This window comes from Pyrus communis, chromosome 12, assembly GCF_041283825.1.
Source record: "Pyrus communis isolate YQ-2024b chromosome 12, ASM4128382v1, whole genome shotgun sequence".
Taxonomy (NCBI): domain Eukaryota; kingdom Viridiplantae; phylum Streptophyta; class Magnoliopsida; order Rosales; family Rosaceae; genus Pyrus; species Pyrus communis.
Genome location: NC_142576.1, coordinates 14,746,971 through 14,819,059, shown reverse-complemented (window position 1 = coordinate 14,819,059; position 72,089 = coordinate 14,746,971). Strand labels below are relative to the sequence as shown.

General features: G+C 38.4%; 1 pseudogene; it reads right to left on the bottom strand.

Annotated features, from left to right (window-relative positions):
• Positions 1-20,890: 20,890 nt before the first annotated feature.
• On the bottom strand, positions 20,891-63,991 carry LOC148692374 (uncharacterized; annotated as a pseudogene).
• Positions 63,992-72,089: the final 8,098 nt, after the last annotated feature.

The window sequence follows — 72,089 nt, the reverse complement described above, 5'->3', positions numbered from 1 at the left end:
AGAAAAACCTCCTAGCCATCTCACCATCCATTTAATTCCACCAATTTCGTCAGAATCTGCCTATTTTACATATTTGTTTTGTTTGTTTGATTTTCGTCAAAAACCAAATCCCCAAGTGTCTTAGAGTGTCTAATTAGTTAGAATATGTTTTAGATTGTGTTTTTGAGTGTTTTGATTCAAGTTGTTACCCAAATTCGTCCAAATTAGTGAAAGTGCTCAAAACTGCCCAGAAAGTGTTTTTAAGGCAGTTTTGAGTGTTTTGGGGCTGTTTTGAGTCTTTGGGTTTGTTTTAGTGTTTTTATTGTTTAGCTTTGCATTCTTTGAGTCTAGTTTAGTGTTTTAACCTTTGTTTTACGTTTTTGAGTCAGTTTCCAAGTGATTTAGCAATCCCTCCTAATCCCCGGTTTAGAACGATCCCTACTTATTTATATGCTACAATTGTCAAAAGAGGGTTAATTTGTGTGTTAAGTTAATTTTCGCATCAAATTTTGGCGCCGTTGCCGGGGATTAGCAAACTTTGCTAATCCCTTGGATTGTTATTTTCGTTTTTCTTATTAGATCAGATTCTTATGTTATTTTGTTTCTTGTTTTAGGTACTTGTTTATGACTCGGAGTTCTAATCCGGTTCACGAACATATTTTAGACTTTGACGAGGATTTTGAGCGTGAGTTGAGACGTAAGAGGAAGAACCCGGAACCTAGTGAATCAAGTGCAAGTTCCGAGTCCGTTTCTGAATTTGAAGAGGAAGTGGAAGACATGGCAGCGGACAACCGAACAATCAAGGAGCTTTCCGCTTCGGGATTGGCCAATGCCGCACCCTTGTGCATCCAATACCCAAGGGCGGCTCAAGACAAGACTGCTGAGTTCGAATTGAAGTCAAGCCTGTTACATCACATTCCGAAGTACCATGGGCTGTCCATGGAAGATCCGAACAAGCACTTGAAGGAGTTTGAAGTCGTTTGCTCAAGCATGACTCCGGTGAACGTGGATGAGAGCATCTTGAAGATGAAGGCCTTTCCCTTTTCTCTCCAAGAGAAAGCGAAAGATTGGTTGTACGAGTTGGCTCCCGGAACGGTCACATCATAGGAGAGCATGAAACGAGCTTACTTGGAGAAGTTTTTCCCAACTTCTCGAGTCATCCTCCTACGAAAAAGGATAAGTGGAATCCAACAAGATGAAGGTGAATCCTTTCCTACTTATTATGAACGTTTTAAATCTCTTGTTGCTTCATGTCCACAGCATCAAATGAAGGAGGAACTACTTCTACAATACTTTTACGAGGGACTTCTACCTATTGAACGTCAAATGCTAGATGCCTCAGCGGGAGGAGCATTGGTGGACAAGACCCCCACGGCTGCAAAGTCCTTGATTGCTAATCGAGCATTGAACGCTCAACAATACGAAGGCGTTGGACAGAGGAGTACCCCACGGCAACACCAAGTCAATGAGGTAAGTGCCATAACCGAACTTCAAAATCAAATGGCTAACCTTACTACGTTGCTTTCTCAGGTGGTGGAAGGTCCAAAAGTCAAAACCGTAGCTTCTTGTGGCGTATGCTCCATGCAAGAACACCCTACAGACAAGTGCCCACAATTAATCGAGAATGGAGGGTGGGAGACACTCAATGCCGTGGGATATGGCAACCAATACCAATCACGTGGTGATCCGTTCTCTAATACTTACAATCCCGGTTGGCGTGATCATCCGAATTTCAAATGGCGAGACCCCCAACAAGGTCAACAACAAAGCGGATTTAGGCAACAACCCCCGGGTTTCTATCAAAAGCCGTTGGCACCACCACAAGCCCAAGCACAACCTGCCCAAAGCAATGTAGGTAATTCAAGTGAAAATGATAAGATTTTTCAATTACTTACTACTTTGACGCAGGAAGTCCAAACTCAAAACAAAGAGAGGCAAATCCAAGACAAGAGGGTGGACAACTTGGAGAAGCAAGTGGGACAGATTGCCGAATTCATGGGGCAATTTCGTGAGCAAGGAAGGTTGCCTAGCTCAACAGTGGTCAACCCGAAAGGAGGATTCGAATCTGCGAAAGCAATCATGTTGCGAAGTGGAAAACAAGTTGGAACGGCTTCACAACCCTCTAATTCAGCCCCAATGGAGGACGAAAAGTTGCAATTTGAAGAGGGGGAGCAAGAACAAGCCACGGCAAGGGTAGAAAGTACCATGCCGCAGCCACCTAACCTACACCATTCGGCTTCCAAGGGTAAGAATGTTCCAAGTTCGATTATTTCTAATGTTATTCCTCCAAATGCACCATTTCCTCGTAGATTCATGCAAACAAAGAAGGAGGAAGCTGAAAAGGACATCTTGGAGACATTTAGGAAAGTACAAGTCAATATACCACTTTTGGATGCAATTAAGCAAGTTCCAAGGTATGCTAAGTTTTTAAAAGAACTTTGCACTACTAGGAAGAAAATTTCGAACAAAGAGGTTGTAAAGGTAAGTGAAAATGTCTCAGCCATCTTGCAACGTAAATTACCCCCTAAATGCAAAGATCCGGGTAGTTTTACAATTCCCTGTGTTATTGGCAATAATCGTTTTGAACATGCCATGCTAGACTTAGGTGCATCTATTAATGTTATGCCTTACTCAATTTATGCATCTATGAACCTAGGTGAGTTAAAAAATGATGGTGTGGTTATTCAATTGGCCGATAGATCTAATGCCTATCCAAAGGGTGTTTTGGAAGATGTTTTAGTGCAGGTTAATGATTTAATCTTTCCGGCTGATTTTTATGTACTTGAAATGGAAGACTCGGTTCATTCTCCACCCTTGCCACTCCTACTTGGAAGACCATTCATGAAAACAGCTCAAACGAAGATTGATGTGGCCAAGGGAGTATTAACAATGGAGTTTGGTGGTGATATAATTAAATTCAATGTTTATGATTCTATTAAGAAGCCTAATGATGTTCGTTCTTGTTTTGCCATTGATGTGCATAAGGATATAGGGCAGGAACAATCCACACCTATCAAGAAGGATGCATCAAAAACCACCATTGAAGAGGGAATTGGAGTGGTTGCCCTAAAACCATCCAATCTGGCCGAGAGTAGCCATAGTGACTTTGTTGATATGGCTGCCACTTTTGAGCCTCCATCACCATATGTTTGTAAGTCTCCAACCCCAATTCCAATTCCCATGTCAACTAATACGGTGTTACCTTCTTTGGTGCAGGTACCCAATCGATTTCAAGGTGGTGGGAGCATTTACATGGACTTTAGGAACCAAAACACCACAATCCGGGAGGATCACTATCCCCTCCCATTCATTGAGCCATGCTATGAACACTTTGGGAAGCATGCCGTGGAGGACAGATCCCTCCATGCCGTGGCTACTACTAGTGAAGCTTAACACGGCGTATTCGTCCGGCTGGAAGACGTTAAAGCAAGCGCTTCTTGGGAGGCAACCCATGTATTCGACAAGGAGAAGATGGAACTTCCATTCCAAACCCAGATTTGCGTTTCTAAACCCTTCTCCTTGCTGTTTATTTTATCATGCTTAGTTGCTTATTATTTGTTTGCTTTTATGTGAGTCTTTGTGTGAAACATTGAGGACAATGTTTGATTTAAGTGTGGGGGGGTAAACAAGTGTTTTTATGCAAAATTCGTGGGATTCTATCACCTATCACTTCTAATGTTGTTTCTCACTGTTTTTAAGTGTTTTTAGTGCATTTTAAGCTGTTTTGGTGTGTGTTGAAGTAAAAATCCGAAAATTTGAAAAAAATTTGAAAACAGTGTTTTGAAAAAGCCAAAAAGAGTTGTTTTTGTGTGTTTGTTTGTGTCTTAGGGTACCTTCCAACACAATGATGAGGATTTGGTTTTAATGCATGACTGTTAAAGAGAGTTACAAACAATGATGGAAGTTTGATTTGCTCTTTGGTTTATGTTTGGTTGTAGTTATAGTTTACGAATTCACATGTAATCACAAAGGATAAAATCAGTTTTTGTAACATGCTTGAAGGAAGGAACTCAAACAAACGCTACATCCCTGAGAGACTTGAGCCTAAACGTTTATTTGGAGAGTTATTAATCTGTGCATTCTTGTTTTCTAAAAGTCGTTGCATGATCTCATTATTCTTTGCTTGGTTGCTACTTAGAATGCGTTTCATCACTATAGTTCCAAATACTAGAACTCATACCCGTTTCATTCAAAGCATGAAATTGATTTGCATAACAAATAACAAGATGAAGTTGTGTAGCAGTCACCACCATAGCCAAACAGCCGAATCCACCCTTGTCACTTGTATTGTAGGTTTAAACCCCTTTGAGCCTTATTTAGCCTATTTTCTTGTTAACCACATCATCCTTACCTAGCCTAGAATAGGACTTCCCATACCTTTGTTCTTAAAGTATAGTGGAGCATAATGTAGAAGGAATTCCTTTTGAGTGACATTTGTGCAGAAAACGAGTGTGGGGGAAGGGATTTTGTGAGTGTGTGTGTGCCAATGTCTTAAAAGGGGCACGAGAAAAGAAAGAAAAAAAGAAAAAAAAAATTTGTGAAAAAGAAGAAAAAGAAGAAGAAAAGGAAGAAAAGGAATGAAAATAAGTGAGAATGAACTCACAAGTGAGATTGTTGAAGAAAGGGTCTAAAAAGTTGAATATGGCCCTAATTTTTGTGTGACTTCCCCCTTGGGTGATCAAAGTTGACTTCCGCGTTCTAAAGGGAATTCTAAGTGCCTAATTCAATACCTTGCTCACTATTGCTTTAAGAATGTTTGTTATCCTTTACCTTTCGTTGTTAGCCAATACCCTAGCCTCGTTACAACCCTTTGACTTCTATCTTGATTGTTATGTGTTTCAATATGTGGAGTTTAAAATTGGTTTGAGCATATGGTACCCCTGGTTCTCGCGTCTAAGTAGTAGCGTTCCATTCATGAGATCATATACATGTCATTGTTAATAATTCTAGAAAGTGCTTTCCTTGTTATAACATATGTGAGTGTTCGTCTACATGTTTACATCAATCTTCTCACATATACCTAGTATAGGGAGTGTAGTTAGAAAATCTGTGTGAAAATTGAGAGTACATCTAGTAAGGAATTGAGGGAATTCTCTAAGGCATGTTACTACATTCAAAATGTTGTTTTAATTGATTAAATGCGAGCTAGTGAATGGTGACTATGATTAAGTATGCTCGAGGGTAAGGATTGCTTAAATCTATGTGAGTAGTGATCTTTAACATGTTATGTTTCATTGGAAATCCCTGAGGCAACGTTGGAAGGTTTAGAGTTATGTTTTGTTTCTTTTGTTTATTTGTTTTGCTCGAGGACTAGCAAAAGATAAGTGTGGGGGAATTTGATAGGAGCATATTTAGGTGACTTAACTAGCTTATTCTTGTGCATTTGTGCTATTATTTCTTAGTTAATGTCGTATTACAACTCAATTTCGTGTGTTTGTAGGTCCTATGGGTTAAAGTATCAAGAAAGTGCATTTTGGTGCATTTTGGAGCTATTTTGGACACTAGGTGGTTGGTGCGAGAATTATACGCGCATAAATTAAACCCTCTTTTTGACAATTGTAGTAATGATGTAAGTAGGGATCGTTCTGGACCGGGGATTAGGAGGGATTGTTAATCACTTGGATTTGACTCAAAAACATAAAAACGTAATATAAAACACTAAACTAGACTCAAAGAATGTAAAACTAAACTTTAAAACACTAAGACAAACCAAAGACTCAAAATGCTTTTAAAAACACAAACTAAAATGATTTCTAACTAAATTGACATTAAAGTAAAGGGGGATTTAAGTTTATACGAAATTAAATTAAATGAACAAATTAAAACAGAATGTAAATATGAAATTGATGAAATAGAATGGATGAATGCTAGCTAAGGGGGTCATCTCCACATATGTTACACTTGCATAATAAAAAGATTTCCAATTGCATTTCAATATAAATTATGAAACTCATCACCCCGGGTTAATTAGGTCCGCTTAAATTAACCTTCAAATCTTCCTAACGTTATTGAATTGGATGATTGCATACGACAACCCAAAACATTCCCCACAAGTCCCCTACATGATTGCATAATAGAGATACAAGCAAGAATCATTACGCTCTATGAAGATTATAAGTGTTGACGAGGCATTCGTTACTATGATTGCATGAAACTCGTGCCAAGAATTCATTTAACGCGATTGTTTATAAGCAACCTCCACTACTTGTGAATATAAGTTCATAACGATTAGGTGGAACTCACTTATATTCTAGCGTCATATTCATGCATGAAAATTAAGCATGCACTCTCAATAAACATACATAAATAAGTTATCAATCAAACGGTTAAACAAATTGAATTCACAACTTATGAAACGCAATTAGAAGTAATCAAATCAAAATGCAAGCATAAACATTTATTTCGAATTACCCCCTAGCTAAAGGGGCTTTAGTTCCTCATAACTTTGAAATCAAAGAAACACCTAAACATTCCAACAACTCAAACTTGAATTGTATGAACGTTTAGGCACTCTTTTCTTCCATTACTCATACGTACAAAACAAAGAGAATTGAATTTAAACCTTGAAATCAAAGAAACACCTAAACATTCCAACAACTCAAACTTGAATTGTATGAATGTTTAGGCCCTCTTATCTTCCTCGTTGTTGTAGCACAAGGTCTAAGGTGAGGTTTGGGGGATTATGGAAATGGTAGAGGAGTGGTGTTTGGATTATAAGGGAAAGTGTTTGTGTTAGTTGTGGTGTGAGAAATGGAGAGATGGAATGGGGAGTGAATGAATTTCTCAATGAATGCATGGGTTTTTATAGGGGGAATGGGAGAATATGTTGTTGATTGTTTAAGAGTGCATGTGGCTCTTATGATTGTTGTGCAATGATGAAAGGCAAAGTGCATGTGCAATGTTGGAGGATGAATGTGTGATGGTGTGATTGAATGATTTAAAGGGGCATGTGGGTGAATTAAAGGATGGAATGCATGTGAATTAGGTTGCAAAGAGAAGGAGAAAAGCTGGAAAATGGAATGGGATACATGGCAAGGTGTGTTTGGTGTTGGAAATGCATGTGTTTGCTTGTGAATTAAAACTAGAGTGAATGATGATGAATGCATGTGGATTAAAGAGGTGTGAATGCATGTGCAATGAGTAATGAAATGGGAAAGCATGGTTGAATGATTAAATGGCTGAATTGGATTAAAGAATAAAGGGTGCATGAGTGAATGATTGAATGTGCATGTGGGTGAATGTGAAGGGAATGCATGTGTTGAATGAGATTGTGGAAATGCACGGTATTGAATTGTTTGTTTGTGTGAAGTGTGTGTGAATGCATGTGAAGATGCTAATAAATAATGCATGTAGGGTTAGGAAATAAAATCATAACTTAAAGGGGAATGATTAAAGGGTGTTGAAAGGTTTTGCATGGCTTTGAAGTGATTGTGGATTGGGCTAGGGTTTAAGTACATGAAATGGACCCAAATTGCTCCCCCTTGCATGGCAAGGAATGGTGTTTGTGTTAAGCCCAAGGCAAGGTGAATGTAATTGGGTTAGGGCCATTGTTTTATGTCCTCAAGTGCTTACAAGGCCTTCAATTTCATCCAACACTTGGGCTCCAAGCATAAGCTATCCATCCTTAGCCCAATAGTGCTCCAAAACACTCCACAATGCATCCTTTCGTCAAACACGTCTTATTATCCTGAAAACACACAAAAGAAGCATAAAGGACTAAACTAACTAAAGAAACATAACGTAAATGTACGAGAACAAGCCATTTAAGTCGCATGAATATGCTCCTATCAAATACCCCCACACTTAGCTTTTGCTAGTCCTCGAGCAAAACAGAAAAACAAAATAAAACGAAACGAAACAAACCAAACACAATCTTAAACCTTCCAACGTTGCCTCAGGGATTTCCAATGCACATGACATGTTAAAAATCATTATTCCCACAGATTTTGGTTATCTTTACACTTAAGTACATACTTAATCATAGTCACCACATACTAATTCACAATTAAGCATTTAAAACTATATTTTGAATGTAGTAACATGCCTTTAGAGAATTTGCTCAATTCCTTATAAGATATGTACTCAATTTTCACTCAGATTTTCTGACTACACACCCTAATCTAGTTACATGTGAGAAGATTGATGTAAATATGAAAACGAACACTCACATATATGTATCATAAAGAGAGCAATTTCTGGAGTTTATAAGCATGTTTAGATATGATCTCATGAATGGAATGCTCCCACTTAGATGCGAGAACCAGTGACACCATATGCTCATACCAAGTTCAAACTCCACAAATTGAAACACATAACACTCAAGATTGAAGTCACGGGTTGTAATGGGGCTTGGGGTAATTGGCTAAAAATGAAAGGTAAGGATAACAAACGTTCTTTAAGCAATAGTGAGCAAAGTATTGAATTAGGCACTTAGAATTCCCTTTAGAATGCAGAAGTCAACTTTGATCACCCAAGGGGGAATTACACAAAACTTAGGGCCATATTCAACTTTTTTGGACCCTTTCTTCAACCATCAACGCTCGTGAGTTCATTCTTACTTATTTTCACTCCTCTTTTTTTTTCTTTTTCTTTTCTTCTTCTTTTTCTTTTGAATCTCAAAACATACATATAAACGTAAGAATAAACTTTTACTCCCCCACACTTATTTCCTTGCATAATGTAACTCAAAAGGAATTCATTTAAGTCATGCTCACTATACTTTAAGAACAAGGGTATAGGAAAGTCCTACTCTAGGCTAGGTAAGGGGTGATGTGGTTAGCAAAGAAAATAGGCTAAACGAGGCTCAACGGGGTTAAAACTAATATATACGAAATATGGGAAGTAAGGCTATTTGGCTATGGTGGCAACTACACAACTTCATCTTGATATATGTTATGCAATTCAATGTCATGCTTTGAATGAAACGGATATAAGTTCTAGCATTTAGTTCTATCATGATACAATTGCATTCTAAGTAGCAACCAAGCAAGGAATAATGAGATCATGCAACAACTTTAGAAAACAAAGAATCACAGAATATAACTCTCCAAAGAAGGTAATGGCTCGAGTCTCACAGGGATGTAGCGTTATTATGAGTTCCTTCCTTCAAGCATGTTACAAAAATGAATTTTTCTTTTATGATTGCATGTGAAGTCATACATTATAACCATAACTAAGCATATACCAAGAGTAAATCAAACTTTCATCCATGTTTATAACTCTTTTTAACAGTCATGCAATTACAAACCAAATCCTCATCATAACGTTGGAAGGTTCCCTAAGACACAAACACACAAAAACGATTCAAAACACTCTTTTTAGGCTTTTCAAATTTTTATGTGATTTTCGGAGTTATAAAACAAAACACACTAAAACACTCTAAAACAATTTAAAAACACCTTAAAACCGCAAGGAACAACATTTGAAGTTTATGGGTGATAAAATCCCACGAATTTGCATTAACAACATTAGTTACCCCCCACACTTAAATCAAACATTGTCCTCAATGTTTTAAGCATAGATTCACACAAAACATAAGTAAACACAAAAAGCAACTAAACATACTAAACATGGCAGAATGTAATTAACAAAGAGAAGAGTTTAGAGACGCAAATCTGGTTATAGAGTATAAATTCCATCTTCTCCTTGGTAATTGCATTGAGGCTTTGATCTTTGTGATTCCACAGGCTTACTCTTGAACTGGTTTCTGCCTATCGTTGATTTTCCTTTGTGCTACTTCTTGAACTGGGCAGCAGGATGGTTCTTTTAGTCTCCCCCGAAGGTCTGAGCTTATCCCTTTTATCTGTTTCTTTGTTCAATCTTTGCAGGAGTGGTCCCTTCTCTGGAAGTGTATCAACCGTTGAAGATGACTACTCGAGAGCAACGCTAGGTAAGCAATCAGGAATAGGTTCCAGGCAGTTGGCTCCAGATCGGAAGACTGACTCCAAGTGCCGGCTGATTGCTTCTTTTACTTTGCCATGCGAGTAAGAACAAGGACAAAGAAAAAGACAGGGAAAAAGCATGATATGAGATACTTTTGCTTTTGACCTTGATGATATGAGATACCTTTGCTTTTGAAGAAGCGGTGAATGAATCAGCGTATTTCAATCCGCCGTTTCCTCCTGGGTCATCTGTACTCCAGGCATCTGGTATCATCTTTGGGGAAGAAGAAAGAATGGAGTATTTCGAAAGGCTTTGCTGGGAGTACTCCCTCAGAGGTGAGGAAGAGTTGGGCATTTTCTTCAGGTTTTACCTTGCCAAAAACAAAATGAAGGTCGACATATATAGAGATAATAGCAAGTGGTGGTACTTTTTACCCTTGTCGACAAACGTTTTGATCCCGCAAATCCGTCTTTTTGAAATAGTGGCGCCTCTTCGATCTTTGAATACGCCTCTTCGATTTCTGAGCAGGCGCCCCTTCGATTTCTGAACGACGCCCCTTCGCTTTCTGAATGACACGTGGTAGTGCAGATGTGGCTCCTTTTGACAAAGCTGCACGCGTTTTCTGAAAAGCAGAGAAAGCGTCGCCGAACTTTGCGCTTGTCGGCTAAAGAGGTGTAGTTGCGATGATGGCCTCCACGTGCGTCTTCTGAAAAGCCGAGAAAACGTCGCCTAAATTACGCCGGAAAATCCGGCTCTTTGAATCGGTGGACGCGTTGCCTTGGCTTTTTATAGAGCTATCAATCACCCCAACACACACACTCTGAAGATTTCCCATTCTTGAAAATCGACTCCGGCCCTTCGAAATTTAACTCCATCCACCCCTTCTCTTTGAACACTTTTGAAAAAAATGGCAAACTCATCGAACCTTAGCTTAGATTTGAGTCTCAGCAGCGATCCGGTTGCGCCCCGTCAAGGTAATGTATGGCGCCCTTCTTTTTTATCTTCTAACGGTCCTCTTTCAGGTGAAGACTCTGTGATGCAGGACGCCACAACAGCTACAATAGTAGCTAAAAACCTCCTCACTCCAAAAGATAATAGGCTGCTGTCAGGACGGTCCGATGAGTTGGCCGTTCAAGAGTCCCTCGCACTTAGTGTTCAGTGTGCGAGCTCTGTGTCCAACATGGGCCTACGCCTGCTTGCCCGCTCCCGTCAGGTGGAATCGTTGATGGCAGAGGTGGAAAGACTTAAGCAAGAGATCCAGCAGCTTAAGTACGAGAATAGAAGTTTGCATGTGCTTGCAAATAACTATTCGTCGGGGATGAAGAGGAAGCTTGATGAGCTGCAAGAATCTGAGGGTCGAATTCACAGTGACCGTCAAAGGCTTGCGTCTTATCTCCAGAGGCACCTTTTTCCTGGGTCATCCAGCGCTTGACCAAGTATTGAGGCTTGGAATGCTCTAGCTCCGATGCCTCCCGCTCCGATGCCTTCCGCTTCGATGCCTCCCGCTTCTATGCCTCCCGCTTCTGCGCCTTCCGCTTCTGCGCCTCGTAGTGGGACTTCACGCAAACAACCTTTGTGAAGCTCCACCTTTCTCCATGTTTAGTATCTTTCTTTTTTTCTTTTTTTCTTTTTTTCTTTTTTTTTTTTATTTTTTTTATTTTTTTTTATTAAAATAAATAAAATCAAACGGCATGGAATTGGTCCTTGAATGGAAGGTGATAATTGAAGTGAACCGGCATTGGTTTGAATTCTAGTGTAGGTGCCTGATTCAAAAAAAATAGCAAGTTAGTATAAAATCTAATGGAATTTGGAAAAAAATACTTACTTGTTTTGTCCGACAAGAACTCAATGACAAATACCACTCCTTTGAAAGTTTCAGGGATATTGGACTTGGCCAGATTGCAAGTGATGGTTATTACTTGTCCAATGTCATCAAATTTAACTTCTTTGGATTTTGTGGTTTCAAGAACGTCCTCTTTGATGGATTCATGACATTCCCTACTTGTCACCTTTGGAAGGGCTTCCAAGATGTCTTTTTCACATTCTTCTTCCTTGGAAGTCATGAATCTGCAAGGAATAGGGTTAAAAATAATGAAATTTGGAACAACCATACCTGTATTAGATGGCATAGGAGCAATAGGAGCCTCCGGCAAAGGTGTTTCCACCCTTTCCGTGGGTTGGGTGTATTCCTCTTCCTTGTGATTTGATTTTGATGGTTGAGGGTCCGTTCCAACCTCCTTGTCACTTCTCAACATGATTTCCTTGGCAGTTTCAAATTCTCCCTTCGGATTTGCAATGGTTGAACTAGGGAGTTCGCCTTGGTCTCGAAACTGTCCTACGAACTCCGCGATCTGCCCAATTTGCTTATCCAAGTGGTCCAACCTTTGTGGTGGCTGCATAGGCGTAGAATAGAACTCCTCATATGGCTGCCAATATCCTTCTTGTTGAGCCTCATTGTCTTGAATTTGTGAGCCCTGCACCAAACAAATTAATTCATTAAGCTTTTGATTATAATCTATTGACGAACTTGAGTTTGGTTGGGCATATTGAATATGAGGTTGTGGTGGCTGCCAATATCCTCCTTGTTGAGCATTTTGAGGTTCCCACCGCATAGAGTTTGAATGATCACTCCAATCCGAATTGTAAGTATTGGAAAACACGTTATTCCTTGATTGAAGATTAAATATATCAACTCTTTGCATTTGGGACCTTTCCATGAGTTGTGACAAAAGAGAAGCATTATCAAGTGCCATCTTGTTCTTAACAAACAAAACACAAATAAAATAATAATAAAAAAAAACTAAATCTAAAAGACAATACAGAAACAAACAATCCAAGGGATTAGCAAATTTTCTAATCCCCGGCAACGGCGCCAAAATTTGGTGCGAGAATTATACGCGCATAAATTAAACCCTCTTTTTGACAATTGTAGTAATGATGTAAGTAGGGATCGTTCTGGACCGGGGATTAGGAGGGATTGTTAATCACTTGGATTTGACTCAAAAACATAAAAACGTAATATAAAACACTAAACTAGACTCAAAGAATGTAAAACTAAACTTTAAAACACTAAGACAAACCAAAGACTCAAAATGCTTTTAAAAACACAAACTAAAATGATTTCTAACTAAATTGACATTAAAGTAAAGGGGGATTTAAGTTTATACGAAATTAAATTAAATGAACAAATTAAAACAGAATGTAAATATGAAATTGATGAAATAGAATGGATGAATGCTAGCTAAGGGGGTCATCTCCACATATGTTACACTTGCATAATAAAAAGATTTCCAATTGCATTTCAATATAAATTATGAAACTCATCACCCCGGGTTAATTAGGTCCGCTTAAATTAACCTTCAAATCTTCCTAACGTTATTGAATTGGATGATTGCATACGACAACCCAAAACATTCCCCACAAGTCCCCTACATGATTGCATAATAGAGATACAAGCAAGAATCATTACGCTCTATGAAGATTATAAGTGTTGACGAGGCATTCGTTACTATGATTGCATGAAACTCGTGCCAAGAATTCATTTAACGCGATTGTTTATAAGCAACCTCCACTACTTGTGAATATAAGTTCATAACGATTAGGTGGAACTCACTTATATTCTAGCGTCATATTCATGCATGAAAATTAAGCATGCACTCTCAATAAACATACATAAATAAGTTATCAATCAAACGGTTAAACAAATTGAATTCACAACTTATGAAACGCAATTAGAAGTAATCAAATCAAAATGCAAGCATAAACATTTATTTCGAATTACCCCCTAGCTAAAGGGGCTTTAGTTCCTCATAACTTTGAAATCAAAGAAACACCTAAACATTCCAACAACTCAAACTTGAATTGTATGAACGTTTAGGCACTCTTTTCTTCCATTACTCATACGTACAAAACAAAGAGAATTGAATTTAAACCTTGAAATCAAAGAAACACCTAAACATTCCAACAACTCAAACTTGAATTGTATGAATGTTTAGGCCCTCTTATCTTCCTCGTTGTTGTAGCACAAGGTCTAAGGTGAGGTTTGGGGGATTATGGAAATGGTAGAGGAGTGGTGTTTGGATTATAAGGGAAAGTGTTTGTGTTAGTTGTGGTGTGAGAAATGGAGAGATGGAATGGGGAGTGAATGAATTTCTCAATGAATGCATGGGTTTTTATAGGGGGAATGGGAGAATATGTTGTTGATTGTTTAAGAGTGCATGTGGCTCTTATGATTGTTGTGCAATGATGAAAGGCAAAGTGCATGTGCAATGTTGGAGGATGAATGTGTGATGGTGTGATTGAATGATTTAAAGGGGCATGTGGGTGAATTAAAGGATGGAATGCATGTGAATTAGGTTGCAAAGAGAAGGAGAAAAGCTGGAAAATGGAATGGGATACATGGCAAGGTGTGTTTGGTGTTGGAAATGCATGTGTTTGCATGTGAATTAAAACTAGAGTGAATGATGATGAATGCATGTGGATTAAAGAGGTGTGAATGCATGTGCAATGAGTAATGAAATGGGAAAGCATGGTTGAATGATTAAATGGCTGAATTGGATTAAAGAATAAAGGGTGCATGAGTGAATGATTGAATGTGCATGTGGGTGAATGTGAAGGGAATGCATGTGTTGAATGAGATTGTGGAAATGCACGGTATTGAATTGTTTGTTTGTGTGAAGTGTGTGTGAATGCATGTGAAGATGCTAATAAATAATGCATGTAGGGTTAGGAAATAAAATCATAACTTAAAGGGGAATGATTAAAGGGTGTTGAAAGGTTTTGCATGGCTTTGAAGTGATTGTGGATTGGGCTAGGGTTTAAGTACATGAAATGGACCCAAATTGCTCCCCCTTGCATGGCAAGGAATGGTGTTTGTGTTAAGCCCAAGGCAAGGTGAATGTAATTGGGTTAGGGCCATTGTTTTATGTCCTCAAGTGCTTACAAGGCCTTCAATTTCATCCAACACTTGGGCTCCAAGCATAAGCTATCCATCCTTAGCCCAATAGTGCTCCAAAACACTCCACAATGCATCCTTTCGTCAAACACGTCTTATTATCCTGAAAACACACAAAAGAAGCATAAAGGACTAAACTAACTAAAGAAACATAACGTAAATGTACGAGAACAAGCCATTTAAGTCGCATGAATATGCTCCTATCAGTGGTGAGCTTGCATGTGGGCCAACATGGATGGACGAATTTGGACTTCAAGAAGGTGGAAATGTGATAAGAAGAGGAAGGAACTAAGCTAAGGACAAAGTGGATAAGGAAAGTGCAAGAAAAGAGGAAACATTATCCAAAACATTATCCAACCTTATCCAACCTTATCCAACATTATCCAATTATCCAAACATTATCCAAACCTTATCTCATCTTATCCTATCCAAACCTTATCATGTCTTACTCCTAATTACATGGGGACTTAAATGGATCATTCTAGAACCTATTTCTAGAAGCATCCTAGTCTAGAAGGCCCAAATCTGCCACAAAACCTATTCTTTCTAGAAGCCCTAGAAAAGTGGCGCCCCAATCCATTCTAGAAGGCTTTGGCTTGCCTTGCAAGCCAAGCAACCCTCTCCCCTAAGTCAGCCACACCTCCCTAGGCCCAATCCCTTTGGGATTCTGATTTCCAAGGCCTAATCCTTGTGGATTTGGGTATACAATTCGTTTTATAAAACTATGTGGGCCAAAAACCTCTTCCTAGGTGGATTTGACAACCCATGGCCGAATTCTAGGGCCCTAATCCACCAAATCTGCTAAGTAAACCCTAATCTAATAAACCCTAGGACTATATAAACATATTTTCAGCCACAAATTCGTACCACCCCTTATGCTAGACAGAAAACCCTTGTGCCGCACCTCCATTCTCCATTCTAAGCCTCCATAGACCTCCCTACACATCCATACATCTCTGCCGCACCCTTCCCCACCATAATCAACCATCCTCCATCCCTCCAAACAAGAAAACACCATCCAAAACCACCAATTCCATCACCCAAACTTTGTGCCGCAGCAAGGAGGAGGAAGAGGAGCCAATCTGTGCATCGAATCCATCTTGGAATTGCTGAGCATTTAGGTGTATTCTTTCTTATGATTTCAATGTTTAAATTCAATACTTTTTGTTGCGCAAGCATGAGGAACTAATCCCCCCTTTGGCTAGGGGGGAATTTCGAAACCATGGTTATATTTGCATGATGATTTGATTACTTTTAGTTGTGATTTCATGAATGATGAATTCAATTTGCTTATCTGTTTTAATTAAAACTTGCTTATGTATATGAATTGAGAGTGCACGCTTGATTTGCATGCATAAACATGATGCTAGGGTATGAGGGAACTTCACCTAATCGTTGGGAACTCACATCCATGAGTAGTTAAGATTGTTGGTCGCAATTATGTTAAGTAAATTCTTGGTATAAGTATCATGCGCTTTCATAGTTACGAATGCCTCGTCAACGCCTATGATTTCCATAGAACCTAATGATCTTTGATTGTCTTTCTATCATGCGCTTTCATATAGAAAACTTTTAAGGAATAATTTGATTGCAATGCGCTAATTCCATTCAATTCAATGACCTAAGGGAAATCTGAGAGTTAATTTAAGCGTACCTAATTAACTTGGGGTGTTGAGGTTCATAAATTCATCGAATAAGCAACTGGAGATTATTTTGTATGCAAGTATGCCATGTGTGGAGAAAAACCTCCTAGCCATCTCACCATCCACTTAATTTCACCAATTTCGTCAGAATCTGCCTATTTTACATATTTGTTTTGTTTGTTTGATTTTCGTCAAAAACCAAATCCCCAAGTGTCTTAGAGTGTCTAATTAGTTAGAATATGTTTTAGATTGTGTTTTTGAGTGTTTTGATTCAAGTTGTTACCCAAATTCGTCCAAATTAGTGAAAGTGCTCAAAACTGCCCAGAAAGTGTTTTTAAGGCAGTTTTGAGTGTTTTGGGGCTGTTTTGAGTCTTTGGGTTTGTTTTAGTGTTTTTATTGTTTAGCTTTGCATTCTTTGAGTCTAGTTTAGTGTTTTAACCTTTGTTTTACGTTTTTGAGTCAGTTTCCAAGTGATTTAGCAATCCCTCCTAATCCCCGGTTTAGAACGATCCCTACTTATTTATATGCTACAATTGTCAAAAGAGGGTTAATTCGTGTGTTAAGTTAATTTTCGCATCAAATAACTAAAGAAACACAACGTAAATGCACGAGAACAAGCAAAGTAAGTCGCCTAAATATGCTCCTATCAATGGCCGAAGGAATGAGGATGCAAGGACCAATTGTATGCGGAGTGTGTTCTATCCAAGGACATGCCTCTGAGAAGTTCCCACAACTCATCGAAAATGGTGGATGGGAAAGCGCAAATGCAATTGGATTTCAAGGCCAAAACCAACCAAGGAACGATCAGTATTCTAACACCTATAATCCAGGTTGGAGAGACCACCTAAACTTCAAATGGAGGGAGCCCCAACAACCACCACAACAAGGAGGCTTTAGACAACAACCCCCGGGTTTCTTCACTAAGCCATACGCACCCACACATGCTCCACAACAATCTGCCCCAAATGCTTCAGGTACATCCCTAGACAATGATACACTTCTTAAGTTACTAACTAATTTGTCTCAGGGGCAAGAGAATCAAGCCAAAGCAATGCAAAATCAAGAAAAAAGGGTGGATCAATTGGAGAAACAAATTGGGCAGATTGCGGAGTTTGTAGGGCAGTTCCGAGACCAAGGCAAGCTCCCAAGCTCTACCACGCCAAACCCAAAGGGAGGGTTCGAAACGGCCAATGCAATCATCTTGAGAAGTGGAAAAGAAGTTGGGGCAGGTCCTAAACCATCCAAGACAGGTCCTAATGACGAAGGGAAGCTGCAACATGAAGAGGAGGATGCTGATGCGTGATTTATAAGCACACAAATTAACCCTCTTTTTATCAATTGTAGTAAGTATGTAAGTAGGGATCGTTCTAGGCCGGGGATTATGAGGGATTGCAAAATCACTTGAAAACTGACTCAAATACGTAAAAACAAGTTTAAAACACTATACTAGACTCAAAGAATGCAAAACTAAACTTTAAAACACCAAAACAAACCAAAAGACTCAAAACAGCACCCAAAACACTCAAAACTGTCTTAAAAACACAATCTGGGCAGTTTTGAACACTAGACACAACTTTGGACGAAAATTGGTTTTAACTTGACCTAAGACACTTAAAAACACAAACTAAAGTGATTTCTAACTACTATGACTCAACAAAGTAAAGGGGGATTGGTTTTGGACGAATTTAACGAATTTGATGGAATTGAATGGATGGGAAGCTAGCTAAGGGGTTCATCTCCACACATGTTATACTTGCATATAAAACGATTTCCAATTGCTTTTCAATAACCCATGAATTCTCAATGCCCCAGATTAACCGTGAATTGCACTAATTAACCCTCAGATTTTCCTAACGTTATTGAATTGGATGATTGCATACGACAACCCAAAGCATTCCCCACAAGTTCCCTACATGAATTGCATAATAGAGATACAAGCAAGAATCATTAAGTTCTTTGAGAACCATAAGCATTGACGAAGCACTCGTTACTATGAATTGCATGAAACTTATGCCAAGAATTTACTTAACGCAATTGAGATCATCAACTTTTACTACTTGTGAATATAATTCCATAACGATTAGGTGAAATTTCCTTATATCCTAGCATCCAATTTATGCATGATAATTAAGCGTGCACTCTCAACCAACACACACAAATCAACGTAATTCACATAGATAAGTAAATTGAATTCACAACTTATGAAACGCAATTAGAAGTAATCAAATCATATCGCAAGCATAAACATGTATTTCGAATCCCCCCCTAGCCAAGGGGGGGTTTAGTTCCTCATACACACAAAACAAAGAGAATTGAAATTAAACATTGAAATCAAAGGAAAAGAAACACCTAGAAATTCCAGCGACGCGAACTCGAATTGCATGAACTTCCGAGCTTCCTTCTCCTCCTCCTTGGTGCGGCAAAGGTCTAGGGACAGGTTTAGGGCCTTAGGTGTATGGATGCATGGTCATGGAGGGATGTAGTAGTGTTTAGGGGAAGGGGATGGTGCGGCAAAGCTTAAAACTAAGGAGAAAGGTGTTTGGTGGCTGCGGCAAGGGTGTGGAGAGGGTTGGACGAATTTCTGGAATGAATGAATGTGTATGAGAGGTGGTATTCTGATCTAGGGGTTAATATGAGTATATATAGGCGCTTAGAACCCTAGGGTAATCAGATATGGACTTGAATAACCCAAATCCACAAGGAAATAGGCTTAGAAATCAGAAATAAAAAGGGATAATGCTTGCTAGGTGCGGCAGGTAAGGAGATGAGGTGATAAGGCTTCTAGAATGCCTTGCAAGGCAAGGGAAAGCAGCTTTCTAGAAGGGATAGGTGCGGCACTAAAGGATAGGGCAGATTAGGGCTTCTAGAAACCCTCTAATGCAAGGAAAACTCACGGCAAGGATGGATAAGGTTTCTAGAACAAGGATAAGGTATCCTAAATGGATATAGTGCCCTAAATGGATAAAGTGCCCTAAATGGATAAGGACTCCTCATTGCACTTGGAAACTTTGCCTATTAGGATTAGGAAACCTTGTCTTCGTCATTCCTTCTTCATCTTGGACTCATTTTCCTTCTTGGACTTGGAAAACTTCTTTGTTGCTTCACTTGAGACCATTTGGATTTTGACTTTCCTTCATCAAGTAGGAAACCTTATTTGAGTAGGAATCTTCATTCTTCTAGGAATCCATCTTCAACTAGGAATCCCTCGTTGACTAGGATTTCATCTTTTAATTAGGCGCTTTCCTACTTCAACTAGGAAACCTTGTTCAAGTAGGAAACATCATCTTCAAATCTTCAATTTCGTCCATCATCTTGGCTCCAAGCATATGATGTCCATTCCAAGCTCTAATTTGCTCCAAAAGGCTCCAAAATGCATCCTTTTGCATATTTTGCCCTTAAAACCTGAAAACACATAGAACTAGCTTAAAAGACTACTTTACTAAGGAAAAACACTATAAATGCACAAAAACAAGCTAAACTAAGGTGCGTAAATATGCTCCTATCAAATTCCCCCACACTTAGCTTTTGCTAGTCCTCGAGCAAAACAAAATGAAGCAAAGTAAATAAACAAAGTAAAACGAGTAAAACACAACCTACACCTTCCAACAATCGCCTCAGGGATTTCCAATGCACATGACATGTTAAAAATCATCATTCCCACAGATTTTAGCCATCTTTACGCTTAAACATTTACTTAATCATGGTCACTACTCAGTAGTTCATAAATAACCAATTAAAACATGATTTTGAATGTAGTAACATGCCTTAGAGAATTTCCTCAATTCCTTACTAGATATGCACTCAATTTTCACACAGATTTTCTGACTACACACCCTATACTAGTTATATGTGAGAAGATAGATGTAAATATGAAAACGAATGCTCACATATATGTATGACAAAGAAAGCACTTTTCGGAGTTAAAAAGCATGTTTATCAATATGATCTCATGAATGGAATGCTACTACTTAGATGCGAGAACCAGTGACACCATATGCTCGTACCAATTTTAAACTCCACAAATTGAAACACATAACACTCAAGATTAAAGTCAAGGGTTGTAACGGGGCTAGGGGTATTGGCTAACAAAGAAAGGTAAAGGATAAAACAAACGTTCTTTAAACAATAGTAAGCAAAGCAATGAACTTGATACGTAGAATTCACTTTAGAGTGCAGAAAATAACTTTAAACACAAAGGGGAATACACATGCATACTTAGGGTCAAATGCAACGTTTTGGACCCTTTCTTCAATAACCAACAACTTAGAGCTCCTTTTATGCTCTTCCAACTCCTTTTCATACTTTTCACAACTTTTTCTTTTTTTTTCTTTCTATTTTGCACGAATTTTTCTCTTTTTTTTTTCTTTTCTCCTAACCCGTGCCTCAATATGAGTTTTGGCACATACCCATATCAAGAATCCTTCCCCCACACTTAGCTTTCTGCAATACCATGATCCAAAGGAATTCATCATGAGTCATTCTTAACTACGTTCTAAGAACAAGGGTATGGATAATCCTAATCTAGGCTAGGTGAGGATAATGTGGGTTAACAAACAACATAGGCTAAACGAGGCTCAACGGGGTTAAACCTACAAAAACACATGCATGGAATGATGGCTTTTTGGCTATGGTGGTAACTACTAACTTCATCTTGAATATGTGTTATGCAATTCAATAACATGTTTTGAATGAAATTGGCATGAGTTCTAGTATTTGGAACTAAATGATGAAACGCCTTCTAAGTAGTAACCAAGCAAAGAATAATGAGATCATGCAACGACTTTAGAAACCAAGAATGCACAGATTTTAACTCTCCAAATAAACGTTTAGGCTCAAGTCTCACAAGGTTGTAGCATTTGTTTGAGTTCCTTCCTTCAAGCATGTTACAAAAACTAATTTTTTTTTTTTTTTTTTGATTACATGTGAAGTCATAAGTTATAACCACAACCAAGCATAAACAAAGAGTAAATCAAACTTTCATCCATGTTAATCATTCTCTTTAACAGTCATGCAATTACAAACTGAATCCTCATCATTGTGTTGGAAGGTACCCTAAGACACAAACAAACACACAAAAACAACTTAAAAACAACTTTTTTTTTGGGTTTTCAAAACAATTTTTTTCAATTTTTTCTAGGATTTTCGGATTTTTAGAACAACAAATACTAAAACACACCAAAACAGCCTAAAAACACCTAAAAACAGCAAGAAACAACATTTGAAATTATGGGTGATAAAACCCTACGAATTTGCATCAAAACACTTTGGTTACCCCCCCCCCCCCCACACTTAAATCAAACATTGTCCTCAATGTTTCAAGCATAGACTCACACAAATAACAAACAAACAAACAAAACAACATCTAACAACCTGACATGGCAGAAACAAAATCAACAACAAAGAGAAGAGTTTAGGAATGCAAATCTGGAATTGGAGTGCTTTCTCGGTCTTCCTTTGTTGAATGCATGGGTTGCCTCCCAAGTAGCACTTGCTTTAACGTCGTATAGCCGGACGAAGACCTCATTCACTCCTTACTAGGGCCCACGGCTTCCAAGGGTATGTCATCCACGGCATGTTCCACAAAGGTGTCATAATAGGGCTTCAAACGATGCCCGTTCACCTTGAATTCGTGTCCCGTTTTCAAGCTTTGGATTTGGACTGCACTATGAACAAAAACATTAGTAATAACAAATGGTCCAATCCACTTAGAACGTAACTTACCGGGAAACAAACATAAACGGGAATTGAACAATAGCACTTTCTGCCCAATTGAGAATGATTTCCCACGGATCATGTTGTCATGGAAAGCTTTGGTCTTTTGCTTGTAAATGCTTGCATTATCGTACGCCTCGTGCCTTATCTCATCAAGCTCATTTAATTGCAATCTCCTTTGACTTCCCGCTCCATCGAGGTTTGATGCGTGATTTATACGCACACAAATTAAACCCTCTTTTTGTCAAATTGTAGTATAAGTATAAGTAGGGATCGTTCTTAACCGGGGATTAGGAGGGATTGCAAATCACTTGGAAACTGACTCAAAAACGTAAAATAAAGTTAAAAACGTTCACAAAGACTCAAAGGACTCAAAACAAGTTCAAAAGACTCAAAACTGCCTAAAAACACTAACTAGGCATTTTCTGACCTTAAACCCAATGTTGGACGAATTTAAGATTATGGTTTGATTCAAACGTAAAAACACAATATAAAACACTATACTAGACTCAAAGAATGCAAAACTAAACTTTAAAACACTAAAACAAACCAAAAGACTCAAACATCACCCAAAACACTCAAAACAGCCTTAAAATCACTTTCTGGGCAATTTTGAGCACTTTGGTGAATTTGGACGAATTTTGGGAAATAAATTGAATCAAAACACTTTAAAACATAAACTAAACAAAGTCTAAACACTAAAGAACAAGAAAGTAAAGGGGGGTTTTAAATTGACGAGAATTGAAATAACGAAACAAGTTAATAAACTAGACAGAATGTAAAGATGAATTTGATGGAATTGAATGGATGGGAACCTAGCTAAGGGGTTCATCTCCATACATGTTATACTTGCATAATAAAATGATTTCCAATTGCATTTCAATAAACTATGATACTCAACACCCCAAGTTAACCGTGATGCACTAATTAACCTTCAAATCTTCCTAACGTTATTGAATTGGATGATGCATGCGACAATTCAAAACATTCCCCACAAGTCCTCAACATGAATGCATAGAAGAGGTACAAGCAAGAATCATTACGCTCTATGAAAATTATAAGTGTTGACGAGGCATTCGTTACTATGATTGCATGAAACTTATGCCAAGAATTTGTTTAACGCGATTGTTTATAAGCAACCTCCACTACTTGTGAATATAAGTTCGTAACTATTAGGTGAAACTCACTTATATTCTAGCGTCATATTCATGCATGAAAATTAAGCGTGCACTCTCAATAAACATACATAAATAAGTTATCAATCAAACAGTTAAACAAATTGAATCCACAACTTATGAAACGCAATTAGAAGTAATCAAATCAAAATGCAAGCATAAACATATATTTCGAATCCCCCCTAGCCAAGGGGGGTTTAGTTGAATTTAAACATTGGAATCAAAGAAACACCTAAACATTCCAACAACTCAAACTTGAATTGTATGAACGTTTAGGCCCTCTTCTCTTCCATTCCTCATTCGTACAAAACAAAGAGTATTGAAATTAAACATTGAAATCAAAGAAACACCTAAACATTCCAACAACTCAAACTTGAATTGTATGAACGTTTAGGCCCTCTTATCTTCCTCTTCGTTGTAGCACAAGGTCTAAGGATAGTTTGATGGTGTGAATGGTTTGGGGAGTGGTTGGAGTGGCTGCAATGGAGGAGAAAAGTGTTTTGGTGGCTGCTGCAAGGGTGTGGAGAGGTTTTGACGAATTTCTGGAATATGGAAGAGTGAATGAGAATGAATGAATGTTGTGTGAAGTGTGTATGGTATTTATAGGGAGAAAGAGAGGGAACATGACAGCTAGGAACTTGGTGGAAATCTGAAATGGTGATGGGAGATGCATGTGGCTGATTTATGCATGTGATTAAAGGGTGGGAATGCATGTGCTTTGACAGAAATGAAAGGGAATGCATGTGCAATGAGTGTGGAGTGAATGATTGAATGCATGTGGCTGATTTATGAAGAGTGAATGCATGTGGCTGATAGGTATGAATGATTATGGTTGCATGTGGGTGGAAATGCATGTGGGAATGCATGTGCAAAGCTGGAAATGCATGTGGAATTAAAACTAGAGTGAATGATGATGAATGCATGTGGATTAAAGAGAGAGAATGTGGTGTAATGATGAAGTGGAATAAGTGCATGTGGATGTGGCTGATTTGATTTATGGAAGATGCATGTGGATTAAAGATGAGTGAATGATTATGGGTGCATGTGGATGAATGTGCATGTGCAAGGTTGTTGTTGTGATAAGTGATAAGTGTATGATATGATAAGTGAATGATATGATAAGTGAATGATATGATAAGTGGATGATATGATAAGTGGTGAATGATATGTAATGATATGTGGGAGTGTGGCTGAAATGAAGAAGTGGAATGTTGGAATGTTATGCACGGCTAAGGATATAGGAAAGGTTTAAATGTCCTAAAACTAAAGGGAACAAGGTTCCAACACTTTGGTCTTCAATTAGGTCTTCAATTTCGTCCAACACTTTGGCTCCAAGCATAGGCTATCCATCCTTAGCCCAAAAGTGCTCCAAAAGTCTCCAAAATGCATCTTTTTGCTCCTTTAGCCCTTTGGACCTACAAACACACGAAAATAGCTTTAAAGTACTAAAATAACTAAAGAAACATAACGTAAATGCACGAGAACAAGCCATTTAAGTCTCATGAATATGCTCCTATCAAGGTTCATGTTAAACTTCTTGATGGCCCAAAGTGCTTTGTTCTCCAATTCAACGGGAAGATGGCACGCCTTGCCATAGACAAGTCGAAAGGGGGACATCCCAATGGGGGTTTTGTACGCCGTACGATACGCCCAAAGTGCATCATCTAACCGTAAGCTCCAATCCTTCCTTGTTGGCCCAACGGTCTTCTCAAGTATTTGCTTGATCTCTCGGTTGGAAACCTCGGCTTGGCCATTCGTTTGAGGATGGTAAGGTGTAGAAACTTTATGGGTGACATGGTATTTCCTCAATAACACTTCAATGGTCCGATTACAAAAGTGTGACCCTCCATCACTAATGATCACTCGTGGCATTCCAAACCTTGCAAAAATGTTAGTTCTAATAAAATCTGCAACCACTTTAGAATCATTAGTCCGGGTGGCCTTGGCTTCCACCCATTTTGACACATAATCAACCGCAAGCAAAATATACATGAAACCATATGATGAAGGGAAGGGACCCATAAAATCAATACCCCAAACATCAAAAATTTCAACATTTAGGATAGAAACCTGCGGCATTTGGTCATTTGCACTAATACCACCCATTCTTTGGCATTTATCACATGTTAAGCAAAACGTTCTAGCATCCTTAAAAATACTAGGCCAATAAAATCCACATTGTAACACTTTGAGGGCCGTGCGTTGTGTGCCAAAGTGCCCTCCACATGCATATGTGTGACAAAAACTCAAAATTGAATGACATTCAGAATCGTGCACACAACGACGTATAATCTGATCGGGGCAAAATTTCCATAAGTACGGATCATCCCACACATAAAACCGTGCATCATGCCTAAGTTTATCACGTTGGTGCCTAGTGAACTCACTTGGAATACGTTTTGACACCAAAAAATTAACAATATCGGCATACCAAGGTGCACTAACCTTAATGGACAGCAATTGTTCATCGGGGAATGTCTCGGCAATGGGTAGGGCCTCTTCATTGTGCACCATTTGGCTTAGGTGGTCAGCCAACATGTTTTCACTTCCCTTCTTGTCCCGAATCTCTATGTCGAACTCTTGAAGTAGCAACATCCATCGAATTAGCCGTGGCTTGGCCTCCTTTTTAGTGAGCAAGTACTTTAGAGCTGCATGATCAGTGAAAACAATTACTTTAGTACCAATTAGATATGATCGAAATTTATCTAAAGCAAAGACAACGGCAAGAAGTTCTTTTTCCGTAGTGGAGTAGTTCAATTGTGCATCGTTCAATGTCCGTGAGGCGTAGTAGATGACATGCGGCCTCTTGTAATGTTGTTATGCAAAATTCGTGGGATTCTATCACCTATCACTTCTAATGTTGTTTCTCACTTGTATTGTAGGTTTAAACCCCTTTGAGCCTTATTTAGCCTATTTTCTTGTTAACCACATCATCCTTACCTAGCCTAGAATAGGACTTCCCATACCTTTGTTCTTAAAGTATAGTGGACCATAATGTAGAAGGAATTCCTTTTGAGTGACATTTGTGCAGAAAACGAGTGTGGGGGAAGGGATTTTGTGAGTGTGTGTGTGCCAAAGTCTTAAAAGGGGCACGAGAAAAGAAAGAAAAAAAAAACGAAAAGAAAAAAAAATTGTGAAAAAGAAGAAAAAAGAAGAAGAAAAGAAAGAAAAAGAGTGAAAATAAGTGAGAATGAACTCACAAGTGTTGATTGTTGAAGAAAGGGTCCAAAAAGTTTGAATATGGCCCTAAGTTTTGTGTGACTTCCCCTTGGGTATTCAAAGTTGACTTCTGCATTCTAAAGGGAATTCTAAGTGCCTAATTCATTACTTTGCTCACTATTGCTTTAAGAATGTTTGTTTCCTCTACCTTTCCTTGTTAACCAATACCTTAGCCCCGTTACAACCCTTAGACTTCTATCTTGATTGTTATGTATTTCAATATGTGGAGTTTAGAATTGGTTTGAGCATATGGTATCCCTGGTTCTCGTGTCTAGGTAGTAGCATTCCATTCATGAGATCATATACATACATGTTAATAATTCCAGAAAATGCTTTTCTTGTTCTAACATATGTGAGTGTCGTCTACATGTTTACATCAATCTTCTCACATATACCTAGTTTAGGGAGTGTAGTCAGAAAATCTGCGTGAAAACAGAGAGTATATCCAGTGAGGAATTGAGGAAATTCTCTAAGGCATGTTACTACATTCAAAATGTTGTTTTAATTGATTAAATGCGAGCTAGTGAATTGTGACTATGATTAAGTATGCTCGAGGGTAAGGATTGCTTAAATCTATGTGAGTGGTGATCTTTGACATGTCATGTTTCATTGGAAATCCCTGAGACGAACGTTGGAAGGTTTAGATTATATGTTTTGTTTCTTTTGTTTATTTGTTTTGCTCGAGGACTAGCAAAAGATAAGTGTGGGGGAATTTGATAGGAGCATATTTAGGCGACTTAACTAGCTTATTCTTGTGCAATTGTGCTATTATTTCTTAGTTAATGTCGTATTACAACTCAATTTCGTGTGTTTGTAGGTCCTATGGGTTAAAGTATCAAGAAAGTGCATTTTGGTGCATTTTGGAGCTATTTTGGACACTAGTTGGTGAGCTTGCATGTGGGCTAACATGGATGGACGAATTTGGACTTCAAGAAGTTGGAAATGTGATAAGAAGAGGAAGGAACTAAGCTAAGGACAAAGTGGATAAGGAAAGTGCAAGAAAAGAGGAAACATTATCCAAAACATTATCCAACCTTATCCAACCTTATCCAACATTATCCAATTATCCAAAACATTATCCAAACCTTACCTCATCTTATCCTATCCAAACCTTATCATGTCTTACTCCTAATTACATGGGGACTTAAATGGATCATTCTAGAACCTATTTCTAGAAGCATCCTAGTCTAGAAGGCCCAAATCTGCCACAAAACCTATTCTTTCTAGAAACCCTAGAAAAGTGGCGCCCAAACCTTTTTAGAAGGCTTTACCTTGCCTTGCAAGCCAAGCTACCCTCTCCCCTAAATCAGCCGCACCTTCCTAGGCCCAATCCCTTTGGGATTCTGAATTCCAAGGCCTAATCCTTGTGGATTTGGGTATACAAATCAGTTTATAAAAATATGTGGGCCAAAACCTTCTCCTAAGTGGATTTGAATCACCATGGCCGAATTCTAGGGCCCTAATCCACCAAATCTGCTAAGTAAACCCTAATCTAATAAACCCTAGGACTATATAAACATATTTTCAGCCACAAATTCGTACCACCCCCTTATGCTATTCAGAAACCCTTGTGCCGCACCTCCATTCTCCATTCTAAGCCTCCATAGACCTCCCTACACATCCATACATCTCTGCCGCACCCTTCCCACCATAATCAACCATCCTCCATCCCTCCAAACTAGAAAACACCATCCAAAACCACCAATTCCATCACCCTAACTTTGTGCCGCAGCAAGGAGGAGGAAGAGGAGCCAATCTGTGCATCGAATCCATCTTGGAATTGCTGAGCATTTAGGTGTATTCTTTCTTATGATTTCAATGTTTAAATTCAATACTTTTTGTTGTGCAAGCATGAGGAACTAATCCCCCCTTGGCTAGGGGGGAATTTCGAAACCATGGTTATATTTGCATGATGATTTGATTACTTTCAGTTGTGATTTCATGAATGATGAATTCAATTTACTTATCTATTTTAATTAAAACTTGCTTATGTATATGAATTGAGAGTGCACGCTTGATTTGCATGCATAAACATGATGCTAGGGTATGAGGGAACTTCACCTAATCGTTGGGAACTCACATCCATGAGTAGTTAAGATTGTTGGTCGCAATTATGTTAAGTAAATTCTTGGTATAAGTATCATGCGCTTTCATAGTTACAAATGCCTCGTCAACACCTATGATTTCCATAGAACCTAATGATCTTTGATTGTCTTTCTATCATGCGCTTTCATATAGAAAACTTTTAAGGAATAATTTGATTGCAATGCGCTAATTCCATTCAATTCAATGACCTAAGGGAAATCTGAGAGTTAATTTAAGCGTACCTAATTAACTTGGGGTGTTGAGGTTCATAAATTCATCGAATAAGCAACTGGAGATTATTTTGTATGCAAGTATGCCATGTGTGGAGAAAAACCTCCTAGCCATCTCACCATCCACTTAATTTCACCAATTTCGTCAGAATCTGCCTATTTTACATATTTGTTTTGTTTGTTTGATTTTCGTCAAAAACCAAATCCCCAAGTGTCTTAGAGTGTCTAATTAGTTAGAATATGTTTTAGATTGTGTTTTTGAGTGTTTTGATTCAAGTTGTTACCCAAATTCGTCCAAATTAGTGAAAGTGCTCAAAACTGCCCAGAAAGTGTTTTTAAGGCAGTTTTGAGTGTTTTGGGGCTGTTTTGAGTCTTTGGGTTTGTTTTAATGTTTTTATTGTTTAGTTTTGCATTCTTTGAGTCTAGTTTAGTGTTTTAACCTTTGTTTTACGTTTTTGAGTCAGTTTCCAAGTGATTTAGAAATCCCTCCTAATCCCCGGTTTAGAACGATCCCTACTTATTTATATGCTACAATTGTCAAAAGAGGGTTAATTTGTGTGTTAAGTTAATTTTCGCATCAAATTTTGGCGCCGTTGCCGGGGATTAGCAACTTTGCTAATCCCTTGGATTGTTATTTTCGTTTTTCTTATTAGATCAGATTCTTATGTTATTTTGTTTCTTGTTTTAGGTACTTGTTTATGACTCGGAGTTCTAATCCGGTTCACGAACATATTTTAGACTTTGACGACGATTTTGAGCGTGAGTTGAGACGTAAGAGGAAGAACCCGGAACCTAGTGAATCAAGTGCAAGTTCCGAGTCCGTTTCTGAATTTGAAGAAGAAGTGGAGGACATGGCAGCGGACAACCGAACAATCAAGGAGCTTTCCGCTTCGGGATTGGCCAATGCCGCACCCTTGTGCATCCAATACCCAAGGGCGGCTCAAGACAAGACTGCCGAGTTCGAATTGAAGTCAAGCCTGTTACATCACATTCCGAAGTACCATGGGCTATCCATGGAAGATCCGAACAAGCACTTGAAGGAGTTTGAAGTCGTTTGCTCAAGCATGACTCCGGTGAACGTGGATGAGAGCATCTTGAAGATGAAGGCCTTTCCCTTTTCGCTCCAAGAGAAAGCGAAAGATTGGTTGTACGAGTTGGCTCCCGGAACGGTCACATCATGGGAGAGCATGAAACGAGCTTACTTGGAGAAGTTTTTCCCAACTTCTCGAGTCATCCTCCTACGAAAAAGGATAAGTGGAATCCAACAAGATGAAGGTGAATCCTTTCCTACTTATTATGAACGTTTTAAATCTCTTTTTGCTTCATGTCCACAGCATCAAATGAAGGAGGTACTACTTCTACAATACTTTTACGAGGGACTTCTACCTATTGAACGTCAAATGCTAGATGCCTCAGCGGGAGGAGCATTGGTGGACAAGACCCCCACGGCTGCAAAGTCCTCGATTGCTAATCGAGCATTGAACGCTCAACAATACGAAGGCGTTGGACAGAGGAGTACCCCACGGCAACACCAAGTCAATGAGGTAAGTGCCATAACCGAACTTCAAAATCAAATGGCTAACCTTACTATGTTGCTTTCTCAGGTGGTGGAAGGTCCAAAAGTCAAAACCGTAGCTTCTTGTGGCGTATGCTTGATAGGAGCATATTCATGCGACTTAAATGGCTTGTTCTCGTGCATTTACGTTATGTTTCTTTAGTTATTTTAGTCCTTTATGCTTCTTTTGTGTGTTTTCAGGTTCTAAGGGCAAAGTATGCAAAAGGATGCCTTTTGGAGCCTTTTGGAGCAAATTAGAGATTGGAATGGATATCATATGCTTGGAGCCAAGAGGATGGACGAAATTGAAGGATTCCTCCTCCATTGCAGCCACATGCACTTGTTCCTCTAACATTTCAGCCACTTGCACTCCCATTCTCTCCCAAAACCGTGCACATGCCTTTTCCTTGCATTTCCAGCCATTCCACATGCTATTTCAGCCACATGCACTCATAATCATTCAACCAACATGTGCACATGCAACCTAGCTGTCATGTTCCCCCCATTTCACCTATAAATACTCATTCATTCACACTCATTCATACACAATTCATTTCACAACAGAAATTGGTCCCTTGGGGCCGTGCCCTTCACAAAGTCCATCCATTCCATTCATAAATCCTTCCACATTTCAGAATGTAGACATCAAAACTCTTTTGTGCCGTGCCCTCCCTTAGAATCCAAACACCATCCTTCCATATTCCACCACTCCTCTTCCATTCCTCCACCACTCCCCAAACCATTCACACCATCAAACTATCCCTAGACCTTGTGCTACAACGAAGAGGAAGAAAAGAGTGCCTAAACGTTCATACAATTCAAGTTTGAGTTGTTGGAATGCTTAGGTGTTTCTTTGATTTCAATGTTTAATTTCAATGCTCTTTGTTTTGTACGAATGAGGAATGGAAGATAAGAGGGCCTAAACGTTCATACAATTCAAGTTTGAGTTGTTGGAATGTTTAGGTGTTTCTTTGATTCTCTTTGTTTTGTACCATGAGGAACTAAACCCCCCTTGGTTAGGGGGTGATTCGAATATATGTTTATGCTTGCATTTTGATTTGAATACTTCTAATTGCGTTTCATAAGTTGTGGATTCAATTTGTTTAACCGTTTGATTGATAACTTATTTATGTATGTTTATTGAGAATGCGCGCTTAATTTTCATGCATGAATATGACGCTAGAATATAAGTAAGTTTCACCTAATCGTTATGAACTTATATTCACAAGTAGTGGAGGTTGCTTATAAACAATCGCGTTAAACAAATTCTTGGCATAAGTTTCATGCAATCTATAGTAACGAATGCCTCGTCAACACTTATAATTTTCATAGAGCGTAATGATTCTTGCTTGTATCTCTTCTATGCATTCATGTTGAGGACTTGTGGGGAATGTTTTGAATTGTTGTATGCGCTAACCCATCCAATTCAATAACGTTAGGAAGATTTGAAGGTTAATTAGTGCATCACGGTTAACCCGGGGTGTTGAGTTTCATGGTTTATTGAAATGCAATTGGAAATCATTTTATTATGCAAGTATAACATGTATGGAGATGAACCCCTTAGCCATTCTATCATCCATTCATTCCATTCCATCAAATTCGTTTTACAATCTGTTTAGTTTATTAACTTGTTTTGTTATTTCAATTCTCGTCAATTTAAAACCCCCCTTTACTTTCTTGTTCTTTAGTGTTTAGAATTTGTTTAGTTTATGTTTTAAAGTGTTTTGATTCAATTTTATTTCCCAATTTCGTCCAAATTCACCAAAGTGCTCAAAACTGCCCAGAAAGTGATTTTAAGGCAGTTTTGAGTGTTTTGGGTGATGTTTGAGTCTTTTGGTTTGTTTTAATGTTTTAAGTGTTCAGTTTTACATTCTTTGAGTTAGTTTAGTGTTTTATATTGTGTTTTTACGTTCTTGAGTCAAGTTATTACTTAATTTCGTCCAAATTTGTGTTTGTGCTCAAATCTGCCCAGAAAGTGGTTTTTAGGCAGATTTGAGTGTGTTTGTGTTGTTTTGAGTCTTTTGGTTTGTCTTAGTGTTTTAAAGTTTAGTTTTGCATTCTTTGAGTCTAGTATAGTGTTTCATATTGTTATTTTACGTTTTTGAGTCAAATCCAAGTGGTTAACAATCCCTCCTAATCACCGGTCTAGAACGATCCCTACTTATACATATACTACAATTTGACGAAAAGAGGGTTTAATTTGTGTGCGTATAAATCTCGCATCAAATTTTGGCGCCGTTGCCGGGGATTAGAAAATTTGCTAATCCCTTGGATTGTTTTATTTTCGTTTGTTTTTATTTTTCCAGATTCTTAATTTTGTTTTGTTTCTTGTTTTAGGTACTAGTTCATGACTCGGAGTTCTCATCCGATTCGTGAACATATCCTGGAGTGATTGGATTCTTCGTCCGGCTGCAAGACGTAAAAGAAAGCGCTACTTGGGAGGCAACCCAATTCACTGAAAGAAAAAAAAAAATTTCATATATTAAAAAAAAAAATATACTAAACATGGAGAAAGATGGTGCTTCACAAAGGTTGTTTACGTGAAGCCCCACTACGAGGCGTCGAAGCGGAAGGCATTGAAGCGGAAGGCATTGAAGCGGAAGGCATCGGAGCGGAAGGCATCGGAGTGGAAGGCATCGGAGCGGGAGGCATCGGAGCTAGAGCATTCCAGGCCTCAATACTTGGCCAAGCGCTGGATGAGCCAGGAAAAAGGTGCCTCTGGAGGAAAGACGAAAACCTTTGACGGTCACTGTGAATCCGACCTTCAGACTCTTGCAGCTCATCAAGCTTCCTCTTCATGCCCGTCGAATAGTTGTTGGCAAGCACGTGCAAACTTCTATTCTCGTACTTAAGCTGCTGGATCTCTTGCTTAAGACTCTCCACCTCTGCCATCAATGATTCCACCTGACGGGAGCGGGCAAGCAGGCGTTGGCCCATGTTGGACACAAAACTCGCACACTGAACACTAAGTGCGAGCGACTCTTGAACGGCCAACTCATCGGACCGTCCTGACAGCAGCCTATTATCTTTTGGAGTGAGGAGGTTCCTAGCTACTATTGTAGCTGTTGTGGCGTCCTGCATCACGGAGTCTTCACCTGAAAGAGGACCATTAGAAGATAAGAAAGAAGGGCGCCATACGTTACCTTGACGCGGCACGCCCGTATCACTGCTAAGGCTCAATTCCAAGCTAAGGTTCGATGAGTTTGCCATTTTTCAAAAGTGTTCAAAGAGAAGGGTTGATGGAGTAAATTTTCAAAGGGTCGGAGTCGATTTTCAAATATGGGAATTCTTCAGAGTGTGTTTGTTGTGGTGATCGATAGCTCTATAAGAAGCCAAGGCGACGCGTCCACCAATTCAAAAAAATCGGAATTTCCGGCGTAATTTAGGCGACGCGTTCTCGGCTTTTCAGAAAACGCGTTCAACTTTGTCAAAAGATTTCTGACAAAGCTGAAAACACGTGGAGGCCATCATCGCAACTACACGTCTTTAGCCGACAAGCGCAAAGTTCGGCGACGCTTTCTCTGCTTTTCAGAAAACGCGTGCAGCTTTGTCAAAAGGAGCCGCATCTGCACTACCACGTGTCGTTCAGAAAGAGAAGGGGCGTCGTTCAGAAATCGAAGGGGCGCCTGCTCAGAAATCGAAGAGGCGTCGTTCTGATATCGAAGAGACATTTGTCGACAAGGGTAAAAGAACAGTACCACCACTTGATATTATCTCTATATATGTCGACCTTCGTCTTTTATGGCAAGGCAAACCTGAAGAAAATGCCCAACTCTCCCTCACCTCTGAGGGCGCACTCCCAGCAAAGCCTTTCGAAATACTCAATTCTTTCTTCTTCCCCAAAGATGATACCAGATGCCTGGAGTACAGATGACCCAGGAGGAAACGGCGGATTGAAGTGTGCTGATTCATTCACCGCTTCTTCAAAAGCAACGGTATCTCATATCATCAAGGTCAAAAGCAAAAGTATCTCATATCATGCTCTTTCCCTGTCTTTTTCTTTGTCCTTGTTCTTACTCGCATGGCAAAGTAAAAGAAGCAATCAGCCGGCACTTGGAGTCAGTCTTCCGATCTGGAGCCAACTGCCTGGACCCTATTCCTGATTGCTTACCTAGCGTTGCTCTCGAGTAGTCATTTTCAACGGTTGATACACTTCCGGAGAAGGGACCACTTCTGCAAAGGGGAGCGAGTAAGGCAAGTGAAAATGATACATTGAAGCATGTGGAGACAAACATAGGCTGAGTTATCCTCCAACCCTTTTCAATACGAATTGGAAAGATTGAACAAAGAAACAGACCAAAGGGGTAAGCTTAGACCTTCGGGGAAGACCAAAAAAATCCTCCAGCCCAGTAGCACAAAGGAAAATCAACAAGTGGAGGAGACCAAAAGAATCATGCAGCCCAGTTCAAGAGTATGCCTGTGGAGTCACTATGATCAAAGCCTCAATGCAATTACCAAGGAGAAGAGGGAATTTACACTCCATAACCAGATTTGCGTCCCTAAACTCTTCTCTTTGTTAATTACATTCTGCCATGTTTAGTATGTTTAAATTGTTTTTTTTTTGTGTGTTTACTTATGTTTTGTGTGAATCTATGCTTAAAACATTGAGGACAATGTTTGATTTAAGTGTGGGGGGGGTAACTAAGTATATTTAATGCAAATTCGTGGGATTTTATCACCCATTACTTCAAATGTTGTTCCTTGCTGTTTTAAGGTGTTTTAAAGTTGTTTTAGAGTGTTTTTAGTGTGTTTTGTTTTATAACTCCGAAAATCACATAAAAATTTGAAAAACATGTTTTAAAAAGCCTAAAAAGAGTGTTTTGAGTCATTTTTGTGTGTTTGTATCTTAGGGTACCTTCCAACACAATGATAAGGATTTGGTTTGTAATTGCATGACGGTTAAAAAGAGTTATAAACATAGAGAAAAGTTTGATTTACTCTTGGTATATGCTTGGATATGGTTATAATGTATGACTTCACATGCAATCATAAAAGAAAGATTCGTTTTTGTAACATGCTTGAAGGAAGGAACTCAAACAAACGCTACATCCCTGTGAGACTCGAGCCATTACTTTCTTTGGAGAGTTATTTTCTGTGATTCTTTGTTTTCTAAAGTTGTTGCATGATCTCATTATTTCTTGCTTGGTTGCTACTTAGAATGCAATTGTATCATGATAGAACTAAATGCTAGAACTTATATCCGTTTCATTCAAAGCATGACATTGAGTTGCATAACATATATCAAGATGAAGTTGTGTAGTTGCCACCATAGCCAAATAGCCTTACTTCCCATATTTCGTATATATTAGTTTTAACCTCGTTGAGCCTCGTTTAGCCTATTTTCTTTGCTAACCACATCACCCCTTACCTAGCCTAGAGTAGGACTTTCCTATACCCTTGTTCTTGAAGTATAGTGAGCATGACTTAAATGAATTCCTTTTGATTAATATGTTGCAGAAAATAAGTGTGGGGGAAGGGATTTTTGTGTGTATGTATGTGCCTAAGTCTTAAAGGAGGCACGGGAAAAAGAAAAAAAAAATGTGAGAAAAAGAAGAAGAAAAGAAAGAAAAAGAGTGAAAATAAGTGAGAATGGACTCACAAGTGTGATTGTTGAAGAAAGGGCCCAAAAAGTTTGAATATGGCCCTAAGTTTTGTATGACTTCCCCTTGGGTGTTCAAAGTTGACTTCTGCGTTCTAAAGGGAATTCTAAGTGCCTAATTCAATACTTTGCTCACTATTGCTTAAAGAACATTTGTTTTCCCTATCCTTTCTTTGTTAGCCAAACACCTTTAGCCCCGTTTCAACCCTTATGCTTCTATCTTGATCGTTATGTGTTCAATAATGTGGAGTTTGGAATTGATATGAGCTTATGGAATCACTGGTTCTCGTTCTAAGTAGTAGCATTCCATTCATGAGATCATATATATACATGTTAATAATTCCAGAAAATGCTTTCCTTGTTATAACATATGTGAGTGTTCGTCTACATGTTTACATCAATCTCTCACATATAACTAGTGTAGGGTGTGTAGTCAGAAAATCTATGTGAAAATAGAGTGCATTCTAGTAAGGAATTGAGGAAATTCTCTAAGGCATGTTACTACATTCAAAACATAGTTTTAAATGCTTAATTGTGAAATAATATGTGGTGACTATGAGTAAGAATGTACTTAAGTGTGAAGATGAAAAAAATCTATGGGACTAATGATTTTTAACTTGTCATGTGCATTGGAAATCCGTGAGACGATTGTTGGAAGGTGTAGGTTGTGTTTTGTTCGTTTTGTCTAGTTTCGTGTTCTTTTGTTGTTTTGTTTTGCTCGAGGACTAGCAAAAGATAAGTGTGGGGGTATTTGATAGGAGCATATTCATGCGACTTAAATGGCTTGTTCTCGTGCATTTACGTTATGTTTCTTTAGTTATTTTAGTCCTTTATGCTTCTTTTGTGTGTTTTCAGGTTCTAAGGGCAAAGTATGCAAAAGGATGCCTTTTGGAGCCTTTTGGAGCAAATTAGAGATTGGAATGGATATCATATGCTTGGAGCCAAGAGGATGGACGAAATTGAAGGATTCCTCCTCCATTGCAGCCACATGCACATTCAATCATTCACACCAAAACCTTGCACATGCTTTCCCATTTCATTATTCATTCACCTTGCAGCCACTCCACATGCATTTCTAGCTTTTCCTTTGCATTCCCCCTTTAATCAACACATGCATCCACTCACCAAGAAATCATTCATTCCACATGCACCCAAAACACCACCAGAAATCATCATTGCCGTGGGTACCTATCCCATTTCAGATTGTCATTCCACTTCATTGCACATGCATCTTCATAATTCAACACATGCATTCATTATTTATTTACTTTGCATCCTTTAATTTAATCACATGCACATTCAAACAAACACAATCATTCCAGCCATACCTTGCATTTTCAGATTGTTCCTCCATCATTGCACCACAATGCAGCCACATGCACTTGTTCCTCTAACATTTCAGCCACTTGCACTCCCATTCTCTCCCAAAACCGTGCACATGCCTTCTCCTTGCATTTCCAGCCATTCCACATGCTATTTCAGCCACATGCACTCATAATCATTCAACCAACATGTGCACATGCAACCTAGCTGTCATGTTCCCCCCATTTCACCTATAAATACTCATTCATTCACACTCATTCATACACAATTCATTTCACAACAGAAATTGGTCCCTTGGGGCCATGCCCTTCACAAAGTCCATCCATTCCATTCATAAATCCTTCCACATTTCAGAATGTAGACTTCAAAACTCTTTTGTGCCGTGCCCTCCCTTAGAATCCAAACACCATCCTTCCATATTCCACCACTCCTCTTCCATTCCTCCACCACTCCCCAAACCATTCACACCATCAAACTATCCCTAGACCTTGTGCTACAACGAAGAGGAAGAAAAGAGTGCCTAAACGTTCATACAATTCAAGTTTGAGTTGTTGGAATGCTTAGGTGTTTCTTTGATTTCAATGTTTAATTTCAATGCTCTTTGTTTTGTACGAATGAGGAATGGAAGATAAGAGGGCCTAAACGTTCATACAATTCAAGTTTGAGTTGTTGGAATGTTTAGGTGTTTCTTTGATTCTCTTTGTTTTGTACCATGAGGAACTAAACCCCCCCTTGGTTAGGGGGTGATTCGAATATATGTTTATGCTTGCATTTTGATTTGAATACTTCTAATTGCGTTTCATAAGTTGTGGATTCAATTTGTTTAACCGTTTGATTGATAACTTATTTATGTATGTTTATTGAGAATGCGCGCTTAATTTTCATGCATGAATATGACGCTAGAATATAAGTAAGTTTCACCTAATCGTTATGAACTTATATTCACAAGTAGTGGAGGTTGCTTATAAACAATCGCGTTAAACAAATTCTTGGCATAAGTTTCATGCAATCCATAGTAACGAATGCCTCGTCAACACTTATAATTTTCATAGAGCGTAATGATTCTTGCTTGTATCTCTTCTATGCATTCATGTTGAGGACTTGTGGGGAATGTTTTGAATTGTTGTATGCGCTAACCCATCCAATTCAATAACGTTAGGAAGATTTGAAGGTTAATTAGTGCATCACGGTTAACCCGGGGTGTTGAGTTTCATGGTTTATTGAAATGCAATTGGAAATCATTTTATTATGCAAGTATAACATGTATGGAGATGAACCCCTTAGCCATTCTATCATCCATTCATTCCATTCCATCAAATTCGTTTTACAATCTGTTTAGTTTATTAACTTGTTTTGTTATTTCAATTCTCGTCAATTTAAAACCCCCCTTTACTTTCTTGTTCTTTAGTGTTTAGAATTTGTTTAGTTTATGTTTTAAAGTGTTTTGATTCAATTTTATTTCCCAATTTCGTCCAAATTCACCAAAGTGCTCAAAACTGCCCAGAAAGTGATTTTAAGGCAGTTTTGAGTGTTTTGGGTGATGTTTGAGTCTTTTGGTTTGTTTTAATGTTTTAAGTGTTCAGTTTTACATTCTTTGAGTTAGTTTAGTGTTTTATATTGTGTTTTTACGTTCTTGAGTCAAGTTATTACTTAATTTCGTCCAAATTTGTGTTTGTGCTCAAATCTGCCCAGAAAGTGGTTTTTAGGCAGATTTGAGTGTGTTTGTGTTGTTTTGAGTCTTTTGGTTTGTCTTAGTGTTTTAAAGTTTAGTTTTGCATTCTTTGAGTCTAGTATAGTGTTTCATATTGTTATTTTACGTTTTTGAGTCAAATCCAAGTGGTTAACAATCCCTCCTAATCCCCGGTCTAGAACGATCCCTACTTATACATATACTACAATTTGACGAAAAGAGGGTTTAATTTGTGTGCGTATAAATCTCGCATCAATGCTCCATGCAAGAACACCCTACAGACAAGTGCCCACAATTAATCGAGAATGGAGGGTGGGAGACACTCAATGCCGTGGGATATGGCAACCCATACCAATCACGTGGTGATCCGTTCTCTAATACTTACAATCCCGGTTGGCGTGATCATCCGAATTTCAAATGGCGAGACCCCCAACAAGGTCAACAACAAAGCGGATTTAGGCAACAACCCCCGGGTTTCTATCAAAAGCCGTTGGCACCACCACAAGCCCAAGCACAACCTGCCCAAAGCAATGTAGGTAATTCAAGTGAAAATGATAAGATTTTTCAATTACTTACTACTTTGTCGCAGGAAGTCCAAACTCAAAACAAAGAGAGGCAAATCCAAGACAAGAGGGTGGACAACTTGGAGAAGCAAGTGGGACAGATTGCCGAATTCATGGGGCAATTTCGTGAGCAAGGAAGGTTGCCTAGCTCAACAGTGGTCAATCCAAAAGGAGGTTTTGAAACCGCTAAGGCTATCACCTTGAGAAGTGGCAAACAAGTTGAAACGACCTCACAACCCTCTAAATCAGCCCCAACGGAGGATGAACAGTTGCAATTTGAGGAGGGGGAGCAAGAACAAGCCACGGCAAGGGTAGAAAGTACCATGCCGCAGCCACCTAACCTACACCATTCGGCTTCCAAGGGTAAGAATGTTCCAAGTTCGATTATTTCTAATGTTATTCCTCCAAATGCACCATTTCCTCGTAGATTCATGCAAACAAAGAAGGAGGAAGCTGAAAAGGACATCTTGGAGACATTTAGGAAAGTACAAGTCAATATACCACTTTTGGATGCAATTAAGCAAGTTCCAAGGTATACTAAGTTTTTAAAAGAACTTTGCACTACTAGGAAGAAAATTTCGAACAAAGAGGTTGTAAAGGTAAGTGAAAATGTCTCAGCCATCTTGCAACGTAAATTACCCCCTAAATGCAAAGATCCGGGTAGTTTTACAATTCCCTGTGTTATTGGCAATAATCGTTTTGAACATGCCATGCTAGACTTAGGTGCATCTATTAATGTTATGCCTTACTCAATTTATGCATCTATGAACCTAGGTGAGTTAAAAAATGATGGTGTGGTTATTCAATTGGCCGATAGATCTAATGCCTATCCAAAGGGTGTTTTGGAAGATGTTTTAGTGCAGGTTAATGATTTAATCTTTCCGGCTGATTTTTATGTACTTGAAATGGAAGACTCGGTTCATTCTCCACCCTTGCCACTCCTACTTGGAAGACCATTCATGAAAACAGCTCAAACGAAGATTGATGTGGCCAAGGGAGTATTAACAATGGAGTTTGGTGGTGATATAATTAAATTTAATGTTTATGATTCTATTAAGACTAGGAAGAAAATTTCGAACAAAGAGGTTGTAAAGGTAAGTGAAAATGTCTCAGCCATCTTGCAACGTAAATTACCCCCTAAATGCAAAGATCCGGGTAGTTTTACAATTCCCTGTGTTATTGGCAATAATCGTTTTGAACATGCCATGCTAGACTTAGGTGCATCTATTAATGTTATGCCTTACTCAATTTATGCATCTATGAACCTAGGTGAGTTAAAAAATGATGGTGTGGTTATTCAATTGGCCGATAGATCTAATGCCTATCCAAAGGGTGTTTTGGAAGATGTTTTAGTGCAGGTTAATGATTTAATCTTTCCGGCTGATTTTTATGTACTTGAAATGGAAGACTCGGTTCATTCTCCACCCTTGCCACTCCTACTTGGAAGACCATTCATGAAAACAGCTCAAACGAAGATTGATGTGGCCAAGGGAGTATTAACAATGGAGTTTGGTGGTGATATAATTAAATTTAATGTTTATGATTCTATTAAGACTAGGAAGAAAATTTCGAACAAAGAGGTTGTAAAGGTAAGTGAAAATGTCTCAGCCATCTTGCAACGTAAATTACCCCCTAAATGCAAAGATCCGGGTAGTTTTACAATTCCCTGTGTTATTGGCAATAATCGTTTTGAACATGCCATGCTAGACTTAGGTGCATCTATTAATGTTATGCCTTACTCAATTTATGCATCTATGAACCTAGGTGAGTTAAAAAATGATGGTGTGGTTATTCAATTGGCCGATAGATCTAATGCCTATCTAAAGGGTGTTTTGGAAGATGTTTTAGTGCAGGTTAATGATTTAATCTTTCCGGCTGATTTTTATGTACTTGAAATGGAAGACTCGGTTCATTCTCCACCCTTGCCACTCCTACTTGGAAGACCATTCATGAAAACAGCTCAAACGAAGATTGATGTGGCCAAGGGAGTATTAACAATGGAGTTTGGTGGTGATATAATTAAATTCAATGTTTATGATTCTATTAAGAAGCCTAATGATGTTCGTTCTTGTTTTGCCATTGATATGCATAAGGATATAGGGCAGGAACAATCCACACCTATCAAGAAGGATGCATCAAAAACCACCATTGAAGAGGGAATTGGAGTGGTTGCCCTAAAACCATCCAATCTGGCCGAGAGTAGCCATAGTGACTTTGTTGATATGGCTGCCACTTTTGAGCCTCCATCACCATATGTTTGTAAGTCTCCAACCCCAATTCCAATTCCCATGTCAACTAATACGGTGTTACCTTCTTTGGTGCAGGTACCCAATCGATTTCAAGGTGGTGGGAGCATTTACATGGACTTTAGGAACCAAAACACCACAATCCGGGAGGATCACTATCCCCTCCCATTCATTGAGCCATGCTATGAACACTTTGGGAAGCATGCCGTGGAGGACAGATCCCTCCATGCCTTGGCTACTACTAGTGAAGCTTAACACGGCGTATTCGTCTGGCTGGAAGACGTTAAAGCAAGCGCTTCTTGGGAGGCAACCCATGTATTCGACAAGGAGAAGATGGAACTTCCATTCCAAACCCAGATTTGCGTTTCTAAACCCTTCTCCTTGCTGTTTATTTTCTCATGCTTAGTTGCTTATTATTTGTTTGCTTTTATGTGAGTCTTTGTGTGAAACATTGAGGACAATGTTTGATTTAAGTGTGGGGGGGTAAACAAGTGTTTTTATGCAAAATTCGTGGGATTCTATCACCTATCACTTCTAATGTTGTTTCTCACTTGTATTGTAGGTTTAAACCCCTTTGAGCCTTATTTAGCCTATTTTCTTGTTAACCACATCATCCTTACCTAGCCTAGAATAGGACTTCCCATACCTTTGTTCTTAAAGTATAGTGGACCATAATGTAGAAGGAATTCCTTTTGAGTGACATTTGTGCAGAAAACGAGTGTGGGGGAAGGGATTTTGTGAGTGTGTGTGTGCCAAAGTCTTAAAAGGGGCACGAGAAAAGAAAGAAAAAAAAAACGAAAAGAAAAAAAAATTGTGAAAAAGAAGAAAAAAGAAGAAGAAAAGAAAGAAAAAGAGTGAAAATAAGTGAGAATGAACTCACAAGTGTTGATTGTTGAAGAAAGGGTCCAAAAAGTTTGAATATGGCCCTAAGTTTTGTGTGACTTCCCCTTGGGTATTCAAAGTTGACTTCTGCATTCTAAAGGGAATTCTAAGTGCCTAATTCATTACTTTGCTCACTATTGCTTTAAGAATGTTTGTTTCCTCTACCTTTCCTTGTTAACCAATACCTTAGCCCCGTTACAACCCTTAGACTTCTATCTTGATTGTTATGTATTTCAATATGTGGAGTTTAGAATTGGTTTGAGCATATGGTATCCCTGGTTCTCGTGTCTAGGTAGTAGCATTCCATTCATGAGATCATATACATACATGTTAATAATTCCAGAAAATGCTTTTCTTGTTCTAACATATGTGAGTGTCGTCTACATGTTTACATCAATCTTCTCACATATACCTAGTTTAGGGAGTGTAGTCAGAAAATCTGCGTGAAAACAGAGAGTATATCCAGTGAGGAATTGAGGAAATTCTCTAAGGCATGTTACTACATTCAAAATGTTGTTTTAATTGATTAAATGCGAGCTAGTGAATTGTGACTATGATTAAGTATGCTCGAGGGTAAGGATTGCTTAAATCTATGTGAGTGGTGATCTTTGACATGTCATGTTTCATTGGAAATCCCTGAGACGAACGTTGGAAGGTTTAGATTATATGTTTTGTTTCTTTTGTTTATTTGTTTTGCTCGAGGACTAGCAAAAGATAAGTGTGGGGGAATTTGATAGGAGCATATTTAGGCGACTTAACTAGCTTATTCTTGTGCAATTGTGCTATTATTTCTTAGTTAATGTCGTATTACAACTCAATTTCGTGTGTTTGTAGGTCCTATGGGTTAAAGTATCAAGAAAGTGCATTTTGGTGCATTTTGGAGCTATTTTGGACACTAGTTGGTGAGCTTGCATGTGGGCTAACATGGATGGACGAATTTGGACTTCAAGAAGTTGGAAATGTGATAAGAAGAGGAAGGAACTAAGCTAAGGACAAAGTGGATAAGGAAAGTGCAAGAAAAGAGGAAACATTATCCAAAACATTATCCAACCTTATCCAACCTTATCCAACATTATCCAATTATCCAAAACATTATCCAAACCTTACCTCATCTTATCCTATCCAAACCTTATCATGTCTTACTCCTAATTACATGGGGACTTAAATGGATCATTCTAGAACCTATTTCTAGAAGCATCCTAGTCTAGAAGGCCCAAATCTGCCACAAAACCTATTCTTTCTAGAAACCCTAGAAAAGTGGCGCCCAAACCTTTCTAGAAGGCTTTACCTTGCCTTGCAAGCCAAGCTACCCACTCCCCTAAATCAGCCGCACCTTCCTAGGCCCAATCCCTTTGGGATTCTGAATTCCAAGGCCTAATCCTTGTGGATTTGGGTATACAAATCAGTTTATAAAAATATGTGGGCCAAAACCTTCTCCTAAGTGGATTTGAATCACCATGGCCGAATTCTAGGGCCCTAATCCACCAAATCTGCTAAGTAAACCCTAATCTAATAAACCCTAGGACTATATAAACATATTTTCAGCCACAAATTCGTACCACCCTGATGCGAGAATTTATACGCACACAAATTAAACCCTCTTTTCGTCAAATTGTAGTATATGTATAAGTAGGGATCGTTCTAGACCGGGGATTAGGAGGGATTGTTAACCACTTGGATTTGACTCAAAAACGTAAAATAACAATATGAAACACTATACTAGACTCAAAGAATGCAAAACTAAACTTTAAAACACTAAGACAAACCAAAAGACTCAAAACAACACAAACACACTCAAATCTGCCTAAAAACCACTTTCTGGGCAGATTTGAGCACAAACACAAATTTGGACGAAATTAAGTAATAACTTGACTCAAGAACGTAAAAACACAATATAAAACACTAAACTAACTCAAAGAATGTAAAACTAAACACTTAGAACATTAAAACAAACCAAAAGACTCAAACATTACCCAAAACACTCAAAACTGCCTTAAAATCAGTTTCTGGGCAGTTTTGAGCACTTTGGTGAATTTGGACGAAATTGGGAAATAAAATGAATCAAAACACTTAAAAGCACAAGCTAAATTGATTTCTAACTAAATTGGACATTAAAGTAAAGGGGGATTTAGATTTATACGAAAATTGAAATAACAAAACAAGTTAATAAACGAAACAGATTGTAAAACGAATTTGATGGAATGGAATGAATGGATGATAGAATGGCTAAGGTGTTCATCTCCATACATGTTATACTTGCATAATAAAATGATTTCCAATTGCATTTCAATAAACCATGAAACTCAACACCCCGGGTTAACCGTGATGCACTAATTAACCTTCAAATCTTCCTAACGTTATTGAATTGGATGGGTTAGCGCATACAACAATTCAAAACATTCCCCACAAGTCCTCAACATGAATGCATAGAAGAGATACAAGCAAGAATCATTACGCTCTATGAAAATTATAAGTGTTGACGAGGCACTCGTTACTATGGATTGCATGAAACTTATGCCAAGAATTTGTTTAACGCGATTGTTTATAAGCAACCTCCACTACTTGTGAATATAAGTTCATAACGTTTAGGTGAAACTTACTTATATTCTAGCGTCATATTCATGCATGAAAATTAAGCGCGCATTCTCAATAAACATACATAAATAAGTTATCAATCAAACGGTTAAACAAATTGAATCCACAACTTATGAAACGCAATTAGAAGTATTCAAATCAAAATGCAAGCATAAACATATATTCGAATCACCCCCTAACCAAGGGGGGTTTAGTTCCTCATGGTACAAAACAAAGAGAATCAAAGAAACACCTAAACATTCCAACAACTCAAACTTGAATTGTATGAACGTTTAGGCCCTCTTATCTTCCATTCCTCATTCGTACAAAACAAAGAGCATTGAAATTAAACATTGAAATCAAAGAAACACCTAAACATTCCAACAACTCAAACTTGAATTGTATGAACGTTTAGGCACTCTTATCTTCCTCTTCGTTGTAGCACAAGGTCTAAGGATAGTTTGGTGGTGTGAATGGTTTGGGTAGTGGCGGAGGAATGGAAGGATGGTGTTTGGATTTGTAGGGGAGAGTCACGGCACAAAGGGGGGTTTATGGTCTACATTTCTGCAATGGATGAAGTGTATGAATGGAATGGATGGACTTTGTGAAGGGCACGACCCCAAGGGACCAATTTCTGTTGTGAAATGAATTGTGTATGAATGAGTGTGAATGAATGAGTATTTATAGGTGAAATGGGGGGAACATGACAGCTAGGTTGCATGTGCTAATGCTTGTGTGTGCATGTTAAATCTGCCAAGATGCATGTGATTAAAGGGTGGAATGAATGGAATGCAATCTGAAATGCATGTGAATTAAATGGATGTGAGTGGAAATGTGGCTGCAATGATGAAGTGAATGCATGTGAAATGGATGCAAGGGGAATTAGGCTCGGCAATGATGGTGTTTTTCTGTGGTGAATGGTAATGGAATGTGTTTGCATGTGAATTAAAGCTATGTGAATGATTAGGGTGAGTGTACATGTGCTTTGACAGCTAGGATGAATTAATTAAAGGAAGTGCATGTGATTGCAAAATGTGAATGATTATGAGTGTGTGTGAGTGAATTAAATGATGGAATGCATGTGAAATGAATGAAATGCAATCTGAAATGGGATAGCATGTGGGTGGAATTGGTTGGAATGATGGCAGATTGTGTGGGTGAGTGATTAGGTTGGAAATGCATGTGAATGCAAGGTGTGAATGAATGATAAGTGGTGAATGATATGATAAGTGGTGAATGATAAGTGATGAATGATAAGTGGTTATGATAAGTGATAAGTGGTGATGATAAGTAATGGAAGCATGTGAGGGAATGAATAATGAATGCATGTGTACGGTTTTGGGAGAAAGGTGGAGATGCACGGCATAAGGGAATTGGAAAGGTTTAAATGTCCTAAAACTAAAAGGAACAAGGTTCCAACACTTTGGTCTTCAATTTCGTCCAACATTTTGGCGCCAAGCATAAGCTATCCATCCTTAGCCCAAAAGTGCTCCAAAAGTCTCCAAAATGCATCTTTTTGCTCCTTTAGCCCTTTGGACCTACAAACACACGAAAATAGCTTAAAGGACTAAAATAACTAAAGAAACATAACGTAAATGCACGAGAACAAGCCATTTAAGTCGCATGAATATGCTCCTATCAAATACCCCCACACTTATCTTTTGCTAGTCCTCGAGCAAAACAAAACAACAAAAGAACACGAAACTAGACAAAACGAACAAAACACAACCTACACCTTCCAACAATCGTCTCACGGATTTCCAATGCACATGACAAGTTAAAAATCATTAGTCCCATAGATTTTAGTCATCTTCACACTTGAATACATTCTTAATCATAGTCACCACATACTATTTCACAATTAAGCATTTAAAACCATGTTTTTAATGAAGTAACATGCCTTAGAGAATTTGCTCAAAACCTTACAAGATATGCACTCGTTTTTCACACAGATTTTCTGACTACACACCCTACACTAGTTATATGTGAGAAGATTGATGTAAATATGAATTCTAACACTCACATATGTTATATCAAAGAAAGCATTTTCTGGATTTACGATAATGACATGAATATGATCTCATGAACGGAATGCTACTACTTAGAATGAGAACCAGTGATTCCATAAGCTCATATCAATTCCAAACTCCACATATTGAATACATAATCATCAAGATAGAAGTTGAGGGTTGTAACGGGGCTAAGGGTAATGGTTTAACAAGGAAAGGTAAAGTAAAACAAAGGTTCTTAAAGTAATAGGAAGCGAAGTATTGAAATTGACACTTAAACTCACTTTTAATGGCAGAAATCAACTTTTAAACACAAGGGAAGATTCATGCAACAACTAGGGTCAAATTCACTCTTTTGGACCCTTCCTTCAATAACCAATGCTTGTGAGATCATTCTCACTTATTTTTCAACTCTTTTTTTTTTTTTTTTTTTTTTTTCTTTATTTCATTCTTTGGCCGTGCCCTATTATCTTCCCCCACACTTATTTTCTGCAGTATATTGATCAAAAGGAGTTCATTCTAAGTCATGCTTCACTATCCTTTAAGAACAAGGGGGTTAACAAAGAAAATAAGCTTGAAAAGGCTCAAAAGGGGTAATCCTACAATACATGTGAAAAGGGATAGGCTTTTTGGCTTTGGCTTGACTAACAACTTCATCTTATTGTATGTTATGCAATCAATATCATGCTTTGAATGAAACGGATATAAGTTATAGCATTTAGTTCTATCATGATACAATTGCATTCTAAGTAGCAACCAAGCAAGGAATAATGAGATCATACAACAACTTTAGAAAACAAAGAATCACAGAAAATAACTCTCCAAAGAAGGTAATGGCTCGAGTCTCACAGGGTTGTAGTGTTTGTTTGAGTTCCTTCCTTCAAGCATGTTACAAAAACGAATTTTTCTTTTATGATTGCATGTGAAGTCATACATTATAACCATAACCAAGCATATACCAAGAGTAAATCAAACTTTTCTCTATGTTAATAACTCTTTTTAACCGTCATGCAATTATAAACCAAATCCTTATCATTGTGTTGGAAGGTACCCTAAGACACAAACACACAAAAACGACTCAAAACACTCTTTTTAGGCTTTTCAAAACATTTTTTTCAAATTTTTATGTGATTTTCGGAGTTATAAAACAAAACACACTAAAACACTCTAAAACAATTTAAAAACACCTTAAAACAGCAAGGAACAACATTTGAAGTTATGGGTGATAAAATCCCACGAATTTGCATTAACAACATTAGTTACCCCCCCACACTTAAATCAAACATTGTCCTCAATGTTTTAAGCATAGATTCACACAAATCATAAGTAAACACACAAAAAACAACTAAACATACTAAACTTGGCAGAATGTAATTAACAAAGAGAAGAGTTTAGGGACGCAAATCTGGTTATGGAGTGTAAATTCCCTCTTCTCCTTAGTGATTGCATTGAGGCATTGATCTTGGTGATTCCACAGGCATACTCTTGAACTGGACTGCATGATTCTTTTGGTCTCCGCCACTTGTTGATTTTCCTTTGTGCTACTGGGCTGGAGGATTCTTTTGGTCTTCCCCGAAGGTCTGAGCATACCCCTTTGGTCTGTTTCTTTGTTCAATCTTTCCAATTCGTATTGAAAAGGGTTGGAGGATAACTCAGCCTATGTTTGTCTCCACATGCTTCAATGTATCATTTTCACTTGCCTTACTCGCTCCCCTTTGCAGAAGTGGTCCCTTCTCTGGAAGTGTATCAACCGTTGAAGATGACTACTCGAGAGCAACGCTAGGTAAGCAATCAGGAATAGATTCCAGGCAGTTGGCTCCAGATCGGAAGACTGACTCCAAGTGCTGGCTGATTGCTTCTTTTACTTTGCCATGCGAGTAAGAACAAGGACAAAGAAAAAGACAGGGAAAGAGCATGATATGAGATACTTTTGCTTTTGACCTTGATGATATGAGATACCTTTGCTTTTGAAGAAGCGGTGAATGAATCAGCACACTTCAATCCGTCGTTTCCTCCTGGGTCATATGTACTCCAGGCATCTGGTATCATCTTTGGGGAAGAAGAAAGAATTGAGTATTTCGAAAGGCTTTGCTGGGAGTGCGCCCTCAGAGGTGAGGGAGAGTTGGGCATTTTCTTCAGGTCTGCCTTGCCATAAAAGACGAAGGTCGACATATATAGAGATAATATCAAGTGGTGGTACTATTCTTTTACCCTTGTCGACAAATGTCTCTTCGATATCAGAACGACGCCTCTTCGATTTCTGAGCAGGCGCCCCTTCGATTTCTGAACGACGCCCCTTTGCTTTCTGAACGACACGTAGTAGTGCGGATGCGGCTCCTTTTGACAAAGCTGCACGCGTTTTCTGAAAAGCAGAGAAAGCGTCGCCGAACTTTGCGCTTGTCGGCTAAAGATGTGTAGTTGCGATGATGTCTTCCACGTGTTGTCTGAAAAGAAGAAATCTTTTGACAAAGTTGAACGCGTCTTCTGAAAAGCCGAGAAAGCGTCGCCTAAATTACGCCGGAAATTCCGGCTTTTTGAATTGGTGGACGACGCGCCTTGGCTTTTTTATTGAGCTATCGATCACCACAACAAACACACTCTGAAGATTTCCCATTCTTGAAAATCGACTCCGGGCCTTTGAAATTTAACTCCATCCCTTCTCTTTGAACACTTTTGAAAAATGGCAAACTCATCGAACCTTAGCTTGGAATTGAGCCTTAGCAGTGATACGGGCGCGCCGCGTCAAGGTAACGTATGGCGCCCTTCTTTCTTATCTTCTAATGGTCCTCTTTCAGGTGAAGACTCCGTGATGCAGGACGCCACAACAGCTACAATAGTAGCTAGGAACCTCCTCACTCCAAAAGATAGTAGGCTGCTGTCAGGACGGTCCGATGAGTTGGCCGTTCAAGAGTCGCTCGCACTTAGTGTTCAGTGTGCGAGTTCTGTGTCCAACATGGGCCAACGCCTGCTTGCCCGCTCCCGTCAGGTGGAATCATTGATGGCAGAGGTGGAGAGTCTTAAGCAAGAGATCCAGCAGCTTAAGTACGAGAATAGAAGTTTGCACGTGCTTGCCAACAACTATTCGACGGGCATGAAGAGGAAGCTTGATGAGCTGCAAGAGTCTGAAGGTCGGATTCACAGTGACCGTCAAAGGTTTTCGTCTTTCCTCCAGAGGCACCTTTTTCCTGGCTCATCCAGCGCTTGGCCAAGTATTGAGGCCTGGAATGCTCTAGCTCCGATGCCTCCCGCTCCGATGCCTTCTGCTCCGATGCCTTCCGCTCCGATGCCTTCCGCTTCAATGCCTTCCGCTTCGACGCCTCGTAGTGGGGCTTCACGTAAACAACCTTTGTGAAGCACCATCTTTCTCCATGTTTAGTATATTTTTTTTTTTTAATATATGAAATTTTTTTTTTTTTTTTTTTTTTTTCAGTGCCTTGGGTTGCCTCCCAAGTAGCGCTTTCTTTTACGTCTTGCAGCCGGACGAAGAATCCAATCACTCCAGGATATGTTCACGAATCGGATGAGAACTCCAAGTCATGAACTAGTACCTAAAACAAGAAACAAAACAAAATTAAGAATCTGGAAAAATAAAAACAAACGAAAATAAAACAATCCAAGGGATTAGCAAATTTTCTAATCCCCGGCAACGGCGCCAAAATTTCATGCGAGAATTTATACGCACACAAATTAAACCCTCTTTTCGTCAAATTGTAGTATATGTATAAGTAGGGATCGTTCTAGACCGGGGATTAGGAGGGATTGTTAACCACTTGGATTTGACTCAAAAACGTAAAATAACAATATGAAACACTATACTAGACTCAAAGAATGCAAAACTAAACTTTAAAACACTAAGACAAACCAAAAGACTCAAAACAACACAAACACACTCAAATCTGCCTAAAAACCACTTTCTGGGCAGATTTGAGCACAAACACAAATTTGGACGAAATTAAGTAATAACTTGACTCAAGAACGTAAAAACACAATATAAAACACTAAACTAACTCAAAGAATGTAAAACTAAACACTTAGAACATTAAAACAAACCAAAAGACTCAAACATTACCCAAAACACTCAAAACTGCCTTAAAATCAGTTTCTGGGCAGTTTTGAGCACTTTGGTGAATTTGGACGAAATTGGGAAATAAAATGAATCAAAACACTTAAAAGCACAAGCTAAATTGATTTCTAACTAAATTGGACATTAAAGTAAAGGGGGATTTAGATTTATACGAAAATTGAAATAACAAAACAAGTTAATAAACGAAACAGATTGTAAAACGAATTTGATGGAATGGAATGAATGGATGATAGAATGGCTAAGGTGTTCATCTCCATACATGTTATACTTGCATAATAAAATGATTTCCAATTGCATTTCAATAAACCATGAAACTCAACACCCCGGGTTAACCGTGATGCACTAATTAACCTTCAAATCTTCCTAACGTTATTGAATTGGATGGGTTAGCGCATACAACAATTCAAAACATTCCCCCCAAGTCCTCAACATGAATGCATAGAAGAGATACAAGCAAGAATCATTACGCTCTATGAAAATTATAAGTGTTGACGAGGCACTCGTTACTATGGATTGCATGAAACTTATGCCAAGAATTTGTTTAACGCGATTGTTTATAAGCAACCTCCACTACTTGTGAATATAAGTTCATAACGTTTAGGTGAAACTTACTTATATTCTAGCGTCATATTCATGCATGAAAATTAAGCGCGCATTCTCAATAAACATACATAAATAAGTTATCAATCAAACGGTTAAACAAATTGAATCCACAACTTATGAAACGCAATTAGAAGTATTCAAATCAAAATGCAAGCATAAACATATATTCGAATCACCCCCTAACCAAGGGGGGTTTAGTTCCTCATGGTACAAAACAAAGAGAATCAAAGAAACACCTAAACATTCCAACAACTCAAACTTGAATTGTATGAACGTTTAGGCCCTCTTATCTTCCATTCCTCATTCGTACAAAACAAAGAGCATTGAAATTAAACATTGAAATCAAAGAAACACCTAAACATTCCAACAACTCAAACTTGAATTGTATGAACGTTTAGGCACTCTTATCTTCCTCTTCGTTGTAGCACAAGGTCTAAGGATAGTTTGGTGGTGTGAATGGTTTGGGTAGTGGCGGAGGAATGGAAGGATGGTGTTTGGATTTGTAGGGGAGAGTCACGGCACAAAGGGGGGTTTATGGTCTACATTTCTGCAATGGCTGAAGTGTATGAATGGAATGGATGGACTTTGTGAAGGGCACGGCCCCAAGGGACCAATTTCTGTTGTGAAATGAATTGTGTATGAATGAGTGTGAATGAATGAGTATTTATAGGTGAAATGGGGGGAACATGACAGCTAGGTTGCATGTGCTAATGCTTGTGTGTGCATGTTAAATCTGCCAAGATGCATGTGATTAAAGGGTGGAATGAATGGAATGCAATCTGAAATGCATGTGAATTAAATGGATGTGAGTGGAAATGTGGCTGCAATGATGAAGTGAATGCATGTGAAATGGATGCAAGGGGAATTAGGCTCGGCAATGATGGTGTTTTTCTGTGGTGAATGGTAATGCAATGTGTTTGCATGTGAATTAAAGCTATGTGAATGATTAGGGTGAGTGTACATGTGCTTTGACAGCTAGGATGAATTAATTAAAGGAAGTGCATGTGATTGCAAAATGTGAATGATTATGAGTGTGTGTGAGTGAATTAAATGATGGAATGCATGAGAAATGAATGAAATGCAATCTGAAATGGGATAGCATGTGGGTGGAATTGGTTGGAATGATGGCAGATTGTGTGGGTGAGTGATTAGGTTGGAAATGCATGTGAATGCAAGGTGTGAATGAATGATAAGTGGTGAATGATATGATAAGTGGTGAATGATAAGTGATGAATGATAAGTGGTTATGATAAGTGATAAGTGGTGATGATAAGTAATGGAAGCATGTGAGGGAATGAATAATGAATGCATGTGTATGGTTTTGGGAGAAAGGTGGAGATGCACGGCATAAGGGAATTGGAAAGGTTTAAATGTCCTAAAACTAAAAGGAACAAGGTTCCAACACTTTGGTCTTCAATTTCGTCCAACATTTTGGCGCCAAGCATAAGCTATCCATCCTTAGCCCAAAAGTGCTCCAAAAGTCTCCAAAATGCATCTTTTTGCTCCTTTAGCCCTTTGGACCTACAAACACACGAAAATAGCTTAAAGGACTAAAATAACTAAAGAAACATAACGTAAATGCACGAGAACAAGCCATTTAAGTCGCATGAATATGCTCCTATCACACCCCCTTATGCTATTCAGAAACCCTTGTGCCGCACCTCCATTCTCCATTCTAAGCCTCCATAGACCTCCCTACACATCCATACATCTCTGCCGCACCCTTCCCACCATAATCAACCATCCTCCATCCCTCCAAACTAGAAAACACCATCCAAAACCACCAATTCCATCACCCTAACTTTGTGCCGCAGCAAGGAGGAGGAAGAGGAGCCAATCTGTGCATCGAATCCATCTTGGAATTGCTGAGCATTTAGGTGTATTCTTTCTTATGATTTCAATGTTTAAATTCAATACTTTTTGTTGTGCAAGCATGAGGAACTAATCCCCCCTTGGCTAGGGGGGAATTTCGAAACCATGGTTATATTTGCATGATGATTTGATTACTTTCAGTTGTGATTTCATGAATGATGAATTCAATTTACTTATCTATTTTAATTAAAACTTGCTTATGTATATGAATTGAGAGTGCACGCTTGATTTGCATGCATAAACATGATGCTAGGGTATGAGGGAACTTCACCTAATCGTTGGGAACTCACATCCATGAGTAGTTAAGATTGTTGGTCGCAATTATGTTAAGTAAATTCTTGGTATAAGTATCATGCGCTTTCATAGTTACAAATGCCTCGTCAACACCTATGATTTCCATAGAACCTAATGATCTTTGATTGTCTTTCTATCATGCGCTTTCATATAGAAAACTTTTAAGGAATAATTTGATTGCAATGCGCTAATTCCATTCAATTCAATGACCTAAGGGAAATCTGAGAGTTAATTTAAGCGTACCTAATTAACTTGGGGTGTTGAGGTTCATAAATTCATCGAATAAGCAACTGGAGATTATTTTGTATGCAAGTATGCCATGTGTGGAGAAAAACCTCCTAGCCATCTCACCATCCACTTAATTTCACCAATTTCGTCAGAATCTGCCTATTTTACATATTTGTTTTGTTTGTTTGATTTTCGTCAAAAACCAAATCCCCAAGTGTCTTAGAGTGTCTAATTAGTTAGAATATGTTTTAGATTGTGTTTTTGAGTGTTTTGATTCAAGTTGTTACCCAAATTCGTCCAAATTAGTGAAAGTGCTCAAAACTGCCCAGAAAGTGTTTTTAAGGCAGTTTTGAGTGTTTTGGGGCTGTTTTGAGTCTTTGGGTTTGTTTTAGTGTTTTTATTGTTTAGTTTTGCATTCTTTGAGTCTAGTTTAGTGTTTTAACCTTTGTTTTATGTTTTTGAGTCAGTTTCCAAGTGATTTAGAAATCCCTCCTAATCCCCGGTTTAGAACGATCCCTACTTATTTATATGCTACAATTGTCAAAAGAGGGTTAATTTGTGTGTTAAGTTAATTTTCGCATCAATCACTTATCACTTATCACTTATCACTTAACATGCACCCATCACCTAACACAACACCTTTAATTCACATGCATACCTATTCTTTAAATCAGCCACATGCATTCATATTCACCATCATTGCACATGCATTTCCACCCACATGCACCCATAATCATTCAACAACAACCCATGCCGTGGCCTACCTTCCATTTCCAACTTTTCCTTTGCATTCCCCCTTTAATCAACACATGCATCCCCTCACCAAGAAATCATTCATTCCACATGCCACCAGAAATCACTCAATGCCGTGAGTTCCCATTGCATTTCCAGCTTTGCACATGCATTCACTCACCACAAACAAGTCACATGTGATGCGAGATTTATACGCGCACAAATTAAACCCTCTTTTTGTCAATTGTAGTATAAGTATAAGTAGGGATCGTTCTTAACCGGGGATTAGGAGGGATTGCAAATCACTTGGAAACTGACTCAAAAACGTAAAATAAAGTTAAAAACGTTCACAAAGACTCAAAGGACTCAAAACAAGTTCAAAAGACTCAAAACTGCCTAAAAACACTAACTAGGCAGTTTCTGACCTTAAACCCAATGTTGGACGAATTTAAGATTATGGTTTGATTCAAACGTAAAAACACAATATAAAACACTATACTAGACTCAAAGAATGCAAAACTAAACTTTAAAACACTAAAACAAACCAAAAGACTCAAACATCACCCAAAACACTCAAAACAGCCTTAAAATCACTTTCTGGGCAGTTTTGAGCACTTTGGTGAATTTGGACGAATTTTGGGAAATAAATTGAATCAAAACACTTTAAAACATAAACTAAACAAAGTCTAAACACTAAAGAACAAGAAAGTAAAGGGGGGTTTTAAATTGACGAGAATTGAAATAACGAAAGAAGTTAATAAACTAGACAGAATGTAAAGATGAATTTGATGGAATTGAATGGATGGGAACCTAGCTAAGGGGTTCATCTCCATACATGTTATACTTGCATAATAAAATGATTTCCAATTGCATTTCAATAAACTATGATACTCAACACCCCAAGTTAACCGTGATGCACTAATTAACCTTCAAATCTTCCTAACGTTATTGAATTGGATGATGCATGCGACAATTCAAAACATTCCCCACAAGTCCTCAACATGAATGCATAGAAGAGGTACAAGCAAGAATCATTACGCTCTATGAAAATTATAAGTGTTGACGAGGCATTCGTTACTATGATTGCATGAAACTTATGCCAAGAATTTGTTTAACGCGATTGTTTATAAGCAACCTCCACTACTTGCGAATATAAGTTCGTAACTATTAGGTGAAACTCACTTATATTCTAGCGTCATATTCATGCATGAAAATTAAGCGCGCATTCTCAATAAACATACATAAATAAGTTATCAATCAAACGGTTAAACAAATTGAATCCACAACTTATGAAACGCAATTAGAAGTAATCAAATCAAAATGCAAGCATAAACATATATTTCGAATCCCCCCCCTAGCCAAGGGGGGTTTAGTTGAATTTAAACATTGGAATCAAAGAAACACCTAAACATTCCAACAACTCAAACTTGAATTGTATGAACGTTTAGGCCCTCTTCTCTTCCATTCCTCATTCGTACAAAACAAAGAGTATTGAAATTAAACATTGAAATCAAAGAAACACCTAAACATTCCAACAACTCAAACTTGAATTGTATGAACGTTTAGGCCCTCTTATCTTCCTCTTCGTTGTAGCACAAGGTCTAAGGATAGTTTGATGGTGTGAATGGTTTGGGGAGTGGTTGGAGTGGCTGCAATGGAGGAGAAAAGTGTTTTGGTGGCTGCTGCAAGGGTGTGGAGAGGTTTTGACGAATTTCTGGAATAGGGAAGAGTGAATTGTGTGTGAATGAGTGTGAATGAATGTTGTGTGAAGTGTGTATGGTTTTTATAGGGAGATGAATGGATGGGAGAGGGAACATGACAGCTAGGTTAAGTGAATGCATGTGCAAAACAGCTAGGATGGCTGAAATTGTAAGGGGAATGCATGTGCAATGTTGGAAATCTGATGGGAGAAAGGTGGATGCATGTGTTGGCTGATTTAAAGAATGTGAGGGAATGATGAAAGGGGAAACATGACAGCTAGGATGAATGCATGTGGAGTGCATGTGCAATGTTTTAAAGGATGGAATGCATGTGAATATGCTAGAAATCTGATGGGAATGAATGATTAAATGTGAATGGGTGATTAGAATCTAGGGTGCATGTGGGTTAGAAATGCATGTGGGTGAATGTTTGAATGATTAAAGGGTGTGGAAGATGGCTGAAATGATGAAAGAATAAAGGGTGCATGTGGGTTAATTAATGAAGGAAATGCATGTGCAATGACAATGTGTTAGAATGGATGTGTGTTATGCATGTTAAGTGATAAGTGATAAGTGATGATGATAAGTGATAAGTGATAAGTGATGATGATAAGTGATAAGTGATTATGATAAGTGATGATGATAAGTGATAAGTGATAAGTGATTATGATAAGTGATGATGATAAGTGATAAGTGATAAGTGATGAGTGATATGATATGTGGTTATGATATGATAAGTGGTGATGATAAGTAATGATATGTGGGAGTGTGGCTGAAATGAAGGAGTGGAATGTTGGAATGTTATGCACGGCTAAGGAAATTGGAAAGGTTTAAATGTCCTAAAACTAAAGGGAACAAGGTTCCAACACTTTGGTCTTCAATTAGGTCTTCAATTTCGTCCAACACTTTGGGGCCAAGCATAAGCTATCCATCCTTAGCCCAAAAGTGCTCCAAAAGTCTCCAAAATGCATCTTTTTGCTCCTTTAGCCCTTTGGACCTACAAACACACGAAAATAGCTTAAAGTACTAAAATAACAAAAGAAACATAACGTAAATGCACGAGAACAAGCCATTTAAGTCGCATGAATATGCTCCTATCAACATGCATTCATCAACATATCTAGCTGTCATTCACATGCATTTCATTCACCATTTCCACCCCCACATGTCCCTTTAATCCACATGCATTTCCACCTAGCTTTCCACCTCACAACCACCAGAAATCAACCAAAACCGTGCATTCCCTTTCATTTCTGTCAAAGCACATGCACTCACACCCTTTAATCACATGCATAAATCAGCCACATGCATCTCCCATCACCATTTCAGATTTCCACCCACCTCCTAGCTGTCATGTTCCCTCTTATTTACCTATAAATAAGCATGCATTTCAGCCACAATAAACACACTCTCCATTTCAGAATGTAGTCCATAACACCACCCTTGCCGTGACTCTCCCTTACAATCCAAACACCATCCTTCCATTTCCACCACTCCTCTTCCATTCATCCACCACTCCCCAAACCATTCACACCATCAAACTATCCTTAGATGCTTCTTTGATTTCAATGTTTAAATTCAATACTCTTTGTTTTGTACGAATGAGGAATGGAAGAGAAGAGTGCCTAAACGTTCATACAATTCAAGTTTGAGTTGTTGGAATGTTTAGGTGTTTCTTTGATTCTCTTTATTTTGTACGTATGAGGTACTAAACCCCCCTTGGCTAGGGGGGGATTTGAAATAAATGTTTATGCTTGCATTTTGATTTGATTACTTCTAATCATAAGTTGTTGATTCAATTTGTTTAACCGTTTGATTGATAACTTATTTATGTATGTTTATTAAGAATGCGCGCTTAATTTTCATGCATGAATATGACGCTAGAATATAAGTGAGTTTCACCTAATCGTTATGAACTTATATTCACAAGTAGTGGAGGTTGCTTATAAACAATCGCGTTAAATGAATTCTTGGCATGAGTTTCATGCTCATCATAGTAACGAATGCCTCGTCAACACTTATAGTTTTCATAATGCTTAATGATCTTTGATTGTATCTTTATTGTGCTGTTCACGTAAAGGACTTTTGGAGAATGTAGTGAATTGCGTTGCGCTAACCCATCCAATTCATTAACTTAAGGAAAACTTGACGGTTAATTTAAGCGGACCTAATTGACCCGGGGCGTTGAGAATTAATGATTTGTTGAAATGCAATTGGAAATCGTTTTATTATGCAAGTATAACATATGTGGAGATGAACCCCGTAGCTAACTTTCCATCCATTCAATTCCATCAATTTCATCTTTAACTTTTGGAGTTCTTTCTTCTTTTGTTTCTGTTTTCATGTTTAATTTAACTTGTTGTTCAATTTTATTAAACATGTGGAACTAATTTCTTTTTAGTTAGAGGCGAATTTGAAGCCATGTACGTATGTTGGTTATGATTTGATTTACTCCAGTTATGAATTCATGAACTTTAGATGTGGTTTACTTTTCTGTTTTGATTAAGAACTTGTTTATGTATGTGGGTTGAGGGTCGACACTTAATTTGCATGCCTAAACTTGATGCTAGGATATAAGGGAATTTCACCTAATCGTTATGAACTTATATTCATGAGTAGTAAAGATCGCTAGTCACGATTGTGTTTAGTAAACCCTAGGCTGGATTAACATGCGTATTCCATAGTTATGAATGCCTAGTCGATGTTTATGAATTCCTTTGAACTTAATGATCTTTGTTGAATGTCTCTATCATGCGTATTCCATGGTTAGGGACTTTGATTAGGAATAATTTGGTTGTAATGCGTATTCCATTCAATCCAATGAATCTAGGGAAATTTGAAAGTTAGTTTAAGCGAACCTAATTAACTTGGAGCATTGTCATTCATCGTTCGTTGAAGTCATAACTGGGAATCAAATTATATGCTTATGTTCATGTGTGGAGAAGGAACCCTCTAACTAGTTTTTCATCATTCTAGTTTATCAATTTCGTTTTTATAATCTGTTTTAATTAGAATCTGTGCATTTAGTTTAAATTCATCCAAAACCAATCCCCCATTTATTTTAAAGTGTTAGATTAGTTAGAAATACATTTAGTTTGTGTTTATAAGTGTTTTGATTCATTTTGTTTCCCAAATTCGTCCAAAGTACTCAAGGTGCTCAAAACTGCCCAGAAAGTGTTTTTAAGGCAGTTTCGAGTGCTTTGGGTATTGTTTGAGTCTTTTGGTTTGTTTTAGTGTTTTAAAGTTTAGTTTTGCAATATTTGAGTCTAGTATAGTATTTTATTTTGTGTTTTTACGTTTTTGAGTCAAATCCAAGTGATTAACAATCCCTCGTAATCCCCGGTCCAGAACGATCCCTACTTATACTTATACTACAATTTGACGAAAAAGAGGGTTTAATTTGTGTGCGTATAAATCTCGCATCACCGTGCACTCCTTGGTGAATTCAAACGTCACGTCTTTTTGTAGGAGACGGCAAAGAGGTTGTGCAACCTTCGAGAAATCCTTGATAAACCTACGATAGAATCCTGCATGGCCAAGAAAAGAACGAACCTCTCTAACCGAAGTTGGAGAGGGTAAGTGACGTACAGGATCTATTTTCGACTTATCAACCTCAATACCGTTTTCAGAGACTATATGACCTAAAACTATGCCTTGTTTAACCATGAAATGACATTTCTCCCAATTAAGAACAAGGTTAGTTTCAACGCAACGTTTTAAGATTAAACTAAGATTATGCAAGCAACCATCAAAAGAATCACCAAACACGCAAAAATCATCCATAAACACTTCAATGATTTTCTCAACATAATCAGAAAATATGCTCATCATGCATCGTTGAAATGTAGCAGGTGCATTACATAAACCAAAAGGCATGCGACGATATGCAAAAGTACCGAAGGGGCATGTAAAAGTGGTTTTTTCTTGATCTTCGGGTGTTATGACAATTTGATTATAACCAAAATAACCATCAAGAAAACAATAGAAAGCATAACCGGCTAACCTCTCAAGCATTTGGTCGATGAACGGCAATGGGAAGTGATCCTTCCTTGTTGCGGCGTTTAGCTTCCTATAATTGATGCACACCCTACAACCGGTTTGAATGCATTGAGGAACAAGTTCATTCTCGGCATTTGCAACCACAGTCACTCCAGATTTCTTCGGAACGCATTGAACGGGTGAAACCCACTTACTATCCGAGATTGGATAGATTACTCCACAATCCAAAAGCTTGATTACCTCCTTCTTCACAACTTCCATCATCGGAGGGTTGAGACGGCGTTGAGCCTCTCGGGATGTTTTGGACCCCTCCTCTAGAAGTATGCGATGCATGCATGTAGTAGGGCTAATTCCCTTGATGTCGGCCAAGGTCCATCCAATTGCCGTTTTGTACTCCTTAAGCACTCGCACCGATTTGCTCTCTTCTTGTGCCGTGAGTGAGGATGAAATAATGACGGGCAACGTGTCATCCTCGCCCAAGAAAACGTACTTCAAATGACTAGGCAACTGCTTAAGTTCAAGTGTGGGTGGCTGCACAACTGAGGGAAGCATTTTATTAGCCGAAACTGAACTTAAAATAGGGTCCGAATACTTACCCGATTGTGATGGCAATGACTCGAGGGCAGCCACCATCTCAATGACCTCATCATTAGGGGGCACGGCAAAAGAATGATCATGCATGCCGTAGGTTCCCATGGTTGTGGCTTCAATGTTTTTCTTGTCCATGCCTTGTGCAATGACCAATTCAAGTGCATCGTTGTTCAATTTGTCAAAATAGTCCTGCGACAAAGAGTCAATTACATCAATAGCAAAACATGAATGATTCTCACTAGGGTACTTCATAGAATCAGAAAGATTAAAATTAATAACTTCCCCATCAAATTCCATCATCAACGTGCCATTATAGACGTCAATCTTCGTCCGAGCAGTTTTCATGAATGGCCTTCCGAGGAGGATGGGCAATGAAGGGGCATGGTCCGATTCATCCATCTCAAGTACGTAGAAGTCCACCGGGAAAATCAAATGATTAACCTGCACTAACACATCTACCAAAACTCCCTTTGGATAGGCATTAGATCTATCGGCTAATTGTATGATCACACCATCGTTTTTCAACGCTCCTAGGTTCATAGATGCATAAATTGAATATGGCATGACATTTATAGATGCACCTAGGTCTAACATGGCAGATTCAAACCTAGAATTACCAATAACACACGGAATTGTAAAACTACCCGGATCTTTGCATTTTGGGGGCAGCTTGCATTGTAAGATGGCTGAGACGTTTTCACCTACTTTGACCACCTCCTTGGTCGAAATCCTCCTCCTATTGGTGCAAAGTTCCTTCAAGAACTTGGCGTACCTCGGGACTTGCTTGATTGCATCCAAAAGGGGGATATTGACTTGAACTTTCCGAAACGTCTCCAAAATGTCCTTTTCCGCTTCTTCTTTCTTTGTTTGCTTAAACCTACTAGGAAAAGGAACATTCGCAGGAAAATCATTAGGAGGAACCGAACTTGACACATTTTTACCTTTATTGGATGAATTGGACGACTTGGGATCACTTGGAACTTGCGGCACATTTGGTTCCACCTTGGCCGTGAGTGGCCTTTGCTCCTCCTCTTCAATTCTCAACTCGTCCTCCTCGTTGGAACGTGATTTGGATGGTTTGAGGTCAGATCCGACTTGCTTTCCACTTCTCAAATGCATAGCTTTTGCAGATTCGAATCCACCTTTCGGATTGACCACCGTTGAGCTAGGCAACCTTCCTTGCTCACGAAATTGCCCCATGAACTCGGCAATTTGTCCCACTTGCTTCTCCAAGTTGTCCACCCTCTTGTCTTGGATTTGCCTCTCTTTGTTTTAAGTTTGGACTTCCTGCGTCAAAGTAGTAAGTAATTGAAAAATCTTATCATTATCACTTGAATTACCTACATTGCTTTGGGCAGGTTGTGCTTGGGCTTGTGGTGGTGCCAACGGCTTTTGATAGAAACCCTGGGGTTGTTGCCTAAATCCGCTTTGTTGTTGACCTTGTTGGGGGTCTCGCCATTTGAAATTCGGATGATCACGCCAACCGGGATTGTAAGTATTAGAAAACGGATCACCATGTGTTTGGTATTGGTTGCCATATCCCACGGCATTGAGTGTCTCCCACCCTCCATTCTCGATCAATTGTGGGCACTTGTCCGTAGGGTGTCCTTGCATGGAGCATACGCCACAAGAAGCTACGGTTTTGACTTTTGGACCTTCCACCACCTGAGAAAGCAACGTAGTAAGGTTAGCCATTTGATTTTGAAGTTCGGTTATGGCACTTACCTCATTGACTTGATGTTGCCGTGGCATGCTCCTTTGTCCAACACCTTCGTATTGTTAAGCGTTCAACGCTCGATTAGCAATCAACATCTTTGCAACCGTAGGGGTCTTGTCCACCAATGCTCCTCCCGCTGAGGCATCTAGCATTTGACGTTCAATAGGTAGAAGTCCCTCGTAAAAGTATTGTAGAAGTAGTTCCTCCTTCATTTGATGTTGTGGACATGAAGCAACAAGAGATTTAAAACGTTCATAATAAGTAGGAAAGGATTCACCTTCATCTTGTTGAATTCCACTTATCCTTTTTCGTAGGAGGATGACTCGAGAAGTTGGGAAAAACTTCTCCAAGTAAGCTCGTTTCATGCTCTCCCATGATGTGACAGTTCCGGGAGCCAATTCGTACAACCAATCTTTCGCTTTCTCTTGGAGAGAAAAGGGAAAGGCCTTCATCTTCAAGATGCTCTCATCCACGTTCACCGGAGTCATGCTTGAGCAAACGACTTCAAACTCCTTCAAGTGCTTGTTCGGATCTTCCATGGATAGCCCATGGTACTTCGGAATGTGATGTAACAGGCTTGACTTCAATTCGATCTCGGCAGTCTTGTCTTGAGCCGCCCTTGGGTATTGGATGCACAAGGGTGCGGCATTGGCCAATCCCGAAGCGGAAAGCTCCTTGATTGTTCGGTTGTCCGCTGCCATGTCTTCCACTTCTTCAAATTCAGAAACGGACTCGGAACTTGCACTTGATTCACTAGGCTCCGGGTTCTTCCTCTTACGTCTCAACTCACGCTCAAAATCGTCGTCAAAGTCTAAAATATGTTCGTGAACCGGATTAGAACTCCGAGTCATAAACAAGTACCTAAAACAAAAAACAAAATAACATAAGAATCTGATCTAATAAGAAAACGAAAATAACAATCCAAGGGATTAGCAAAGTTGCTAATCCCAGGCAACGGCGCCAAAATTTGATGCGAGATTTATAAGCACACAAATTAACCCTCTTTTTATCAATTGTAGTAAGTATGTAAGTAGGGATCGTTCTAGGCCGGGGATTAGGAGGGATTGCAAAATCACTTGAAAAGTGACTCAAATACATAAAAACAAGTTTAAAACACTATACTAGACTCAAAGAATGCAAAACTAAACTTTAAAACACCAAAACAAACCAAAAGACTCAAAACAGCACCCAAAACACTCAAAACTGCCTTAAAAACACAATCTGGGCAGTTTTGAACACTAGACACAACTTTGGACGAAAATTGGTTTTAACTTGACCTAAGACACTTAAAAACACAAACTAAAGTGATTTCTAACTACTATGACTCAACAAAGTAAAGGGGGATTGGTTTTGGACGAATTTAAAAACAAAACAAACTTTTTAAATTAGAACAGATTGTAAAAACGAATTTGATGGAATTGAATGGATGGGAAGCTAGCTAAGGGGTTCATCTCCACACATGTTATACTTGCATATAAAACGATTTCCAATTGCTTTTCAATAACCCATGAATTCTCAACGCCCCAGATTAACCGTGAATTGCACTAATTAACCCTCAGATTTTCCTAACGTTATTGAATTAGATGATTGCATACGACAACCCAAAGCATTCCCCACAAGTTCCCTACATGAATTGCATAATAGAGATACAAGCAAGAATCATTAAGTTCTTTGAAAACCATAAGCATTGACGAAGCACTCGTTACTATGAATTGCATGAAACTTATGCCAAGAATTTACTTAACGCAATTGAGATCATCAACTTTTACTACTTGTGAATATAATTCCATAACGATTAGGTGAAATTTCCTTATATCCTAGCATCCAATTTATGCATGATAATTAAGCGTGCACTCTCAACCAACACACACAAATCAATGTAATTCACATAGATAAGTAAATTGAATTCACAACTTATGAAACGCAATTAGAAGTAATCAAATCATATCGCAAGCATAAACATGTATTTCGAATCCCCCCCTAGCCAAGGGGGGTTTTAGTTCCTCATACGCACAAAACAAAGAGAATTGAAATTAAACATTGAAATCAAAGGAAAAGAAACACCTAGAAATTCCAGCGACGCGAACTCGAATTGCATGAACTTCCGAGCTTCCTTCTCCTCCTCCTTGGTGCGGCACTAAAGGATAGGGCAGATTAGGGCTTCTAGAAACCCTCTAATGCAAGGAAAACTCACGGCAAGGATGGATAAGGTTTCTAGAACAAGGATAAGGTATCCTAAATGGATAAAGTGCCCTAAATGGATAAGGACTCCTCATTGCACTTGGAAACTTTGCCTATTAGGATTAGGAAACCTTGTCTTCGTCATTCCTTCTTCATCTTGGACTCCTTTTCCTTCTTGGACTTGGAAAACTTCTTTGTTGCTTCACTTGAGACCATTTGGATTTTGACTTTCCTTCATCAAGTAGGAAACCTTATTTGAGTAGGAATCTTCATTCTTCTAGGAATCCATCTTCAACTAGGAATCCCTCGTTGACTAGGATTTCATCTTTTAATTAGGCGCTTTCCTACTTCGACTAGGAAACCTTGTTCAAGTAGGAAACATCATCTTCAAATCTTCAATTTCGTCCATCATCTTGCCTCCAAGCATATGATGTCCATTCCAAGCTCTAATTTGCTCCAAAAGATCATGATCATGGTTTCGAATCATATAGCAAGCATGATCATGGTTTCGAATCCCCCCCCCCAGCCAAGGGGGGGTTTAGTTCCTCATACGTACAAGACAAAGAGAAATAAGTTTAACCATTGAAATCAAAGGAGAGGAAACACTTAAAAATTCCAGCAACTCGAACTTGAATTGTATGCACGTCCAAGCCCTCTTCTCCTCCTCTTTGTTGCGGCACAAGGTCTATGGTGGGTTTGTGGATGATTTAGGTATGTATGGTGGTGTATGGAGGTTGGGATGGAGGTGTGGAAGTAGGGGAATGGTGTATGGTTGGTTGTAAGGTCACGGCAAGGGTGAATTTCTGAATGAGTGTATGAAAGTTGTGTGAAGGGGTGGTGGTGATTAAATGGCACGGCAAGGGGGTCTATTTATAGTGCAAAATCCCTCTAAATCAGCAAGGAAAAAGGACTAAGTATTTGAAGATGACAAGGAAATCAAAACCCATCAGGAATAGGCCATCTAGAAGGTAGGAAACCCCAAAAGAAAAGGAATAGAGGCGCCAGATTTTTAGGGTTCTAGAAACAAAGTGTTTTGTGGCAGAAATTGGCACTTCTAGAAGGATTTGGGGCGCCACCTTTGTAGGAGATAAGATAAGGTTCCTAGAATCATGTTTTAAGGGCCAAATTTGTAGGGAAAAAGAGATAAGGGTGCGGCACCTTTGTAGGGATAATGTTAGGGCTTCTAGAAAGCCTAAAAACTAAGGGGATTTGGATAAAACCCACGGCAAAGATAGGATAGGGCATCTAAGGCTTCTAGAAACCCTCCAAGATAAGGTAAAGTACATGGCATCCCTATAGGATTAGGATAAGGTGTCCTAAAGTGTTTAGGACTCCTCTTTGTGGCTGAAAACCTTGTGCATTAGGATTAGGAAAGCTAATCCTTATTCATCTTGGAATTCTTCTCCTTCTTGGACTTGGAAAACTTCTTTGTTGCTGCAACTTGAGGCCATTGGGATTTAACTTTCCTACTTCAAGTAAGAAACCTTGCTCAAGTTGGAATCATCATCTTCAAGTCTTCAATTTCGTCCATCCTCTTGGCTCCAAGCATATGATATCCATTCCAAGCTCTAATTTGCTCCAAAAGGCTCCAAAATGCATCCTTTTGCATACTTTGCCCTTAAATCCTGAAAATACATAAAACTAGCTTAAAAGACTACTTTACTAAGGAAAAACACTATAAATGCACAAGAACAAGCTAAACTAAGGTGCATAAATATGCCCCTATCAAATTCCCCCACACTTGGCTTTTGCTAGTCCTCGAGCAAAACAAAATAACCAAAACGAATAAAACACATTCTAGACCTTCCAACATGTACCTCAGGGATTTCCAACGAACATGACACATTAGAGAACATCATTCCCACAGGTTTTAGCTTTCTTTATACTTCAACCAACACTTAATCATAGTTACTACTTATTAGTTCACTATAATCAATTAAAACAATGTTTTGAATGTAGTAACATGCCTTAGAGAATTCCCTCAATTCCTCACTAGAATGCACTCTATTTTCACACAGATTTTCTAACTTAACACCCTACACTAGTTATATGTGAGAAGATTGATGTAGATATAAAAACGAATGCTCACATATATGTATAACAAAGAACGCAATTTCCGGAGTTAATAACATGTTTAGATATGATCTCATGAATGGAACGCTACTACTTAGAACGAGAACCAGTGATTCCATATGCTCATACCAAATTCAAACTCCACATATTGAACACATAACATCAAGATAGAAGTTGAGGGTTGTAACGAGGCTAAGGTATTGGCTAACAAAGAAAGGTAAGGATAAACAAACGTTCTTAAAGCAATAGTAAGCAAAGTAATAAATTTGACACTTAAACTCTCTTCAAATGGCCGAAATCAACTTGTACACACAAGGGAAGATTCATGGAACATTTAGGGTCAAATTCACTCTTTTGGACCCTTCCTTCAACAACCAACACTTGTGAGTTCATTCTCACTTGTTTTTCAATTCCTTTTCCTTCTTTTGAACACTTTTCTATTTTCTTTTGATTTTTCCACGAATTTTTTTCTTTTCTTCTCTTTTTTATTTTATTTTTTTTTTCTTTTGTCGTGCCCTATCATCTTGCCCCACCCTCGTTTTCTGCCATAAATTGACCAAAGGAGTTCACTCTAAGTCGTGCTTCACTATCCTTTAAGAACAAAGGTATGGAAAGTCCTAATCTAGGCTAGGTGCGGATAATGTGGCTAACAAAGAAAATAGGCTTTGAAAAGGCTCAAGAGGGTTAATCCTACAATACATATGAACAGGTGATAGGAGCATATTTATGCGACTTAAATGGCTTGTTCTCGTACATTTACGTTATGTTTCTTTAGTTATTTTAGTACTTTAAGCTATTTTCGTGTGTTTGTAGGTCCAAAGGGCTAAAGGAGCAAAAAGATGCATTTTGGAGACTTTTGGAGCACTTTTGGGCTAAGGACGGATAGCTTATGCTTGAAGCCAAAGTGTTGGACGAAATTGAAGACCTAATTGGAGCCAAAGTGTTGGAACCTTGTTCTCTTTAGTTTTAGGACATTTAAACCTTTCCTAATCCCAATCATGCCATGCATAACACACATCCATTCTAACACATTGTCATTGCACATGCATTTCCTTCATTAGTTAACCCACATGCACTTATCACTTATCATCACCACATATCATATCACTTAATCACTTATCACTTATCATCACCACTTAACCACTTATCATATCATAACCACATATCATATCACTTATCACTTATCACTTAACATATCATCCACCTACAACATCCACCTACTTCACCTACAACATCCACTTCACCTACAACATCCACCTACTTCACCTACAACATCCACCTACTTCACCTACAAATGACATAGCCATATGTTCCCTCCACTACTCCTATAAATACCCTAGCATTCATCCATTCTATTTCATCAATTTTATACTTACATTCTGTTTTAATTTGTTCATTAAATTTAATTTCGTATAAACTTAAATCCCCCTTTACTTTAATGTCAATTTAGTTAGAAATCATTTTAGTTTGTGTTTTTAAAAGCATTTTGAGTCTTTGGTTTGTCTTAGTGTTTTAAAGATTAGTTTTGCATTCTTTGAGTCTATTATAGTGTTTTATATTGTGTTTTTACGTTTTTGAGTCAAATCCAAGTGATTAACAATCCCTCCTAATCCCCGGTCCAGAACGATCCCTACTTATACATATACTACAATTTGACGAAAAGAGGGTTTAATTTGTGCGCGTATAAATCTACGCATCAAATTTTGGCGTCGTTGCCAGGGATTAGAAAATTTGCTAATCCCTTGGATTGTTTGTTTCTGTATTGTCTTTTAGATTTAGTTTTTATTTGTGTTTTGTTTGTTAAGAACAACATGGCACTTGATAACGCTTCTCTTTTGTCACAGCTCATGGAAAGGTCCCAAATGCAAAGAGTTGATATATCTAATCTTCAATCAAGGAATAACGTGTTTTCCAATACTTACAATTCGGATTGGAGTGATCATTCAAACTCTATGTGGTGGGAACCTCAAAATGCTCAACAAGGAGGATATTGGCAGCCACCATGATAGGAGCATATTTATGCACCTTAGTTTAGCTTGTTTTTGTGCATTTATAGTGTTTTTCCTTAGTAAAGTAGTCTTTTAAGCTAGTTCTATGTGTTTTCAGGTTTTAAGGGCAAAGTATGCAAAAGGATGCATTTTGGAGTCTTTTGGAGCAAATTAGAGCTTGGAATGGACATCATATGCTTGGAGCCAAGAGGATGGACGAAATTGAAGACTTGAAGATGATGATTCCTACTTGAGCAAGGGTTCCTAGTTGAAGTAGGAAAGTCCCTGATGCGAGTTTTATACGCGCACAAATTAAACCCTCTTTTTGTCAAATTGTAGTATAGGTGCAAGTAGGGATCGTTCTGGACCGGGGATTAGGAGGGATTGTTAATCTCTTGGAAACTGACTTAAAAACGCAAAAACAATATAAAACACTAAACTAGACTCAAAGAATTCAAAAATACTTTAAAACATAAACTAAACAGATTCTAACAAGTTCAAAAGACTCAAAACTCTTAAAAACACAAACTAAATTGATTTCTAACTAATTTGACATTAAAGTAAAGGGGGATTTAGGTTTTGACAAAATTAAACTAAATGAACAAATTGCAATTAAAACAGAATGTAAATATGAATGTGAATAAAATATGGATGATGGAATAGCCAAGGGGTTCTTCTCCACACATGTTACACTTGCATACAAGATTGATTCTCAGTTGGTCTTTCGATAAATTATGAAACTCAACGCCCCGGGTTAATTAGGTCCGCTTAAATTAACCGTCAAGTTTTCCTTAAGTTAATGAATTGGATGGGTTAGCGCAACGCAATTCACCACATTCTCCAAAAGTCCTTTACGTGAACAGCACAATAAAGATACAATCAAAGATCATTAAGCATTATGAAAACTATAAGTGTTGACGAGGCATTCGTTACTATGATGAGCATGAAACTCGTGCCAAGAATTCATTTAACGCGATTGTTTATAAGCAACCTCCACTACTTGTGAATATAAGTTCATAACGATTAGGTGAAATTCACTTATATTCTAGGGTCATATTTATGCATGAAAATTAAGCGCGCATTCTTAATAAACATTCATAAATAAGTTATCAATCAAACGGTTAAACAAATTGAATCCACAACTTATGAAATTCCAACGAAAGTTAATCAATTCATATTGCAAATATAAACATAGTTTCGAATCACCCCCTAGCTAAAGGGGGTTTAGTTCCTCATAACTTTGAAATCAAAGAAACACCTAAACATTCCAACAACTCAAACTTGAATTGTATGAACGTTTAGGCACTCTTCTCTTCCATTCCTCATACGTACAAAACAAAGAGAATTGAATTTAAACTTTGAAATCAAAGAAACACCTAAACATTCCAACAACTCAAACTTGAATTGTATGAACGTTTAGGCCCTCTTATCTTCCTCGTTGTTGTAGCACAAGGTCTAAGGTGAGGTTTGGGGAATTATGGAAATGGATGAGGAATGGTGGAAGGGGGACTCACGGTTTGGATTCTAAGGGGAAGATGGGAAGCTCACGGCTAGGGAATAATGGAAGTGTTTGAGGGGTGTTGTGTTGTGAATGAGATGTCCATGAATGAATGAATGCAAGGGTATTTATAGGAGTAGTGGAGGGAACATATGGCTATGTCATTTGTAGGTGAAGTAGGTGGATGTTGTAGGTGAAGTAGGTGGATGTTGTAGGTGAAGTGGATGTTGTAGGTGAAGTAGGTGGATGTTGTAGGTGAAGTAGGTGGATGTTGTAGGTGAAGTGGATGTTGTAGGTGAAGTAGGTGGATGTTGTAGGTGAAGTAGGTGGATGATATGTTAAGTGATAAGTGATAAGTGATATGATATGTGGTTATGATATGATAAGTGGTTAAGTGGTGATGATAAGTGATAAGTGATTAAGTGATATGATATGTGGTGATGATAAGTGATAAGTGCATGTGGGTTAACTAATGAAGGAAATGCATGTGCAATGACAATGTGTTAGAATGGATGTGTGTTATGCATGGCATGATTGGGATTAGGAAAGGTTTAAATGTCCTAAAACTAAAGAGAACAAGGTTCCAACACTTTGGCTCCAATTAGGTCTTCAATTTCGTCCAACACTTTGGCTTCAAGCATAAGCTATCCGTCCTTAGCCCAAAAGTGCTCCAAAAGTCTCCAAAATGCATCTTTTTGCTCCTTTAGCCCTTTGGACCTACAAACACACGAAAATAGCTTAAAGTACTAAAATAACTAAAGAAACATAACGTAAATGTACGAGAACAAGCCATTTAAGTCGCATAAATATGCTCCTATCAAATACCCCCACACTTAGCTTTTGCTAGTCCTCGAGCAAAACAGAAAAACAAAACAAAAAGAACAAAACACAACCTACACCTTCCAACAATCGTATCAGGGACTTCCAATGCACATGACAAGTTAAAAATCATTATTCTCACAGATTTGAGCCATCTTTACACTTAAGTACATTCTTAATCATAGTCACCACATACTAGTTCACAATTAAGCAATTAAAACACATTTCAAATGTAGTAACATGCCTTTAGAGAATTCCCTCAATTTCTTACTAGATGTACTCTCGTTTTTCACACAGATTTTCTGACTACACACCCTACACTAGGTATATGTGAGAAGATTGATGTAAACATGTAGACGAACACTCACATATGTTATAATAAGGAAAGCA